This window comes from Hipposideros armiger, unplaced genomic scaffold (assembly GCF_001890085.2).
Source record: "Hipposideros armiger isolate ML-2016 unplaced genomic scaffold, ASM189008v1 scaffold_59, whole genome shotgun sequence".
Classification (NCBI taxonomy): Eukaryota; Metazoa; Chordata; class Mammalia; order Chiroptera; family Hipposideridae; genus Hipposideros; species Hipposideros armiger.
This window is the reverse complement of record NW_017731409.1, coordinates 730978-801424: the sequence shown is the minus strand read 5'-3', so window position 1 is coordinate 801424 and position 70447 is coordinate 730978. Positions and strand designations below refer to the sequence as shown.

The window sequence follows — 70447 nt, the reverse complement described above, 5'->3', positions numbered from 1 at the left end:
GGCGGTGTTAAATTTTAAGTGAATTTGGATAGTTACATCTTTGTAATAACCTTTTTAAAAATAAGATTACCAAAACCTGTGTTTTTGTTGTTTTTTTTTTTGGTTTTCTTTTTAAATATTCAGCTTAGCAGACAAGCAGTTCCTCTGACAAAATACTTGTTGTCCCTTTGGGAGTGCTAGGTTTGTGTCACATAAGCACTTGTAGCAGTGAAGAAAGTCAAGATGTATCACAGATGGGAAGTGTTTGCCTGTTCATGTAAAGCTTATTGAAATCATGTCTCTTGTCCCTTCATCTTTTCCATGCTTTTCTCCTAACTTCTCCCGCCAACCACTCCTCCTTACAATTTGCAACTTACTTCTGGTGGCAATGTTAATATTTATGAATTGAGTTCTTATCAGGACAACACTTCTTGAACTTTGATGATGAAGATAGTATTGTCTCTCTTTATTCCCTTCAGTGAAGTTACCTTTGTGTCAGATGCAGCTTTGTTAAGCCCTTAAAATATCACTTCCTCATGTGTGAGATGACACAATCGCTAATATTATGGTAACTTAAACAAATGAGATAGTAAGTGTTTAGCAAACTAGGATGATTTTTCCGTATTTGCCAAAATCCCTGTAAACCTTTTGTTATCTAATAAGTATATAATATTGTATTGTTAATTTATTTTTGATTTTCTGTACCATTTCAAAAATACATTACATAAAGAGGGAACCAAGACTTCTTCAGAGCAGTGGATTTAGAAGTTTGTAAAATGTTTTACATGACGCATTTGCCAGCATGCCTATGATTTATTTCCTTCCTAGATTTGTCATTGGGTCAGCAGATGTGGACGTAGAACTTGCGGGCCCTCTGCTGGCTATAGAACAAAATAGCATAAATAGGATTTGGTTTTGTATAGTGGCTGGCAACCATTGCGTACAATATTAAAATAGACGGAAGGTACAGTGTGGAAAGTCTCAGTGACTTTCCTGATAACAACTCTGACTTAGGAGAGTCATGGGGTTTATCTGGTCCTTCAAAATGACATGGTTGTGTAGATTCTCCCTGGAAATTGACTTCGTTAAGTGAATAGCACATTTTAGTGTCTGGTTTGGTTTGGATAGTAGCACTTTCTATCATATTGTTGTGTGCAATGATGAGAGATTTGTTCTGCTGGCCAAAGCCTCTTTTCAGCAGTGCCTTGACATCATGCTTCACAGTTTGGCTAGAATTTCTTGCTGTTATGGCCTTGAGCTCTGGCAAGTGTTGAACCTTGTAACTTCCAAATTTGCCTTCCCCTCTGGACCTCACGGTAACAGGCAAACCTTTCAGGGCCTATCAGCTCTCAGAAGCTGTGGGCTTTCCCAGATTTTAAAGCTGCTGCCTCAGGAACTACTCACTTCTCTCCTGGTCAGCACGCAGACATAGCCATACCAACCGTATAGGGCTCACATGCATCTTCAGGCAGCAGGGGGCTGAGTAGCACGGCAGAGGCCTCCTTCACTGCGGGGGAAAACTCACTCATGGTGGGCAGTGTTCCGAGAGAGACCACATCGATGGTCACTTATTGACGCATTTCGCTTCCGTTTCCTCTTGTTTAAAACTTGCCTCCTTAGATGTGGATGCCTTAATGCTCTCACACATTTGAAAACATTGGCAATACTGAAGTCGCTGCCATAATTACAGGTGGAATAATTGGCGACCAAAGAGATGCGATTGATGATGTAAAGTATGGTCCTTCCTTCCTCATCACCAAAGTTAATTGCAATTTGACTCCCTTTCTTTGGTAGGGATAGACTTTCTTCAGATTGAAAAATATTACTGATCCATTCCCCTCACTTGTTCTCCAAGGAATCGCTTATCCGTCCCTATTTCCCCAAAGCAGTGATGTTCTAGGACCAGCAATTTTCCTGTGCGTGCTATTGCCAAGTTCCTTTTTTTAGGCAAAGGCTCTGCACTGGAGTGTAGACAGCTGGAAATGGTACCGCCTACAGAGGCTATGTGTTCTCTCTTCCCACCCCCCTACCCCATCTCTTTTTATTTCCCTATTCAAAACAGCCGAGATAGCCCTATTCCTGTATTTTGAATCATTAGAAAAAAAGAGAGAGGTGGCCATTTTGAGTGGTCAGTTCTTTGTAGAAAGGAGAAGATGTAATTGTTTTTTACCGGCCTGCTTCTAAGTGTCACTGCCTAGTTTTTATCTTTTTCAAGAATCAGAACTAGGAGGACACACCAGCATCGGAGTGTATTAAGCCCCTCAGACACATGGTAGCTAGGTACTGAACACAGGAACAGCACAAGCCCCCAGAGAACGTTCCTACCTACGGGGCATCTGGGCCCCTGGGGAGATCAAGAATAATGACCAGATTCTTCCAAAACTGCTACAGTTCCAGGAGAGAACCCTCTGTAGGTGTTCTTCAGGGGAACCTTTCTCGGATTAGAAAATTTCTGCTCAATACAAAATGGTCCACATGACTCAAAGAACGCTGTTGGAGATGCTGTGAAATTAAAACCAATGATGTGGCCCCTTTGTACCTGAGACACCTAGATTCACCTGAGAAGACCTGAGGGAAATCTGTGACTTGTAGCAAAGGACTGGACAACCATTAGGAATTCTCTAGATGTGCTCAGCTTAACATAAAGAGATTGGCTTTGATCTTTTTTCTAATAGCATCTTCTAGGAGGTTGGACGTCTCATGGGATAACACTGCAGTTCTCCTGGTTCAGTAGCCTGAACAGTGATTTTAAACGTCCCTTTTTCTGGATCCTTTGTAAACATGAAATCATTCCATGGATGGCTGCCTTATAATTTTATCTCTTTCCACTTTAATTGTGAATGGTTAAAAAAATTTTTTTGCTGTTTTCTGATTTGTTTTATGATATTAAATTTTTATTAGTGCGTACCTTATGTGAGTGGCTCATTACTTATCCTCTCAGCAGTTTGCTTTTCCTGTTTGATAATGGGATTTGACCCACATCTGAACATCAGAGAAGGTCATGAAAAGCTTTGAAGGGCAAAGGAAAGATATACCTACTATGTGCACATCCTTTAGAGAACAAGGGAAGGAAAGGAGGCGGGCAGATTAAGGACTCCATATGCCACCTGCCCCAAATTATACCAGTTCATTGATGGTTTTGTTTGCTTTGCCATTGTTTGTTAGCAAATATTATTTATGAAGGTAGCAATCTACTCCCAGAAAAGAGAAGCAGGCAACGGATCCCAGTCACAGGGGGTTCATTTGGAAGGGCAGAGTTGCTTGCTAGATGAGTACATAGAGGCTGTGGACAACTGACCCTGGTAATAGAGATTCATATAAAAGTGCAATTTGTAAATTTGATAGATATTTTCTCCCCCTGTGGACTAGTACTGGAGCTCATTTTTTAACTTATATTCAGATAATCATTACATACAACAATGTATCACTTAAATATGTAGTTTGTATGTTTAGTTATTAGATTTCATTATTTATTACTAGTCCACTTTGTGCTGGTTTTCTTTATGTATCACATGTTCACATGTGCTACAGCAACTCACAAAGATTGTGTCCAGAAAACCTCTCCTCATCATGAAGAAAACAGGCAAAAAGGATGTGTATTTACTATTCCTGCCATCTCTTCCAGGAGCCTGCGGGACAAGTGCCTACAACCCTCCTTGCCTTGAGCAGTGGCCATGGAGGTCTTAGGAAGCCCGCATTGTTAAGTGACATGCCAGCGTTTTCATCTTGCTGTCCTGAGATCAAAATATAGAGGGTGCCAAAAAAATGTATATACATTTTAAGAAAGAAAAAACTATTAAAATTATGCTGATGGTAACCACTTTGAACACCTCTTGTAATTACAGAAGTCAAATGTGACTTGTATTCATCTTTTGTTATCAAGAGTATTACAATTTTAATACAGTTTTTTCCTTTCTTAAAATGTGTATACATTTTTTTTGGGCATCCCGTATATACAATATGAAGGTTTAGCTCAAATAGCCGCAATCCTTATTCTGTTTAGTTTTGTTTCTAATTTTAAGCTACAGCTGCATCCCAGTGTGGTTTCTATAATGTAAGAAGCCACCTTGTATCTTGTCCCTGTGTAGAATGCCCGCCCCCAGCACTCTCCCCTCCTTCAGGTCTTGATCCAAAGTCTCCTTTCATTAGGCCGTCAGTGTCTGCCCTTTAAAATTGTAATCTGCCCCACCCCTGCCCCAATGCTCCTCACCCTGTTCTAGTTCTTTTCTGTAACACTGATCACCTTTTAACCTGCTTCGTAATATGTGTCTTTACTTTGTCCCTCTTCTCCGCTAAGATATAAACATCAGGAAGCTAGGCTCTCAATAAATATATGTTCTTAAATGAGTCTGTCTGTCCTGAGAGGACACTTTTTTCCTAATCTACACTCCTCCCCAACCCCCAGCTGCTGTCCTGATTCCTGGCAGAACCAGCTGCTGGCCTGTGTAGCTCGACCTTTGCCTCACACTGAGGTGAGGCTGCTTGGGAGTTAATGACGGCTGGGAGTCAGAGAAGACATGGCACTGAATACACAGGTGGGAAATTAACTGGGTTCAGGTTACTAACCCAGTGCTAAGTAACTTTAGTAAGGTACTGGGTGACTGATTTAGGGAGCGAGAAATCTAGGGCTCTCATTTCTGGCTCAGTTACTGATTTCTGCTGCAGTGGCAGTCACTGCCCAGTTTTTAAAATATTGGATAGGAATATGAGTGAAAGCATGTGTCTCACTCTGGTTGCCTCATTTACAGAGATCCTCACGAATTCAAGAGTCACCAGAAGAGGGAGCCCAGTGGAGAGGGGCTGGAAAGCCAGGAGCCTGGAGGAGGCGGGGAAGGAATGGACTGTTGACCTATGTCGGGAAGGCTCCTGGGGGCAGAATTTGATAACCACCATCAGGTCTATTCTCGAGAGGATAGAACGGGAAGGAGGCTGAGCCCCGCCGCTCCTCCACTTATTACTCAGTGAAGTGAGCTGGTCCTGTGGGCCAGGCACGCGAAAGTGCTGAGTGTGCAAAAGGGAGTTCTTTAAGGAGCTGTGGTCCAGTGAGGGATGCAAACAGGAAAACACAATTGCTGATAGTGAGGTAAGTCCCGGGAGACAAGGAAGCACAGGCTACCCGGAGAACATGGGGGAAAGGAACCCAGAGTGGGGGCTTCAGGGAGAATGTCCAGAGGGAGACGAGACCTGAGCGGAATCCCAAGGCTGAGCAGAATGAGTTAGTGGGAAGGTGCGGAAGGTTCCCTGATCAGGAAGACCTACGTGGGCCAAGGCCTGCTGGCACACAAACACACGGCCTGGCCTGCACGGAAGTGCCGCTGGCTGAGGAGAGCGCAGGCAAGAGGTGGTGTGCAAGATCTGTCCCTAGATGGCTTCTGAGCTTCCAGGTTTAAAAGTCTACAGATAATTAGGCTGCAAGGGTCTTCGTAATTCCTGCCTCGACCCTAACTGGGATCCCTTCCCAGGTGCAGTTTTGGCTGGCCTGAGTTCCTGTCACCACACCAATGACTCATGGGTGTGGGAGTCCGAATTTTCCAGATCCTTGCACTCCAGTGGCTCTTGGAGACTTCCCTTCCCTCACGTCTGCTGTCTCCCACATTTCCTGGCTGGGGCCAAGGACGACTTCTGAAGGGCCCCTCGTTCTGCTTCTGACCAGCTGTGTTAAACAGCTGTATACAGAGGACCTGACCTGCGAGCGGTGTCCAGTCTTCCTTCTATCCTTTGGTTCCCTCTCCCCAGCACTCCTGTACTCGGCTCTCCTTTTTTTAGGGGACTTGCCCTGGAAGAGGAAGTGTCCCCTCCCACATACTGTCACTGTCTTACCAAAGCCTCCCTCCTCCACCTCTTGCTTCCTTCCAACCCTCCAGCCCGTGTGACTTGGGTCTTCCCTGGGCTGAGGGCAGAGGGTGCGGGTGGGAGGGGCGCAGGAATGTGAGTAAAACCTGTTATGTTCTCTTCTGTCCCTGCTTTCGCCCTGCCTGGTACTATGACAAACCAGAAAAGAACATGCTCTTCAACCTGGAAAAAATATTCCAAGGGTCTTGTGGTGCTGAGAGTTGGAAGGGCCCTTTTTTGATATATGAAGCCACAAGGGTTTCTAAGTAACCTGCCCAAGGTCTTTTCACTGAGTTAAGATAGAGCTGACACTGACGCCAAGCCCGTCACCTGGTCCGATAGTTCTGTTCTAGATGAGAAACTAGGACCCTGGCTCTCCCTCAGACCTTGTGGGAGAGTGTGTGACATTTTAACAATAAATGGCTTTGGGCTTATCAACTAGACTGAACCCATGCCCCCTCCAATGAAATATTATACTTGCTCTTAGAAGCCAAATTAATGCATACATTTTAATCCACACATCACCTACGAGGGGAGCACTGAATACCGTAAGTGTTTCTGAGCAGTGGGCACCCTTGGATGCCAAGAGCCCATGTGAGTGCTGTGAAATGTCTGGCAAGGCAGCACGGTCCTTGGGCCACCCCCAGAAACACTTGTACATTGGCAAGCTCAGGTGTGAGCAGTTGTTGAGCAGAGAGAGGGCAGAAGCCTGGCAAGAGGCTGGCCCTGATGATGAAAACAGAACGATCTAGTGCAAGGGACTCGTCTCAGGACGTCTGGAATGGGCCCACACATGTCTCCTTTGCTCCCCCACCCTCTGAGTCCTTTGGCCTGCTGGCTCCGAACTTGCATGCGGTGTCTAATACCCCACCTCCCTGCCTCTAGGGTTCAATATAATTCAAAAAGAGATGTGTTTTAGTCCTCAGAAGGGAAGGAGTGGCATCGGAAAAGGCTTGACCAAAGAAAAGTCATTTGAGCTGAATCTTGAAGTAGGATTTTGGGAAGATGAAAAGAAAAGCATTCTAGACTAAGGGAACAGCAAGTGGAAGATGATGTGAAAGAGTGTGGCGGCTTCTCCGAATATTAGGAGCAGAGTATGGGGGAAAGTGATCTGGGGTGAGCCTGCGCAATAGGTCAGGACCAGATCGTGGAGGATGTTAACAGTCAAACTCAGGGAGATCCAGCCAAGGGTGTTAAACAGGAGGCTTACATGATCAGTTTTGGGCCTTGAAAAGGTCACATGAATGATGGTGGCGAGTGGGGATTCGTTGGGGGTCCTGCTGAAGATGGGAGAGTCATTTGAAAAGGCTATTATCGCACAGTCCAAGTTCAAGTGGAAAAGAAGGACTTACGGGAAGCAAGTTGGGAGGCCCAGAGAAGTCCAGTGATTGTCTTCAGGTCACACTTCTAATGGTAGAGCTGGACTTAAACCCATCTTAACACAAAAAGCAGGTGACGAGTCTGCCATCTAAAGGTTCTCAGCCACCCCACAGATTCTGTTTTACAGATGAGGAAAAGCTGAGGGCCTGCGAGGGCAGTCTCCATAGGTTGGCAGCACCTGGACAGGCCGAACGAAAGAAAATTCCGTAAGCGTTTGTCGAGCACCTACTACATGCCATGGGCTCTGTCCTCGAGGAGCTCAGTCCAGAAGGGACACAAACAACATAGAGAAAAACTCCCAACGAGGCAACAGACATGCATTAGAATGGAAGGACGGGCAAAGGTCCACAGGAACCACGAGGATGGCGTAGTTTCAGCTGAAGTCCCCTGTGGAATCCGGGAGAGGAGCCTGACTGCTGGAATTAAGGTTGGAGGAGGGAAGAGTTTCCATGGAAGAGATTTGACACTGCGGCAGGGCCTGGCTGGGAGCCCAGATCTTCATGCCTCCTGCTTCCTGGCCCGATAGGAACACTTGTGTTGGGCCCAGCCATCAGACTGTCACGGGTACAGGGACAGCTCAGGGAATCTAGAGTAGGAGCATTCCTAGGCCCTTTACTTGGCACCAGTATGGTCTGCCTACCTGAGAGGGGGTCAGGGACAGAGAGCGCTGGGAACTGAGGAGCTGGTACTGTGGGAAGAGCCACTTTTGTCCATGTTGCTGGGAGCTTTCTTTTTTTAACTTTATTGGGGAACTGTGTGTGTTTTTCCAGGACCCAAGTCAAGTTGTTGTCTTCAATCTAGTTGTGGAGGGTGCAGCTCACTGGCCCATGTGGGAATCAAACCTGCAACCTTGGTGTTATGAGCACTGAGCTCTGACCACCTGAGCTAACCGGCCGCCCACTAAGAGATTTCGAAGCCCAATCAGGATGTGACTCCTGGGAGACTCTTGTCACTGTTTCCTGTCTCAGAATGTCTTCCTGCCCTCTCTGGCTGGAGAGGGTTAAATAAGACTCTGTGTCTGACTCACTCTGAAGTATAAGATCAGAGAGCTGGATCCTAGTCAGTACTCACACATTTAACTGCCATGGGCTTGTTATAAAATGACCATGCTAATAATACCTGTTTCATAGAAGAATGGTGATCATCACATGAGTCTGCAGGCTATGGATAAAAGTAACATTATGAAAATGTATATTTTGTACAGTAAAGGAAATAATAAAATGGAAAAACCTATGGAATGGGAAAAAATATTTGCAAACCATTTATCTGATAAGGTATTAATATCCAAAATGTATAAGAAACTCATACAATGCAATAGCAAAAAAACAACCTGATTAGGAAACAGGAAAAGGTCCTGAATTCCTGAATTTGGAAATAAACTTATTTCTAAAGATGTACAAACGGCCAACAGATACACGAAAAGATGCTCAACATCACTAATCATCAGAAAATGCAAATCAAAACCACAATGATATCACTTCACACTCGTTAGGATGACTACTGTCAAAAAGACAAGACAGAAGGGTTGGCAAGACTGGAGAAGAGGGAACCTTTGTGCACTGTTGGTGGGAATGTAACTTGGTACAACCATTATGGAAAACAGTATGGAGGTTCCTCAAAAATTAAAAATGGAATTAGTATATGACCCAGTGATCCCCCTCCTGAAACATATCTAAAGGAAATGAAATTAGTATCACAGCATTATTCACAATAGCCAAGATATGGAAACAACCTAAGTATCTGTTGATGGATGAACAGATAAAGAAAATGTGGTGTGTTACACACACACACACACACACACACTGGAATATTATTTAACCATAAATAAGAATAAAATCTTACCATTTGCAACAACATGGATGAACCTGGAGGACATTAATCTAAGTGAAATAAGCCAAAGACAAAAACAAATACTATATGATGTCACTTACATGTGGAATCTTAAAAAGTCATTCATAAAACCAGAGAGTAGTATGGTGGTTGCCAGCGGGTAGAGGTGGGGGAGAAATGGGGGGAAGTTGGTCAAAGGGCACAAACATTCAGTTATAAGATGAGTAAGTTCTGGGGATATAGTGTACAGTTAATATTGTATACTGGAAATTTGCTAAGAGACTAGATCTTAAGTGTTCTCCCCACACTTACCCAAAAAATGGTAACTGTGAGGTGATGGATATGTTAACTAACTTGGTTGTGGTTAAGAATTTCCCAATGTATACGTATATTAAATCACATTGTACACCTTTAAAAATCATGTTGTACAACCTAAATATATACAATTTTTATTTTCAATCACACCTTAATAAAGCTGGAGGGGGGATAAGAACTATAAGAAAAAGAAAATGTGTGTTCATTATTAGGAATCTATTCCTAAACACATCTGAGAAGCTGGAATTTTATAGTGCAAGTAGAATTGCATCTTCAATTTTACAAGAACTTTGAACCTTAGGTGAGTTGGCAATTAAAAGAAATTACTAGAAAAAAGGGCAAGACTGAGTAGATAGTCTTGCATGTCACATGGCACTGTGCTGCAGTGTGACAAGTATGGGCTTAATATTCAAACCAAATCAAGTAGCTATATCTTGATCCTGCCACTTTCATTTAACACATATTTGAGGGCCTATCATGTTTTAGGAAATAACTAGCTGAGTGACCTTAGAAAAATAATATTTTTGAACTTCATTTTTCTCATCTGGAAAACTCCAAGTAAAATGCACTTCATTGGGGCTGTTTCAAAAATTAAATGGATTAAATGTAAATAATATATTTAAACATCAGCTCTGTGTCTGAGTATGTAGGACTCTCAAGACCCTGAGTTTCTGTCCCTGACTGATGAGATTGGTCAGCCCTGGCCCACACTTGCTCTGGGACACTGGATTGGCACCCAGTTTGTTTTGTCTTCCACAGAACTGTCTGCCAGGCATTTGGCACCCACACCAGCTAGAGCAGAGAGCACATTGCAAGCAGAAACAGCTTCTCCCAAGGCTGACTTGTCATGATCTGGGCTGGTTAGTTGAGTGAAGCAGAAGCCACTTAAGTATCTAGTGGTCCATCAAACTCATGCTATTTGTCTCAGGGGAGTCTTTCCACTTGCCATTTGTTGAGGTCTGTTTAGATGTCCTGTACACAGAAGGGATGGACAAAGATTGGTTTCTCTTTGCCACTGAAGAAACTTGTACTCTGTTTCTTCCATTGAAGACACCAAATCTTTCCCAGGAACCATCTGGGCTCACCCAGTCCTTCTCCTTGGGAAGGACCTCCTTAAGAATGATTTTTCCAGGTATCCTGCCTTTTTCCCACCTATGACTCACAAGCTCATTTAGTCCTTCATTACAATCAGCCAAAGCTAGTAATGACCTTATTGAGCAGAAAAGGAATTAATTTATTAAACAGATATTGGCAGGGCTTGCGAGCCAGGCCTGACCTTTGGGAATGCTACCCAAAACCATGCTGCGGAAGCAACCTGGGGAGGAAGCTGTTGCTGCCACCAAGCACTTGATGCTGTCATTTGTGTGCAGCCAGGAGCCTGCCTACTCATGACTGCCACCACAGCCAGTGCAAATGCTGCTTGCTGCATGGGGAACGCAACCTTGCAGCCACAGCAGACTTCAAAGCAAGTCAGATGCCTTTGGTACCACCTTCCCTTGAGAAAACTGATGCCTGGGTATGCTTTTTCCTCATGTTTGTCACCTGCAACTCAAAGTCCTATCCTGGTGGCCCTGAGAAGTGGAGTCCATACCACAGGCTTCTAACACAAAGTTTTCTACCTCCCATCTAGGAACAGCAGGACTCCCAGAGTGGGAAATTTCCACAACATTACAACGTGTCAACAATAGCCACATATGTGTGAAATGTTCACTTTGCACATGGGCTCTCATCATCTTCCTGGTCCTGTCTCTTCCCACCGAGGAACCCAGACCCTGAGCCTGTTGTTAAGGCTAGGCCTGAGATGTCCTGCAGGGGCACGTGCCCCATGAGGGACGCGAGGGAGTTCAGATGGGCCCCTTTGGACAGTAAGCAACAAGGGCATATTGCCTGGGCTTGGGAACCCAGAGTTGGTTAGGGGAAGGGGGCCAGGGTGTGGAGCCCTTTGGGGAGCCCCTTCTTAACTAGAGTCATAAAATGTTAGACCTGGGAAGGCCTGAGGAAACATCCAGTCAGGATACAAACTTGGATGCCTACAAAGAGGAGCCAGGCAGGCAGTAAATGAGGGAAGCAGGCTGAGGAAAGGATGGTGGCTCTGCATAGAATGACATTTTAGGCATTAAAATTTTTAATTTTAAAAAAGGTGTGCAGGGCCAGCCAAGTGGCACGTTGGTTAAGAGCTGGCTTGGGACGCCAGCTCTGAGCAGCAGGGCCCAGGTTCCGATTCCACATATAGGCCAGTGACGCTGCGCCCTCTACAGCTAAGATGATGAGCAACAGCTCGACTTGGAGCTGGGCTGTGGTGAGTCACTGGCGACAGCGTAGGCTGCAGTGGGCTGCTGTAAAGCTACCATGAGCGGCTAGCAGCCCGCGTGAGCTGCCAAGAGCCGTGAGCGGCCCTTCAGTGACTGGCGACCAATCTGCCTCACCTGGGACGAGCGCAATGATAATACCAACATGGGCCAGTGAAGCGACGTCCTCCACAACTAGACTGAAGAACAAAAGGACAGCAACTTGTCTGTTCCCCTCCCCCAATTCCCCAATAAAATCTTAAAAAAAAAAAGTGTGCAAATGTTAAGAATTAAAGTGGTTGCCTGGACGGGAGGGGAGGGGATGGAATTGACTAGACAGGAGCATGAGGGAACTTTCTGGGGTGCTGGAAATGCTCTGCATCTTGCTTTGGATGGTGGTTCCTTGGTGTATACATTCATCAGATAAACTTCATCAACGAAATACTTAAGATCTGTGCATTTTATCATATATTAATTACACCTCATTTTTTTTTACTTGGGCAAGTTAATAAAGTCTATCTCTAAACTGATTTGGCTCTCTGGATACCCATCTGCAAATTCTGTTTCAATTGGACTTCTTTACCTAACATATGAGGAATCAGAGACTGAGGGGGAAGTGGTTTTCCCAAGGGCGTGGGTGAGTCCTGCCGGTCCCGAGATAGCCAGTGGCTCCTCAGCCCGGGAAGGACCACTGCAGCATGCTCTAGCCCGCAGCCTCTTCCTGCGCAAACTCCCTTCCGTGGTTTTGGAGGGGTGCCGGCAGGCAGCGATGCGAAAACAGCTTTCCCCGCAGGCCGCTCCCAGGAGCCCGACAGACGTCTGCCAGGGCCTGAAAGTGAGACTGTCACCTGGAGCCACGGAGAGGAGCGGAAGTGAATGGAGCGCCGGGCGCCAGGAAGCATGGGCCAGGCGCGCAGATAAATCACAGACACCAACTGCACTGACTGTTTGGGTTTGGCACTGAGTGCCAAATGCCGACGCAGACTGCCAGGTTCGGGGAAAAGAAACCTGATTCAGGCGATGCGGCGGCGGTGCAAAACGAAACCCACCCGAGGGGGCGGGGAGGGCAGGGAGCGGCTGCGGCCCCAGATAGAGCCTCCTCTCCGGCGGGCGCTTCCGGCACTTACCTTAGTCTCACCTGGCCAACGCCCTGCTCGAGGAGAATACAAGCATTTCGCTTTACGGGTGAGAAAACCAAGGCTCGCCGCAGCTTCACGGAGCTACGTTTAGGACTGAGGGGTTTCCAAGCCTGGCTGTCTGACCCCCAAACCCTTGCTTCTTGCTCTCTCCCACCCAGAGGCAAGTAGGGCTCTGCAGGGGTAACGCCAAACCCATCATAAGCAGACGTGTTCCCAGTTCCGATCTAGGCGCTGCACACGAGAAGGAACCCGGGGCAGAGATGGGGGCGAGAAGTGGGGGTGGGGAAGCGCTATGGCCGCATCCCGGGCCGAGCGACCCGCCGGGACCTTCCGGACGCACGGAGCCCGGCCTTCCAGCCGGCGCCCGCACTGATTGGCGCTCTCGGCTGGCCTCCAGCTAGCTCACCTGCCCCGCCCAGCCAATCCGGGCCACCAGAATTGGGGCCGTCGCGGGGAGTGTGGGGGGGTGGGGGGTGGAATACTGCTGGCTGGATGCTGAGCCGCTCTGCCCGCCGAGTTCCCGCCCGGCCCTCCCCAATCCCGAACCCTAGCCGCAGGCTGCGCGCCCCGCGCCCCTTCGGCGCCGCGCTCTGGGCCCGCGCGCTTTAATGCAGCAGCTCCGCACTCCGCAGCTCCACGTCTCCGCTGCCTGGGACGCTCCCCGACGGCGCCCACCCTCGCCCGGAGCCCAGCGTCCTTGCCGGCCCCGGGAGTGGGTGGGTCAGGCCGGAGGCAGCCCTCCTGTGGCAGGATGTTCCTGTCCAAGTCCAACTCGGTGTCGCCCTCGCCGTCCCTGGAGCAGGCTGACTCGGACGCGTTGGATATCAGCACCAAAGTGCAGCTCTACGGTGTGCTGTGGAAGCGGCCCTTCGGGCGGCCGTCGGCCAAGTGGTCCCGGCGGTGAGTGCGCCTCCCGCGCCGGGTGAGGACGGTCTGGGGAGGGAGCCCAGGGCCTAAGGAGACCCTTCCATCCCCCCTTCATTACAGTCCTGCCTCTGCCTTCCTTTGTGATCTTGGCCTTGCCCCATTTCAGTCTATACTGACTCTCCTCGTCTGCTCGAGGGCTGGTGGAGTTGGGATGGGACCACTGGCCTGAGGGTGGTGGTGAATTCTCTGTGGAATAAATCTAAGACCGGATGGGAAGATTGAGTGTTGGCTGAAGAGATCGTGGCCATGGTAGGAACCCAGCTGGGTCGGGTTGGGCCAGACTCCGTCCTGAAGGGAGAGAAGCTACATCTCCAGCCAACGTTATCCCCCTGGGACCCTCACTTCCAATTCTGTCATCTTCACAACACCCCTCCCCCAGGCCTGGCAAGGCGGGCTGAGGGGTGGGGCATGGGCGTCCTACCCCCACCCTTCTGCCTGTCCCCAGCCAGCGCACAATGAGAGAGTTTCTGAAAGGTTCAGGCCAGGGGAGTGAGGAAGGGCGAGGAAGGGTCTGCACCCAGCCTGGGGGAGTCCATGTTGGCAAACCTTTCAACAGGTTTAAAAAATATATTTTAAATCTGTGCAGAGGGAAAAGATTCTCCAGTGCTTCCGGCAGGAAGCTGGAACAGAAAGGAGGGTCTATGCTGGGGTGGAGAAGAAAGCAGAGGCTGAGGAGTGTGGGGGATGGATTGCTCCTGTCTGATGAATTGATCCATTTTTGGAAGGGGTAGTGGAGAGGATCAGAGCAGCCCCGAGCCCAGCCTTTCAGCACCAGCTTCCTGGTCCCCAACTCAGAGGCGACTTCCCAGGTATCAGCCACTTTCCACTTAAACATGGGCTGGAAGGTACTGCAGGAAGGGGGAAGCCACAGCCCTGAAACCTGCAGGAAGCTCCCAATGCTGGTTTCAAGAGCAATGGACAGTTTCCACCTTGAAGCCAATCTCAGTTCGGAAATTTGCTACTGGAATGGCCTGTAGAATTTAGACCTGATCTGGACCCTCCCTGGAGGTGTGACCCTGCCAAGACACTGGGAGCTGTCCAGATGCCCCTCCCCATCCCACACTATGAGCTTATCCCTGAGAAGGGGGCCTCAAATGTTCCCAGGACCACAGATCACCAGCCCATGTGGCACGGGTTGGTTCTGATGTACTATTTTGGTGAATAATTTAACATTTCTATAGGACTACAGTACAAATGGAGCTGTGGATGGCGTTTCACATTTTACATGGCTGGTTTCACATATGTACTTTTGTTAGCCCCGCCAGGTTTCTCTCTGGGATTCAATGAGATATAGACTGCTTGAGTTCCTCCAAAGTTAAGCTTATCTCTGATCCCTTCAGTGGAGGCCTGGTGCAGCATGGAGAGCATCTTGTGAGGGGCTTTTAGTGTTGCGCTGTGTGAGTTACAGTTCCCGGGGGCCAGGAGCAGCCTTGTCTCTACTAGGGCACGCGAGTAGGGGTGGGAAAGCTGCTTGTAGGTTCAAGTACCTTTAACAGAATGCCCCCTACCCTCCTTCCTTCTGCCTCAGCCGCTCCAGGCAGGCAACACTCCTCCACTGGGCCTGGCTGCTGTCCTTGGTATTACCTCTGGGTCTTGTCATCCAAGACCTCTGCCAGGCATTTTCAACGGATTGCATCCCTAGTAAATGCTAGGAGCCTGTGACCGCTCCCTCCCTCTCCCAAGGTATGTTTGAGCCTCCTTCACCCACAGTTGTGGGGACCAGGCCTCTGCACCCAGAATTGGGCTGGCAGGTGTCAGAGACAAAGGCTCCCAGCCAAAAGCACAGTAGTGGGGGCAGGAAGGGATTGGAGAGCTGTAGCACCCTCCGCCCCAAGAATCTCCCTCAGTAGCCTCACAGCCATTCAGAAAGCCATCCAATCTAAGAATTATGGAGCTGTCATTGTGCAAAGACTATCCCTTCTCTGGGGCTAAGGAAAGAACCAACATCCCACCTACCCACTCTGGCCTCTGTCTATGTCCACACTTGTAGAAATACACCACACACACACACACACACACACAATTTAGCCTTGGGTCAGCAACGGAGCCAGCCAGAGCGGGTATAGGGGTGGGAAAGGCATGAAGCTAAGCTTAGCCCCCCCCTCACTTCCCAGCAGAGCCCCCTGGGCCCCAGTTCCCCATTTGTGAAATGGAGTCTGGACCTCAGCTAATTAGCAGCCCAGGGAGTGCTTGGGGAGGGGGCAGCTCAGCCCTGCTACCGCAGAGCCATGCCATTAGGGCAATCGATGCCCTAGTTGGGCAGCAGAGGGGAGGGGGCCTGGAAAGCCTCCTGCATTGCATAAATAACAAATGGGTAGGATGGAACGGGCTGTGGCCAGCTGGGTTCCATAAAACCTCTTCCGTTCAGGGTCTGTCTTGGCATGTGCCTTCATGTACCGCCCAAGCAGCCCTGCCCTTCCTGGGCTGGGAAGATGCCCTTGAGCTAATGGGTCAGCTTTTTTTCCCATGGGCAACAAAAGAGAAAGAAATCAAAAACATTTCTTCACAGAGATAAGAGAATCTGGGAGAGATTCTCCCAGAATCCCTAAACCTTGCTCTCTAGACAAGGGAGGGTAAGGTGGATGACTGTCCCCGCTTTAGTCTGTGAGCAGTGGAGGTGTGGGTGCGGTTGGCAAAGACCTGGGCAGCTCCGAGACGAGGAAAGGAATGGAACATTCAGCCTCAGCCAGTGTCAATCCCATGGTTGGGCAGGTCAGTAGGCAGGTGAACTCTTCCCCAGGGTTTAAAGTGGTGTCCCCAGCATTCTACTCCCTCTCCCAAACCCCTCTGAACACCTCCCAAGGCCAGAGCGCCTGATGAGAAGGGCCAGCCAAGGAGTGTAGGGTTACCTACACCCCTCGTTCCTGCTTCCCACAGGTATAAGGTAGCCAGCGAGCCCTGCGCCCAGCCACAGTTCACTCCTGTGGCATTTCGGTGGGTCCCTGCTTCAGGGAGCTGATTCCGCTAAGTGCCAGGGGAACCATGGAGCCGGTGGCTCCGACCCACACACCCATTCTCAGTGTCCAGGGGGCTTGGGGATAAGGGAAGTAGGGTAGGGTGATGGTCCTATTCTAGAAATTTATGCCTGGGGAAGGAGGGGGCAGCCAGGCTGCATGTTTCTCCTTCCTACGAAATGTAACCCACGGGCAGTTCCCATGTCCCCTGGGCTCTCACTGCCCTATTGAGAGTGAGGTAAGTTTGGCCCAAGGTCTAACCCCACATCCTGAGGAAGTCTAAAACCTGCACCAGGGCGTCTGCTGATCCCCAAGAGACGCTAAACTTGTTTCCTCATTTATTGATCAATTCCCTGTCCACTGTAGGCGGTCCTTCTTGTGCCATCAGATTGTGGAACTCAGCTTATCCCTCGGCCTCCCCCCACCCTTCCCCACACAGATGCACAGACTCGCACACAAGGTGTTTGTGAGCCTAGTAGTCTATGCTGAAGAGAAGGCTTGGCAAAAAGGAGGCATTTAAATCACACAAGTGCAAACGTCTGATCCAGTGTTAGCTCCAGGTTTCTCATGCCTTCCAGGCACCCACCTTGCCACCACCGGAGTTGGGGTTGTCCGCTGTCTCTTGACACTGTAGAACCCAGACTGGCGTCTTCCCTGGATCCAGTCTCCTCTGCGCTCTCCTGTACCCCTCCTCCCCGCTGCCCCCCAGGATTTCTCCCTGCCCCAAATTTCTCTCACTCTATGATGCAAGGCCATTTCCAGCCCCTGCTCCTCAATGTGGCTTCTGCATCTCCAAACATTAAGGCAGCGGGCATGGGCCTTCGTTGAACTGGTCCCGCCCAACTTAGACAATACCTGAGGGTCTAAGTAGCCTTTTCCCTCACTTCTGGCTGGGTCGATTGTGAGGCCTGTGTTGACCTTCAAGCTCTGGTTGAGGCTTTGTTGCATTCAGAGCATTGAGGAGGGGAACAAGCCTTAGGAAATCCCTGCAGGGACCCCAGCTTGTGTTGAATGGCACCTGTGTCTACCCTGTCACCTAAGCTAGAGTCCTGGCCCTTGTGTCATCCCAGACTCTGCTTTTCCCATCCTTGTCTCATTATTCAATAAACCCTGCTGATTTTTATCAGCAATAAACAGTAATCCTCATCGCCAAAAACTTTAATTTGCCCCTTTGCCTGCTGTGGAGCCCTCAAAACCACCCTCCCTATGTCTAACACTACAATTTGACCTCACAAATGCCCTGTTTGAAACCCACTGGTAGCTCCCCTCAACTGCAAGAAGCCCAGCCTTCTCACAAGGACTCCGCGCCCTGCCCTGCTCCGGTCCCTGCTTCTCTCTTTGACTTTAACTCACCCCTGCTCCCCTTCCTCCCTTACCACCGCCCACTGCTTTTGTGCTTATCTGCCAGTAATACCAGACATATTTTGATAACCTTGAACACACTGTTCTTTGCATATGCTATTCCTTCTGTCTGGAATGCATCTCCTCTTCCCCTTCCTCCCAGATTCCTAAGATACTCCTATTCATTCTTCAAAACCCTGCTCATGTTGTCACCTCCTCTCAGAGAACCCCCTTGGCCAGACACCTAAACCATTTATTCCACCCTGATCTGCACTCTTCCTGTATCTCATGCAAATGTACAGTGTCACAGGGTCCCCTTGTGCTTTACAATGTTGCAGTACACATTTATAGTTATCCCAGGTCCCTACTTACCAGCTGTGTGATCTGGGGCGCATTACTTAACTTCTCTGTGCTGATTACCTCACCTAGCTTATGTGTGAGGAGTGAATGAGTTAACACACATAGTGATGTTAGGAGAACAGAGCCCAGCATAAAGGAAGAGCTCGATAAACATTAGTTACTTTTTAAATTATTGATTTCTCGATCCTTTCCCACATTTGACATTTGGCTTGAGGGCAGGGAATCATCCAGCCCCAGGCCCAGCGTAGTAACTGGCTGTACTGGGTGATTCGCTAATGCTGTCTGACCTGAGCTGACCAGGAGCTTGCAATCACGATGACTCCAAGTAACAAGGAGGACAGCACAGCAACCAAGAACATGGGCTTTGTCAGCAGACAGAGCTAAGCTCCAAGATTGCCACTTACCAGTTGCTTAATCTCTCTGTGCCTCAGTTTCTTCACCACTGAAATAGAAAAACAAATATCTTCATCTCTTAGAGTTATTGTAAGAGATAAGATAATGTCATTAAAAACACTTAGCAAAGGGTGTGTCTTGACACCTAGTAAGTGCTCCTTAATCTAGAGGTGAAAACACTATTTTTTAAAACTAGGGAGAGGAGGCAGCCATGGTTGACACAGACCCCTTATCTTGCACACACTCTCCAGCCTTCACACAGCCCAGCGGGGTGGACTAGGAAGGTCCTAAGGGCTAGGGCTAGAGACAAAGCTTTGCCCAGGACTGGCCCAGGACTGCAGTGGGGCCTGGAGAGAAGGGAGGGGCAGATGCTGGAAAGTGCTGTGCATTTGGGGGACAGGGAGCTGTCCAGCTGGGCTGGAGCCAAGAGCTCCCGCTGGTCAGAGCCTTGTGAGAGCAAATGAGAAAGAAAATCAGGTGAGGCTAGAGCAGACACTGAACCTAATAATAACACATACTAATAGCACTAATAAAAGTAAATATTTATTGAGTATTTACCATGTGCCGCACAATGTTCTAAGTCTTTATATGAACAAATCCATTTCATTATCCATACAATCCTGAGGTATAGGTACTATTATTATCCTCAAGTTACACTGAGGGACCTGAGGCCTAAAGAGATCAGGTGACTTGCCCTGGCCGCACTGTGTGGATAAGTGGCAGAGTAACTACCCCAGCCTCTGGCCCACCTATGTCCTGCCCAGGTGTTGGCACGAGGGAGGAAGCAGCTCCTTAGGCAGAGTGGTGTGGGGAGTAGAAGCAGGGACTGTTGTCCATGGGTTCCAATCACAGTTCCCACCTCTGTCCTTGCATACATTACTTCACCTGTAAGCCTCAGTTATCTCACCTGTAAAATGGGAACAAAGAACCTTACCTCCCAAGAGAGTTACATGGATCAAATACTCTGATACTTATAGCGCACTTAGCGTGGGAGCCAGCACACAAGAACACCTAAATGGACGGTGCCTATCTCCAACCCTTGTACAGCCAGCCCAACTCTGCAGGGCCCAGAAGGAGGTTGCAGTTATTTGTTGAATCAATGAATGAATCTTCACAGCAGCCCCGAGAGACAGATATTTGCACCCCCATTTTATAGAGGAGCTTGGAATGGGGAGCTCAGCCAGGCTGGGAGCTGAGGCTGTGGCTGGAGGGATGGGGATCACTTGACTCATAGAGTCTGTGTTCTCCCCCTGCCCCTGTGTCCGGTGGCCATCTGCCTGCCATCCCCCACCCCCAAGCCCGGGCACAGTGCTTTGCCCTGAGTGGGGAGGGGGCTTCAGAAGTGTCAGGAAGGCAAGAAGGTATTTGTCTTAGCGTAGGCTCCCATAACAAATACCGTAGACGGCAAACATCTGTTAACCTGTTCAATTAAACAACAAAAATTCATTTTCTCACTTCTGGAGGCTACAAGTCTAAGATCAGGGTTCTGGTAAGGACCCTCTTCCTAGCGTTCAGATGTCTGCCTTCTCACTATAGCCTCATGTTGGGGGAGGGGAGGGGGGAGAAAGAGAGAGCTCGCTTCTTTTTATGAGGCCATAGTTCTATCAGATAAGAAGGTGGGCAGGGGTCAGGTGCTGGAGGCCCAGAATGTCCCCAGCTCATGTGCTCTTTCTCCATTGGGGGCAGAAAGGGGATAGAACCGGCATTAGCAGGATGTTACCTCTGGGGTTCACAGCTCCCTTTCTGTGTCTGGCTGGGCCGAGTGGGGTTGATGCAAATAGAAAACATGGGTGGGTATGAGATGCACACCAAAGGACAAAGTGCTGCAGTTTCCTGGCGGAGGCGAGATGGCAGCTGTCAGCAGTCCCAGGGACCCTCCCCACAGTAGCTGTGGCTTCGGGAAAGGTCACACAGCTGGTGGAAGCTTCAGAGATTCACTGACTTCATCATGCCCACCAGCAACTTTTCAAGCCCCTCACGAGGCGTGCTGGGAAATGGTTAACAATGGGCTCTCTTGAGGTGGCGTCGGGTGGGACAGTGTGTAAATACTCCTACTATGACTGAGATCAAGCTGCCAACACAATGTCACTGAACTCAGAGCTGAGGAGAGAGTCACACTGGTGGCTACTGTGAGCCCATCTGAGCCGGGTCCAGCATACCACTGCTTCCAGCTGCCCTTGTCCCGTCACTACAACAGCGGCTTAGCAGGGGCCCTGGGAGGAAGGAGCCAACCACTCTGGATGTGCTGGAGCTTTAGGGCTTTGAGGCCCAATGGCATCGTCTTTTCTCTGTCAGCTCGTCATTAGTCCTGTGAGGGCCACCACATGGGCCCAAGTGCTCCATGCGTGGGCATCAAGGTCTCCAACAGTCAGAAAGCACCAGGATCCTCAGTTATACCTGAGTCCCACAAGGAGGCCGTGGAGTAGTCTGAGACCATAAGGGGTACAAGTGTCGCATGCGGACCCCAGGCCCGGACTCACCAGCCTGGTATCCACATTCCATTCAACTGCCAGTCTTCATGATCACTCATCACAAGACCCATCTTGGAATCCTGTGTCATCTTCCCCTCCTTCCGCCCCTCCTGGGGTAGACCCTAAGGGACTGGAGAGAATGGCTCCAGGGGCTGAAGGTACCTGAAGGGAAGGACCACAGATGCCCTCCTGTGCCGAGGGTGGCAGCTCAGGGCAGATGGAGGGGCCAGGCCTGACGGCCACTTGTAAGCCTACTTCAGCTGCCCCGTGGAGCCAGGGGTGGCTGCCTGTGGTGGGGGGCAGCTGGCCAGCTGAGGCCTTTGCCCAGAGGTGGAGCATGAGTTGGTGAGGATGAGTCTGAGCTGGTGTCCCCATGGGCTTCCCATGTGAGTGCAGGGCCCCCATTGATGCTCTTGTCCTGAGAAACCTCACCCTTCTCTTCTGGTTGCCCCTCCTTCCCTACCACCCGCTATAGGTTTTTCATCATCAAAGAGAGCTTTCTTCTTTACTACTCTGAGAGCGAAAAAAAGAACTTTGAAACCAATAAATACTTCAATATACATCCTAAGGTGAGGGGACCTCTCCCAAGGGCCACAGCCGGGGGGAGGACTCAGTGGGGACAACAGGGGAGGGTATCCTGTAAGGGTATGGGACTGTCTCTTTTCTTGCTCTGGTCTAGAGAGAGTCTGGAGAGCAAATCCTGGGGCATAAGACTCCCTGCCCCTCCTGGGCAGGCCCCCATCCTCCTGTGACCCAGAGCCCGCCCAGCCCTTCCTGTCCCCTCTGGGAGAGTTCTGGTCTGGCTCCCAGCCTGGGGCCCTCAGTAGGACCTGGCTTTGGCTGAGGGCTCCCAAAGGCCTAGCGTGACCTGGTCTGGGTGGGGTGGGGGCTGCCTGTTTCCATTCTTCTTCAGGGCGTCATCCCTCTGGGGGGCTGCCTGGTGGAGGCCAAGGAAGAGCCCAGCATGCCCTATGCCATGAAAATCTCCCACCAGGACTTCCATGTGAGTAAAGCTCTCCCCTCAGCCTGGGTTCAGCAAGGGCAGAGCAGCTTCTCTGGGACCCCCCAGGTCCCCGGGGCAACCCCTCCAGTGGCCTAGCCACAGGGATATGGGGTGGGAGAGCAGAGCTGCGCCTGTGGAGGCCTGGGGGTGGCCTCCGTGTCCTCAGAGCGGCCTTCTCTCAGGTACACCGTGGCCCCTCTTCCTGGCAGGGGAACATCTTGCTGGCAGCGGAGTCCGAGTTTGAGCAGGCGCAGTGGCTCGAGATGCTGCAGGAGTCCGGGAAGGTGTAAGTACTCCCAGCAGGAGGGGGCAGCCCGATGTCCAGAATGGGAAGGGGTGTGGGCTGCACCGACCCTGATCTCCCTCTCTGCTGGCGTCCTGGTGAGCACTGAGGACCCCAGAAGAGGAAAGGGTAGGGAGGAAAATGTCTGAACCTTTTTGAGGACAGAGCTGTGGGAGCTGGTTAGGGTGGACGAGAGGAGATAGGCCATGTTTAGAGCATTCGCGAGGGGTCCTAAGTGAGCGCTGAGCAAAGTGAGCTTTGCTTGTCTAGAGTCACAGGCGGCAGATGTGGACACCATTTGTCTGCAACTCTCGGGAGTGAATCCAGCATCACTAGTAGGATTTGGCTGCCTCCCGACCCCATCTTACCTCCCAGGCCCATCATTAAACTCAGCACAGATCAGAGCTAGTGCTTTGTAAGTCAGGGTCCAGATCGCAGAAGCCAACAGCCCAACAAATGACACTGAATGCGTGCCCTGTGCCAGGCCTCATGCCGGGTGGTGGCCATTCAGTGGTGTAGAAAGCAGCCAGGAAGCAATCTCTTCTTTGCTCCAGAAGTGCTGTTGTCCCACTTTGCAGCCTGGGCCGGCCTCTAGGGACTGTAACTGATCAATACTGGTGGCATGCCCAGAGCCAGGGGTGCCAGAGTGAATGCGAGCTGGAATTCTGGAGAGAAGACATGGGCAAGTACAAAACGTGTACTTTCTCCTCTACCCTTCTGTTTTCATGATTTTGTGTTTCTTCCTCTTCTCTCCTCCGTCCATCTGCCTTCTCTCCCCAGGACTTGGAAGAATGCCCAGCTGGGAGAAGCCATGATCAAAAGCCTGGAGGCCCAGGGGCTGCAGTTGGCCAAGGAGAAGCAGGAGTATTTAGGTTGGCTGGAGGGATGGGCTGGAAGCTGAGAGCCCCTGATGGTAGCACTTCAGGTCCACGGGCTTGTTGGAGGACTGAGGTGGGGTGGGGTGCGGGGGGTGTCTTGGATGGGGCTTAGCAGGCAATGAGGAGCCAGATACCAGCTTGGAGTCTGGAGGGCCTTATGGTGTCATAAATGCCCTTTTGGTCAGCATGACAGGAGGCAGGAGAGCCTGGCGGTTAGGAGCTTTGACACTTACCTATCAGCTGTATGTTTCTTTAGGCAGCGTAGCCTCTCTAAGCCTCAGTTTCCTCATCCTTAGAATGGAGACAAAAATATTTCCTAGCTTTTGGAGGTGGTATGGGATTGGGTTAAGTGAAAATGCCATAAGCACTCGTGTCAGGCACACCATAAGGACTCCGTAAATGGAGTTGATGTTGTTATCCTGCCCTGGGCCCCCAGATCCTGGGCTTGCCTTCAGTTACCACCCCCCAGCTCCCTTTAAATCTGACCACGAGGTTGCAGGACACTGGCTCTGATTGGCTGGTTAACGTGCTGTTTGGGAAAGAAGAATGTGAGTCTGAAGTTTGTTCCTTTGCCTGGGACCCTGTCCTGCCACCTCCTTAGGCACTTGGGGCCCCAACACTGGTTCCCCTCTGCCTGCTCCAGACACCCCTATTCCCACAGGACCTGCCCTCCCCCACTAGCCAGCCAGCCAGATAGTAGTGTGGAGATTAACAACTCCCATGGTGGGTGGGTGGGGGGGTGACGGTGCAGAGACACCCTTGAGCTTCCAAGGATGAGGCCGTTTTTGCCTTGTGAATGCACAAAGCAGGGACAATGACAGGAAAGGAGGGTAGCAGCTCAGACCAGCAGGGCAGCTTCCATCCCCAGGAGCTGCCCCAACCCTCTGGCCGGCCTGGGCACAGCAGTGCTGACTTCTTCCTTGGGAGATGTTAGGGGTGACAGAGGTGACCGTGGCACTAGCCCCCTTGGGACCAGATCTGGAGTGAGCTTTTTGTGAGAGTACGTGTGTGTGTATGTTCACTTTGGCAGACAAACTGATGGAAGAAACCGAAGAACTCTGCCTGCAGAGAGAGCAGAGAGAGGTAGGCTCATACTGAGGCCGTTCAGAATTCCTGCCCCTCCCCACCATTTCCCTCCCTGGGCCCCTGAACAGCCAAGCTGTGCTGGTTTATATTTCTGGCATTCTGGGAATGGTGTGGGGGAGCTGGGCACCCAGAGAACTGGCTGGAAAATCTGATGGGCAGAGCAGGGGAGCCAATGAGAGGATAGTGCTTGGGACTTGCTGTCACTTCTTGGCAAGAACTATATTTCTCCTTGCCAATCCCACGGAGGAAAGTAAAAAGGGTAGGCAACCGCCTTCTAGAGAAAGAGCCATCCAAAAATTTTATAAGCTGAGTTGGTAGGTAATGAGTTGCTTGCCACTGGTGACACTTACATGAGGCTTGATGGCCTCTATTACTCATGGAGGGGTTTCTGGCACCAAAAGGGTGATCCGGTTGGAAGATCTCAGCAGTTTCTTCATTCTCTAAATGTCTGTAATACAAATACCAAGGGAGCCAGCACTGGCCTGAGGCAGCCTGTGGGGTAAAGGAAACGCTTGCCTCATTTGAGAGTAGAGAGCTGCTGAAGTCCACTTCCTTTGGAATCTCCATGTAGCATTGGGCCTTGCTTATTCATTACCTCCCCTGAAGGGCAGGATAGGGTAGTGGTTAGTGATGTGGATTCGAGCCGCGCTGCCACTATTTGTATTGGACCTTCACCACTTCTAGCTGTGTGACCTTGGGCAAGTTACCTAACCTCTCTGAACATCAATAGTCTCGCATGAACAGTGGGGATAGTAATTTAACCCATTTTATTAAGGATGTTTTGAGGATGAAATGAAATGTTACATATAAAGTGCTTGGCACATAGTACATGTTAATGAACCTGTGTTTGTTAGTATTACAATCGTGTTGTTATTAATTATGGGCCCATCCTGCACATGAACTGCCTGAGGCCTGAAGCTGCAGAGTGGCTTGCCCAGAGGAGCCCACAGAGAGAGGCCCCTGCTCTTTTCCAGCTGCTTTTCCTTGTCTTCTCCCAGGCAAGTCACTGGGCTAGGGCCATCAGCCTTGGCTCAGTGCCAGCAGCCTTGGTTCAGTGCCTGCCTCTCGATCTGATTCTTGCTAATTCCTTTCTGTTCCGAGAAGCCCTTCCCTGGGCTCTGCAGCAGGCCCTACAGCCATGTCCCCATAGTACCCCAGACATTCCCAGGGTCTGCACAGCACCTGGTCCAAGTTGAGCACTTCAAATGTTTGTGGAATGACTTAATGAATGAACATTTTCAATTTTTGTAATTTTACGTTACATCTTGACTTTAATCCAGTATGACAAATCCACCCTCATTTTTCTTCTTCCAAAATTTTATCAGATATTCCTGCCCATTTATTCTTCTAGCTAGATTTCAGAATCATTTTGTCAATTAACAACAACAATAAAAACCCAAATAAAAAACCAAAACCTGTTGAGGATTTGTTAGGATTGCATGAACTTGAGGTGTGGCATGGTGACAGCACCGAGTCCCCTCGCACTCAGCAGCGTTCTGGCTTCCATGTCTCCAGGCCCTCATTATAGGTTCTGCAGTAGAGTTTTGGCACTTTTTTTTCACACAGCTCTGTACATTTTGAGAAGTGAGACTTCGGGTGGATTGTCAGCATCGTAAAGACAGGTAATCCAGGAAGCCAGGGAATGGGATGGAGTGACAGACACAGCCACTGGCAGGGAGAGAGACAGACTTATCCATCAGAGAGGCTGAATCTGGGGCAGCAGTCAGCCAGGGGAAAATTTAGACACTCTATCTAGGTCTTTAGCCGGGAAATGAGGACAGCGGAGACCCACTGCACACAGGCCTCGCTTAAAGCCATAGCATATTGGAGGAGAGAGGCCTGTCAGCTGTGAACTCCCTGTTTTTTTGGTACAAAATGTGAGTGAGATTCACTTGGGCACAGCAGGTTCCCGTGGTGGCGGCTGCTCTGGGTAGACAGGAAGGAGAGGACTGGCCCCGGCTCAGGTTTCTGTGTCAGCTGCTTGTTCCAATCCAGATCAGGAATAGAACAGACTCATTCTGTCGAGGTTTTTCTTAACTTGCTCATCCATGTAATGGGCCTGCCTGTCCCCTGCACCTTTCCCATCTCCACTCCAAGTCATGGAGATTGTCTGAGTGTGCCTTGGGCCACTTAGAAAGGCATTTGGGAAAATGGCCCCGTGATGAGATAAAGATTCTCTGGTCTCTAAAAGGCAGCCTGGTGCAAAGGAAGACACAGAGTCTGGAACCAGGAGACCCAGATTCAAGTCCTTATCACTGACTGGGTGGCTTAGACAAGTTAACCTCTTTGAACTTGTTTCTCTATTCGTGATGCTCTAAGAGTAACAGCTGTGCCCCCCTAGCTCCTGGGTGGCTGTGAATCTCAATGAAATATTAATAGAAGGCAGGGGAGTGCTTTGTGGACTTGACAAGACTCATGCAGATGTGCATTGTGAAATGATACAACCCTGACATCCTCCATGTGGCAGAAAGGGCCTGGAACTCTGGGGCCCGAGCAGAGAGTTCAGGGGCAGCTCATCTCCTTGGGCACAGGTCCCTCAAGTATCCCTGGCTCCCTGTGGCCTCATCTTTTTCATACCCTGGAGGAGGGCTGCCTGCCTACCTTTCCTTTTTTGGCTGAACTGTAAGAGCTCAGCCTTGCATGTGGATGGGTACATGGGAAATCAGAAATGCCCAGGGCCGGTCAGGCAGGGTGCTTGCCACCTAGGATGCTCCCAGTCAAAACACAGACTCTTGAAGTAGGAAAGAACCTCTCACTTCCAGGTGAGGCTCTTTGCTGACCTTCCTGATGGATGTTGATTCTGATCCTGTGATGGGCAACTCACTACCTCTGGGGATAATGTTTGCATTATTGCTGCATTATTTGAAAGCTCTTCCTTTGATTGAGCTGGAATTTGCCTTCTAGTGACTTCTTTCCAACCTTATACTGCAACTTCAGTCTGGTTCAAGAGTCAGAAGAACTATGGTGAAGAAAGGCTTTCACTGAAGCAGGCCTTGACTGACCTCAGTCTGTGGCAGGGTTGCTACAAACATTCCTTCCATCCTGGCCTGCAGCAACGGCAGGTTATGGCTGCTCCAAGTTTATAGGTGGTAGGTTCCATTCTAATCAGCATTCTCAGGCTACACCTGGACATCATCTTTATTTAAGAATCATGCAGGTGAAATGAAAGGTGGAAAAGAAGTGAGCAGCCAGGAAGGAGGTTGTCTTTCTTTTTCCTCTTTTATACATAACATTTTACTAATGGTGGAAATTGTGCTCCTTGTACAAAACGTGAACAACACGCTTTATCCTTAATCCTACAATTGACAGATAGCTTACTGGTAACTTTTTGGTGTTTTTCTTCAGTCTTTTAAAAATTTATATTATTCTCATATGTATTTTAAACATAACAGGATCATACCAGATACTGTTTTATGGCTTGCATTTTTGTTATACCTTTTGTTGTGTCTTCATTAACATTGTACCTTCAGCAATTTTGCGTGTCATTCGACATTCTTGGAAAACACCAGTTTTAGTGACCATGTGCTGTTTCATCATATGTTTGTTTGTCATGATGTTTCATTTAACCAGTCTTCTATTTTTGGACATCCAGAATGTTTTCACTATTACAAGTCACACCACAGTGAACATCCTTGTACGTAAATCCTGGTCTACTTTTTTTTTTTTAAGCTGAGTCATCCTTCCACCTGTTGGCAGCTCAGCAGCAGCTCAGCTCAGGCCGGGAATCGAACTGGTGACCCTGTTGCTCAGCGCTCGCACCCTTGAGCAAGCTCTTAACCAACTGAGCCACTCGGTCGGCCCCTGGTCTACTTTCTAATTATTTCTTTAGGATAGGTTCCTAGAGGTGGAATCACTGAGTCAAAAGGCAAGAACTTTTAAGACTAATAATGCATACTGACAAATTGCTTTCCATAAAATTTGGACCAATTTACACTCCCACCAGCAATGTATGGACATTGCCATGGCATTTTAATCATTTACTTTCTCCATTTTCAATTGTAAAAAGATGTCCCAGTGTAATAGTAAGTACAGGGAAATATTTGTAAGTTGGAGTGTTGGAGAAAGGGACTGTCCAGGAAGAAGACAATGTTATGGGATGGCGTTCTCCAGCTGGTACATAGGCGATCTGTTCTGAAGCCGCAGAAGCCAGGTGCCCTTCTGATTTCTTAGGTCTGAGCTCAGGGATGTTTGTAGCCTATAATTGCCCCCGTTCCCTGAACAGCCCTGCCACAACAGGCAGAAGCCATCAGAGAGAGGAAACAAGTCAGGTTTTTCGAATCTGAGGCCACAGACAGGTTTATCATCAATAGCAATACCCCCAGCTACTAAGGATGTATTAAAATAGAGGTTTTCAAACTTTTTGAAACTCTAAACTTTTCTTTCATTAAAAAGGGGAGGTCTATAAGAATAAAAGTTTAATTATATTTATATCTGTATATGTTTATGCCTACTGCAATAACACACAACCTGAAAATATTAGTGGCTTTGAATGGCAAACATCTTTCTCAGTCAGTTACATGGGTCAGCTGGGGCTCTGCCCCACATCGCTCAGGAATCCAGGCGAGTGGAGCCTCTATCATGTGCAGCAATACTGGCTGCCATAGCAGGGGAAAGGGAACATAGCATGCCATGCCATTTCTTAAAGGATCGGCCAGGAAGTGACGCACTTCTGCTCCTATTTTGTTGGCCTTAGCCAGTCCCATGGGCCCGCCCAGCTTCTGCAGGTATACTGTGGCCATGCAGTGTGTCCGGAGGGGCATCAGAATGCCCCTTGTGATGACCATGAGTGAGCCACATCAAAAGGGCCAAAACGATCAGAAGGAAAGAAAGAGCAAATTTGGGGTTAGGGAGGAAGGGCATGGGGTTCAGAATCAGACTCTTCCTTTTCCTTCAGGTTTTTTTCCTTCTCTGTAGCTCCTCAAATCCAATGGCAACTTCTCCCTTCAGGCAGCCCCTCTCCATGGCGGGGTTTTCATGATCCTTGAGAACAAAGCCCCTGGGTGAAAATGAGAATGTAATTTGGAGCTAGAAGATGAGAAGGTGGATCTAGAAATAATATCCTCCCACAGTGCAAAATGTGGAGGAACAAAGAAGTCATCACAAAACTGCTTCTAACCAAGCTTCACTTGAAGTGTACCCCCAACACCACCTGCTACTGAGCCCCAGGGAAACAGGACCCCTGGAGGGCACATACTTGCTGGGAAAACCCTACACTTGCTGGCATTCCTGAAGGCAGTGGTCTGGCTCCCTGGTCCAGCCTGTCCGGAGCTTCCTGGCTCTCCTGTTCCCTTGGGACTGAGTATAGGGGACGCTGCAGCCACCTCAGTGCTCATTGCTTCCCAGATGCCTGGAGAAAGAGTCCTTATTCTTTGACTTTTGAGCTGGGAATGGCTTTTCTTTGCCAATTCTAACCTATCACTCCAGGGATCTTTAATAGAAATACACACTCACCACTTTATCCTCCAGGGCCTAAGGGCCAGCCAACACGCCTTAGGGTATGAGTGACATCTATTAATAGAATTATTATATCCAGTTGCAGGAAATAATGTGGGGATCACTTCTAAATCCTGTGTTCAGCTTGCTAAATGTGATTTAAGGGAGCCCAGCTCATCACAGACTTCGGTTGCATTGCGACTGTGTGACACTGAGGGGGCCAGAGCTCTACAGAACTTAATTTCAGGTCTGGTCCAGTGTGTGCCCCAGACTATGCTGAGTCCCAGAGGGTATCCCCTGGTTAGAGTGGAGGTTCCCTTTGCTGCCCGTGACTCTTTTCTTTCTGATTCTCTTCAGGAGCTCGAGCGCCTTAACCAGGTGCTGGAGGCTGAGAAGCAGCAGTTTGAGGAGGTGGTGCAGGAGCTGAGAATGGAGCAGGAGCAGATCAAGAGGTGATGGTGGTGCCCAAGAGGGGAGAGGGAGGAAGGTGCACCTGGGTTAGGGCACTTAGAAGCCATGTTCCTGGTCAGGCCCGAAGAGGCCTCCGCCCAGGAGATCCTCACTACTTGATGACTTGGTTTGATCTGTCTTCCCAATGCTCCAGGCCTTGGGGTATACCCAGAACTGCTGTAGAACCCACACAAATGGGCCACTTCTGCCCACTGGGACATGAGGCACAGGCAGGTTCAGACAGGCATCCCCCCACGCAACAAGCCCTCTTGCCTCCACGTCAAACCTTCATCACCCAGGGCAAACAGTACCAACCAGGTCTGCAGGTGCCGTTAGCCAAGACCCCCAACATTTCCTGTCTTTCCTGCACAGTCCCTTCACATTCTGGCTAACGGTGTCCCTTGGGATCTTCAGTCCTGTGTATGGTTTAGAAACCAGTTGAACATTATAAACATTTAACAGAATTATTGGGTTACCGGAAAAGTCATGACGTATTTTGTCCATGTTTTTCAAAGGTCATTTATTTATAAAGAACAAAGATCAATCAATGATATATTGCCCATTTTGTTCGATAACCTTTTGCCATCTTTCAGTGAGCTTCATAATTCCTTGTTCATAGAAGGACCTGTCCTTATTTGCGAAAGACTGAGCAAGGTGCTGATTTGCAGCCTCATCTGAATTGAACATTATACCATGCAAGGAGTTTTGAAGAGAGTGAGACAAGTGGAAGTCTGACGGTGCAAGGTCAGGCGAGTATGGTGGGTGTGGCAACACATCCCATCCAAGCTCCAATAATTTTTGACAGGGTGATCAAACTTGTGTGTGGTCTCGTGTTGTTGCGATGGAACACAACTCCTTTACAATTAACAAGCTCTGGACGTTTCTGGATGATGGATTCATTCGAACTGTCCAATTGCTGACAGTACACATTCGAATTGATTGTTTGGTTCCGTGGTAGGAGCTTGAAAAACACAATACCTTTAAAATCCCATCACATTGAGAGCATAGCCTTCCTCTGATAAATGTCTGCTTTTGATGTCATTTGAGGCAAATCATTACATCGGGACCAAGACTGTTGTGCACCACATTGTTGTAAACAATCCACTTCTCATCACCAGTTATCAGTCGCTTCAGAAAAGGATCGTTTTCCCCATGTTTAATGAGCATATTGCAGATGTTTATACGCACCAAAATGAACTTCTTTGAGTTCATGAGGAATCCAAATGTAGAGCTTGCGTATGTATCGCAGCTTCTTCAGGTGGTGGTGAATGCTTGAATGATGGATGTTCAATGTTTCTGCAATCTCTCGTGTCGTGTAACGTGGCAGTAACTCTATCACTGCCTTTATTTTGTTGTCATCAACCTCAGTGGGCCTCCCTGACTGAGGAACGTCACTGAGATCAGAATCACCAGCACGGAATTTTGTGAACCATCGTTGGCACTGACATTCTTGTAGTGAATTGTTACCGTAAACTTCATGCAACTTTTCACAAGCTTGATGCGCGTTCTTCCCTTTATGGAAGTAAAACAGTAAAATATGGCACAAATGCACAGTTTGGTTTTTCATCTTCAACTTTTAAAATCTCCAAAGATCAATCAAATCACTCCATTTTTTTTTAGACTGAAGCTAGAACTGTCAGCTGTCAAATGACATAGCAATAACATAGATGTGAATGACTCTAGTACTTCTAAAAACGAACTAGTGCCATCTGTCGCAAACATGTGACATGACTTTTCCAACAACCCAATAGCCTCTCCTGATGGTAGAGTCCAGAAATCTGTATTTTTAATAAAGCTCTCCAGGTCATTCTGATGCAGCTTATCCAGGAATTTGGAGACTCCTGCTCTGGGTACTGTTGTTGGCGGTGTGATTATTGTCGCCATCATCATCGTTATGAGCATCTTCATCACTATTGATGATCAGTGATAGCCCAGGAAGATTTTTCTTGCGACAACCTTATAAAGAATTCATTAGACATGTATTTTGGGGAGGGAGAATCTCAGAGGATCTTATCAAGTAAATAACCAAGCACCTGCATGCCTCCAGAATTGTGCCAGACATTGGAATAGAAAATAAGCTCTCTCCCTTGAGGATCTGGGTGGGAAAACCAGACTCACACCTTGGGAACATCAACATAATAATACATAACGAGGTGCGAGGAGGCAGGGGCAGACCCCCTGTGTTATTAGGAATTAAGATATGCGCTTGATCCTTGTGGGCTTGAACACAGGTTAGATTGAGCTGGGCCTTGAAGGATAGGTAGGATTTGGAAATTTTAGACAGGAAGAGGGGAAACCAGGCATAAAGGCCTGAAGCGGCCCAAGCTTGTTAAGAAAGCAGCAGGAGTTTGTCACCTACAGAAGGGCCTCAGCCATGTCCCATGTCAGAGTGAGTGTGGATTCTAGCAGGGGCTCTCTAGGGAAGGCAGGGTGAGGCCAGGACCTCTGTGTTCCCCCAATGTTTCTCTGCCTGTGGGGCAGCTCTGGGCTTATCTGGACTGATAGATGCATGTGTACCTAGAGCAAGTGACTTCAATCCCACTTGGCTGGGATCTCCATTCAGCCCTGGCCCCTACAGCTGCTGTCAGCATGTCGCCATGCAGAGGGGCTGGCCTTCCAAGGACCACTCTGAGCCTTATTGGGAGGTGAAGCAGAAGCTGTTTCTCTGTACAAAGGGAACTGGGCGGGTAGGACACTGCCATACCCGTACCTTCTGTCTCTGCAGGGAGCTAGAACTGACTGCAAGATGTCTCAAAGGTGTGGAACAAGAGAAAAAGGAGCTGAGACACCTCACGGAGTCCTTGCAGCAGACATTGGAGGTGAGGGGCCACTGGTGGGCTGGTCGACCGGGAGGCAGGCGGATCAGTTGGGTCACATGATACTGTGTTTCCCAGAGAGTTATCTGCAAGGGGAATGGATACTAAGAAGCACTGGTCTAAGGGCCTCCTCTCTGGATCACTGGGAACTCCAGCTGATGCATGAGGCCCAAAGCAAGACGCAGAAGGGCAAATTCAAGTTTGCCCTTGCTATAACCGTGACCTCGGGAAATCCACCTTCTTTAGTGCTTATATTTTTATACCACATGGAGGATTGATTAGGCGTCGCCACCCACCATTTCCTTCTTGTGGCTTATTCACTTATCGGCTCCAGGTTGAAAATTGAGCACAAATGGAAATCAGCTGGCAGGTCACCTCCATTTGATACCACAGTAACTGTGCGGGGGAGGAGGCGGCGGCATGTGCAAGGACAAAGTACCAACTCTTCAGCATGGCATGCAAATGCATACTCCGGCCCCAGCCCCTCCTCCCCTGCTGCCCACTCTCCCTCTGCTGCTCCTCTGCATCCCGCACAGACACCCCCAACTCTACTCCGAACCACTGAGAAAACGTGTCCCAAGGAAGCCAAGCCCTTTCATCCTCCACACCTTTGCCCATACTGTTCGCTCTACACAGAAGGCCCTTTTACCTCTTCTCTGTCTGGAGAACTCTTTCATCCTTTGCTAAGATTCAGCCCAGACATCACCTTAGTCAAACTTCCTTCCTGATTCTTTGAGGCAGGAATTTGCTCTGAGCTCCCACAGCACTTTGTACATCTGTTACGGCACTTAGTACCCTAGGTTGTGTTTTCCAAACTGTGACCTTCATTAGACTGTGTCTTAAAGTCTCTCCATGGCCAGCACCTAGAGTGAGCCTGGCATGTCGTGGGGATCGTTATGTTTACTGAATTCACAAACTGCCTGGCAGACTGCAAGGGTTTCTATTCTCCCTGAACTGGGGCTTTGCTCGTGGTGCCTTTATTTGTTTATCTTTCTCCATTTCACATCATGGGAGGTGGTTCCCATGGATGGTTTCAACTCCAGAATTTCAGGATAGTGCAAGATTCCAGTATGATAAGTGGGGAGAATGTAAATCTGCTCTGGGGCTGGTTGGGTATTTTTCACATGAGCCCAACACAGTCCCACACTTGCTTCTAGAGGAATAAGGACCTCAGAAGGTCATGGTGCCCTTGGGTCTTGAGCCCTGATTGTAGTAGGTTTCACCTCTACTGGAAGCCATATTGGGCTCCTCCTTGATTCCCTTGATGGAGTGGTAACTTTGCCTTGTTGTGAGGAAGGAAATCTTGCTGGCCCTATTCTTCAAGGGAAGAATGAAGACATTTCAGTTGTCCCTCATAGAGGACTGAGACAGGAGGGCATCATTCCCTGGAATTGGAAGGCAGGCGAGGGCAGTCAGGGTGAAGAACCTAAATTAGGCTCTTTCTCTTCCTTCTCTCCCTTCTTTTCCTCCCTCCATGCCAGGAACTCTCCATAGAGAAGAAGAAAACCCTGGAAATGCTGGAGGAGAATGAGAACCAACTGCAGACACGGGCCAATCAGAGCGAACAGCCCTCTCCTAGCGGGGGTCTCCATAGCAACCTAAGGCAGATCGAGGAGAAGATGCAGCAGCTCTTGGAGGAGAAGCTCCTGGCGGAGAAGCGGTGAGGGGCCTGGGATCCCTGAGTCAAAGCTTGGCTTTGAGGATTGGTAACTTTCCTTAAACTGGACACCTGGACTCTTGGGTTCTAGTTGGCATTGACCAGATAGGTCACTCCCTTCCTTTTGCCTAGGACTCAGTTTCCTCACCAGGCAGATGGAAAGAGAACTTTCACTAGCCCCGCTGACTGGATCATTAGCTCTTGCAATGGTGTGAACTGTACAGACAGTCATTAGGTCCATATAGCAATGCTTTGTGGCCGGCTGGGCAGGTCTTCTTAGCCCCCTTTTACCGAGGAAACTGAGCCTTAGAGAAGTTATAGGGGTCACAGAACCAGCCAGATTTGGACCCAGGACTCGGGTCTTCTGACTCTAAGGCTAGGGCTCCCCTCACTGACCATACCACCCCTCTTATCACCTGGGTGGCAGAACCCAGAAAGTTCTGGGGCTCCTGAAGCCTAAGTCTCAGGGTTTCTCCAGCCAGGTCTCTACAGGGGGCTGCACTCCTACTGGAAACGCTGTTTGGTGAGCAAACTCTGACTGAGTGCTTCTTGCACCCTGGGCAGGATGAAGGAGAACGAGGAGCGCTCACGGGCCCTGGAAGAAGAGCGTGAGTTCTACTCAAGCCAGTCCCAGGCACTGCAGAACTCGCTGCAGGAGCTGACGGCCCAGAAGCAGCAGGCGGAGCAGGAGCTCAAGGTGCGCCCCCTCACCTGGAGACGGACGTCCTTCACTTCCTTGCACTTTATTGGGCAGCTACCTAAATGATCTCTGCTGATCTGACCAGCCAGCTGCAGGCAATGGAGCCACCCTGAGGGGACGCAGTGGGCCTGCCACTTCTGTGGGGCATCACTGCTGGGTGCGGGACCAAGTTCAGGCCATCTGGTTGAAAGCATAAGACACGAGGCAGGAGGTGGTAACTGGTATCCATATCCAGAGGCAAGAAAGCCTTCTTGAGCCACAGGTGATCAGGAAAGACTTCCAGGGTAAATGGCAGCTGCTCCCCAGGATCCACTTCTCTCTCCTTCCCTCTCCCCTCAGGCCGAGGTGAAGGTCCGCATGGACCTGGAGAGGCGTCTGCGGGAGGCAGAGGGGGCCTTGCGGAGCCTGGAACAAGGGCTCAATTCCAAGGTGCGGAACAAGGAGAAGGAGGAGAGGATGCGCGCTGACGTGAGCCATTTGAAAAGTAAGCCCTGCCCTCCAGTGCCGGGCCTCTTAGCCCTGGAGCTCAGCCCCAGCTGGAGTCCAGGCTCCACAGAGCCTGGAACAGGGCCTAGAGCCCCACACAAGGCCTGGTGTGCCTTAGATGTTCATAGATATCCGTGGAGTTTCTTCTCCAGACTCCTGCCTGCAGACGTCTCCTCGGCGCGGCTTCCTTTTGGCTATTGGATCTTGGGTTTTGGGGTGGGAGAGAAAGCCTGCAATTCTGATCCCTCCAGCAGGTGGCTCTGGTCTCCCAAGGGATGGGGTCAATGTGTTTCTCACCCAAGTCCACCAGGATTCTTGGGAGGGGCGGAGCGAGGCGGGGCAGGGGCAGAGGGAAGAACACAGTGGATCTGCGGCCGCAGGGTTCTTCGAGGAGTGCATCCGGAATGCGGAGCTGGAGGCCAAGATGCCAGTCATCATGAAGAACTCCGTGTACATCCACAAGGCGGCCACTCGCCGCATCAAAAGCTGCCGCTTCCACCGGCGCCGGTCCAGCACCTCCTGGAATGACAGTGAGTGTGGCCGTCCGAGTACCCAGTGGGCTGGGGATGGTCACAGGCTGTAGGTGACAAGGCAGGAAGAGGGCAGAGTGGGGAGTGGGAGGGGCTGGCCCAGGTGTGAGGTCAGACAGTGTGGCCTTGAACCAGCCCCACCAGCCTTGGGCTTCTCCCAGGATTATGGGAGCCCATGCGTGGGAAGGAGCTGGGAGAAGCTTCACAGCAGGTAGGATGGTGAATGAGGAAGGTGGGGGTTGGAGACAGGGCCAAGCCTTGATGGAGGGAGGACTGACTGTTCATGGGCCCGCGGGCCACCATCTCCCCAGTGAAGCCGTCCCAGTCCTTCATGACCTCCCAGCTGGAAGCCAACAACATGGAGGAGCTGAAGGAGGTGGCCAAGCGGCTGAGCCGAGACCAGCGCTTCCGGGAATCCATCTACCACATCATGGTGACTCAGCCTGGACCATCCTCGGCGCTTCCCCGGGGTGGAAAGTGATAGGCTTTCCTCCCTGTCACCCAAGTCTTTTGTGGGTCAGGCTGGGAAGGGACAGCAGGGGAGGCTGGCTCTACCTGGCTTCTCTCAGCTCTCCTCTGGGCCAGAGCTCCACCTGGGACCAGTCTCACCCTCAAAGGACAGGGACACTACCTCCCTCACTCCCACCCCAAACCCTCCCTTGGGTGTCTACACCGAACCCATGCAGGCCCATGCTGGGTGCTGCCTGGTTTGTCACGGTGAGGCCAGGAAGGGGCCTGGTTGCATGTAGACACTTTTATTTTGGTTGGGGAGTGGGGTGGGCAGGGACCACAGCCCTCTCTTGTGCCCGCTCTACCTCTCTGTGACTGCCATCCTGCCTGTCCTCCTGTGTGAAGGCTTCCCCTTCCCACCTTGACACTTGCATCCTCCAGGGGCTTCCTAACCCTCTCTTTGCTTCAGAGACCCATAGACATCACTCAGTCACGGCCCTCACTTCGACCATATTATGGGGTAGGGAAGAAAGGGACCTAGCACAGCAGCTCTGGGTTCACAGCACCCCATACAGCCACAGTGCCCCCTTTCCTGAGGTTGGGCCCTGTTCACGTCCCTCCTCAGGTGAGCTCACCCACCTGCAGCCTCAGCACCCTATGAGGGTGATATAACCCCCCCCACCACCACACACACACACACACACACACACACCCATATACCCCCCGCATGGGCCCTGGATGGGAGCTGGGGCAGCAGTGATGCTGAGAGGACGCATAACAAGTCAGGGAGTGGAGCAAGGTGGTCCTGGCTCCTGCATTATCTTCTGGTTGGGCAGGGAGGCAGCTCCCTCTGGCTACTGTGGCCTTGCTGGTCTGTGGGATCAGAGACATCTTCCTCCCAGTCGCCTTGTTGCCTCCTCTCCCTGCAGAGGCTTTACCCAAAGAAGCAATGTGACCATGGACCTGGAAGATGGGGGCCTGGGCCTGTAAAATGGCCAGTAGTCATTTGTTGGCCCCATGTCATCAGGAGTGGAGCTGAAACATCTATCTGCAGCTTTTGTGGAAGAACACCACCCACCATGGGGCTGAGGGCTGTAGGGTGTGTCCCTCACTACCGACAGACAGTCTGTCCAGCTCTTCTCCGTCTAGGTCCACCTTCCAAAGCTGCCTAAGTCTGTTGGTCTCTCCAGAAAAGGGGGTCTACCTGGGATCAGGGTGCCCAGGGACACTGGTGGTATTAAAGGTGCTGATTCTCTCTGCTGCTTAGAAAACAGAGTGAGGAGCCCAGTCTGAGAGATGGACAGGTGGCTGCAGGGTGAGTCCCGGCAGAGGCGCAGGTCCCGATGGACTTGCATGGGACTATTCTATGGGAAGAGCAGTGCTGACTCAAAACTCATGCATGTCCACTGCTAGACTAGCCACCAGGCTGGACTTCACTGCTCTGTGTTCAGACCTGCCTGGTAAAACTAATCTCCATGGTCCCTCTTCAGTGGTGGGTAGATTTTGATGGTTTCAGTGAGTCTCATCAGGGTCTAGGCGGGAACAGGGGTGGAGGTGCTTCAAAATCAATGCATCTGAAAGGGATGAGCCTAAATGTAAAATCTTTAAACCTGTAGAGACCTGCATAAACCTGGAAATCATTTATCTAACATGTATGTAGGATGGACTTTGAAATCAGGGGCAATATTTATAAAACCAAGGTTACTGTTTTATTTTTTGTCTCTTTGTTTTTAAAGAATTAGATTAATAATGGTTTGCTCTTGGAGAAATATCTTTTGGAAATTTTCAAATGCATTTTTTTTTTCTGGGCAAGCTATTAAACAGAAAGGAAAGTGTTTTCCACGCACATTCACCAATCCCTAGCTCCTTTTCTCCTGTTTTACCTTGTACTTAACCTTGCCTCAGGCAAGTCTGGGTTATTTTCAACCAATTGGTCAATTCATACATATTTATTTATTAAAAACTCATTATGTACCTAGCACTGTAAATAAAAAGCAAAATCCCCATGTGAAAATATGTATAGGTGGGAATTGCTTACTGGAAATATATTGATCTGATTTTTTTTTTTAAGAAAAAAAAATCAAAACCCTTATTCCTTGGCCAATTAAATGTGTTTCCTGCAGTATGCTTGTGGTGTGATCATTGCTAGAGAGATGTTGTCCCCTGCAGGCCAAATGTGGAATTACAGGATTCCCTGCTTGCGCTCTAACAAGCAAGCACACAGGTTTCTCCACATATGAGGAAGTACTCGCCACTGCTGAACCTCCTGGGAGTGGTTTCTTATAATTAACTGAAAAATCTGTGTTCCTGCCCTGAGGTCCTGGCCATCCCATATAACAAGGACTACCAGCTGGATTTTCTTCTGATGTGGGGCATGGACCAAAGGGAGAGAGCTGACTGCACTGGTGAGAACAGCCTCAGGAAGACAAAGTTTTAAACCTAGTTTTAATGGCCTTCTAGTTTCATTACCCCCACCAGAAACTGACAGTTTTACCTGCTCTGATGAGGAGAGGTTTATGTTTTGGTTGCATAGTCATATACGGAAGAGCAAGAAATGGTAATGACCGGATTCTCCTAGTTGGTTTGTTTCCTCTTGGGATGGATGATCTGTCATTAAGCTGGGACTGTCCTGGTTTGTGCTGTTTCCCAGCAGAATTATTAATGGCTTCCCCTTTCGCTATCATAAGCAACAGTTTGTATGATAGTTCTGGGTTCATACTGGTTGTAATGCTTTTCCCCAATGATATGCTAATGGTGAAGCAGGAGATCTGTAACATCCTTGGACACTCCCCCCACCCCCCACTCCCCGCCCCCGGCTCCCAACCCCTGGGGAAGGATCCCCTGTCTGTACTTGCCTCTGAAGGATGTAATTCTTGGTCCCCGCCCATCCTATTCTGCCAGCTCCACACAACATGGGCATTCCATGGGTGCTCAGGTGCAATCCAGGTGAAATTTGGAGCCCATCATAAATCATGAAACAGAAACTTGCTCAAGTCTCAGGATGTCAGATTTTGTCTAATCAGAAGCTAGTTATTAAACCCACCAGACAAGGGGGCTGCTCTGGAGCCCTCAGATAAAGGCCAGCAGCCCCTGGGGAACCTTGAGTTTCTGCAATGAGCCAGGATGAAGCTACTCAGACCCCTAGGCTGCTGCAAGGTCTCCATAAGGGCTCCCAAAGTCAGAAACCCTGCAGCTTTGGTGGGGGGAGGCAGAAGGGTTGCTGACTTATCTCGCCCCACTGCTGGTGATCAAGGGTGAAGGGATGTCCTTTGCAAGGCTTTGGGAGAAGATGCGTGGTTGTTCTTAACTCTTGGAAACAGAAATCCACTCCCAGCCGTCCAAAGCAACTGGTTAAACTTCCAAGTGGGTACAAATGGGTGCGGTGTACACAAACGTTCCAGATTCAGTTCCTGACTCTGCACACCCTCTCTCCTCTTCCATTCCCCAGACTTGGACTTCCACTCATGGCTACCAACTTCTGTGACCCAGAAATGAGCTCCTCTCTCCATCTTGTTGGGTTAGAGGTGTTCAGGGGGAAGTTTAGGAAACACTCCAAGCCCAGGAATCCTGGAGGTTGGGGTCAATAAACTAAATCCCCTGTGGTAAATTCTACCTGCAGCTGTCTCCAAATGCTTCAGTATGATTTGGCATTTTGTCCGTCTGGGTGAGACTGGGTGAGGCAAGGAAGTTGGGGGGAGTCAAGGCTGTACAAAGGCTTGGCCTCAGGGGCTCCGGGAGATATCCAGGTACATGCAGAGCCAGCTGCCAGGGCCTTTGGGGACACATGCACTTTTTGCTCTCTGTCTTGCTTTCCCTGGAGGGTCTGACATCTGCCTTGGGGGGCGAGAGTCCTGCTGTGGACAGACTCAGCCTGCCCTTTTATCCTGTGGCTGATGGGCTTTGAAGGTCACTGACCACAAGGAGAACCTTTCCTCTTGTAGAGCAGTGACCTTATAGAAGTCCAGGGAAAAACTTGCCCCCACTGTGCCTGTTGCTGCAGGTGGAAAGGAGTCTGGGGGGATGGGAAGGGTGGGGGGCTTGGATGGTGAAAGGTCAGGCCTTGGCTTTGCCACTTTCTGGTTCTGTGGCTTTTGAAAAGTCACTATTTAAAATATTTTATATATTTATATATTTTTGATTGGGTAGGAGATAAATCTCTTCAATCTCTTGAGGCTGCTCAGAGCCCTTGCAGTTCTAAAGTTCTGTGACCTGGGAACTTGCAGCCATGGAATCAAGAGAAAACATGGCTGCTGCTGCCAGTGCTCGTCAAGAAGATACAGTTCTCTGGGAGAATGTTCAGGCGCAGGCTGAACTTGGTGCCGTGCCATTGTCAGATGGGATGAAAAGAGAAAATTTTAGTTTTGAGATGAGAGCAGGAACGATAACCAGTTTATTACCACAAGGTAATTGTGACTAATTAAGTTCACTTGGAAGGCTTTCCTAGGGAAGGAAAGATGCCCATTCTCATGTTCACCCTGGTGTCTGAAGCCATCTGTCAGGGTCACTTCTTTCCATCATCGTTCAACAAATAGTTATTATGATTCTCTTGCATGAAGTCAAGCACCTACTATGTGCTTATCCCTAACACTTATTGATTTTTTTAATTGTGGTAGAATATACATAATGCAAAAGTTACCATTCTAACCATTTTTAAATATACAGGTTAATAATGTCAGGCATATTCACATTGTTGTGCAGCCAATCTCCAGAACTCTTCATCTTGCTAAACTGAAACTCTACACCCATTAAACAATTCCCTATTTCCCTCTGCCCCCTGCCCCTGGCAACCAGCATTCTACTTTCTGTTTCTATGAATTTGACTACTTTAGATACCTCATAAAAGTGGAATTGTATAGTATTTGTCTTTTTTGTGACTGGCTTATTTCACTTAGCACAATGTCCTTAAGGTTCATCCATGTAGCATGTTTGGAATTTCCTGCCTTTTTAAAGCTAAATAATATCCTATCATTTACTTTTAAAAAGAAAAACTGGTTGAAATCTTATTTTTCTAAAAAAACCATTGGCCAATGGTGAGGGTCTTACCTGTCTTAAAGGTTAAGAGAGTCATAGCTGAGGGGGAGTTGTGTCCTATGTCTCCCTTTTTCCAGGTTGTTCCTCAGAATGGCCTTGTGTTAAGGAATGCTTTGGTGTCACTTCTTCCTTCTTCCCAGCAGATGGCAGCATGCTCTGAGCTGGGCCAGCAAATTCCAGTGGGAAAGTGAGCTGAAGCTCCCAGAAAAAGGGGAGGGCTTTGTGACACTTCCCCATTTCTGCATTATTGTTGTTGAATCTTCCAGTTGTTCTCCCCTTTAAGATATGAAACAATAGTCTCTGCTTCAGCCATCATTTATTAAGAATCTATTATATACCAGGTGCTTTTACGTTGATTTCTCTCTTTATTGATGTCCTCGCAACATCCCTCTCCTTGATTTATAGATATAATAAATGAAACTCACAGAGGTTAAGGGATTTGCCCAAGGTCACACAGCTTCTAAATGAAGGTCCAAGTATTTGAGTTCGAGGCCAGTGTTTTTTCTAGCATATGTAAATATGCAAATACTTAACATTAATATGTAAATTGTTTTATGAACCATGTAAATTATTTTAATTAGTTTCCTTCCTCCCTTCCTCCCTTCCTTCCTTCCTTCCTTCCTTCCTTCCTTCCTTCCTTCCTTCTTTTCTTCTACAAATATATTGAGCTCCTGTATGTTATAGGCCCTAAGAATCTCCACTCAGATTTTTCTATTATGGATTCTTAAGGGATTGACTCAGCTGCTTGGTAAAGGACAGTTTCCTGAGAACTCTTCCTTTCTGAAAGTCTGCCTAATCCAACATAGCAGGGCCTGAGGATTGGATCCACAAATTTGTTTAAGAGCCCAGCACATATGACACTTAGTTCTTTTATGGATTCTTTTGAGAAATGCTGCATCATCAGCACTCTTGATGCTTCAGAGGATAGTAGCATGTGAAAAAAAAAACGGTCATTGTCACTCTCAGTCAAAAAGAGTGGAGTCAGATTTGAAATGAGAAGTTCAAGAACTACCTTGGCCCAGTTATTTCACTTCTATTTCCCATTTTATTATGCAGAACAGTGATTTATGATGAAAATCTGTGACTAACCGAGTCTAAAAGAGCTTCTTCAATAAGTTTAAAATAAAAATTTTGAGTGAAAGCATAGTGTCATGGTTTACTTGGCAGCATTTTAAATTTCTCTGTAACTGAGAAGAATGCGCTTGGAAAGAAGGAGGGCCCATCAGGACACTTGTGGTTGTGATGACAGAACACATTGGCTTATGAAGCTGGAAAGGATTCTGAATTGAAGTAACAGCCATAGGAACCAGGACCCTAGGGCCTAGAGCTAGGGACTCTGCCACCGAGATGTGGGTATATAAAATAATGGTGTGCTTTATGTTCAGCGATGTCCTAAGTTGGATGATATATACTATGTGCCAAGCTTTGTTCTGGTGCTGGGACAGTGAACAAGAGTAAAAACCCTAGTTGTTTGTGCAGGTTGACTGTAGAAAAAGTCCTTTACATGCCATTCAGGGACCTATATGACAGCCACGTTTTCATTATCAACTGAGGCTTCCAACATTGCCCTGGGGTTGTAGTCTTCAGCTATCCAGAAGGATTTTCACTGTGCCTGGAAGTGGCCCAGAGCACCTCTGTTCTAATTTAATTGGCTGAAACTCAGTCACATGGCCACATTCCCCTGCAGGGGAGTCTGGGAAATGTAGCCTGGCTGAGTGCCCAGGAAAAAACGGTAGCCATCAATGCTGAAGACCTGCCAGCTGTTTGTGCCACATACTGTAAGCAACATTGTGGAAGTAGGGGAGGGTCCCAGCAGCCCAGAGCCTCCCTTCCAAAAGAAAACAAAACCATTAGCCTGACCTTCCTGCCACTGTCTCTCTGGGGATGCTGTCCTGAATATCAAGACATATCAAATAGAAAGATGTTCGTGACTCAGAATATTAGCCCCATGGATAACCAGGTTTTAATAGATAATGGAACCTGTAGTGCTTATCCCAAACCTTGAGTCTCTATTTGAGATATTTTGGGGCAGAAGAGAGTTTTTAGGATTGCTTGTAAGATCCTGTCACTGAGCACTGCAGATCCCACCGCTCCACCTGCTCAGGAAGGTGCAGGGGACTGGTTTGCTTGCTCAGTAGAGTATGTGCTAGACTGGGAATGCAGGGCTCCACCCTCTAGGACACAGTCCAGCCTCCAGGATACAGACCAGAGCAATGGTGCAGAGGTAATTGCAGAGAAACATCCCATGGAGGAGTTCAGGTGTCACCAATTACAAGCTATGTGACTTGGGCAAACCACTTAACGTTTCTGGCCATTGGATTCCTCGTTGTAAATGTATATTCCTCAAAGGTAAATGTAGCTGTAATACCTGCCCTTACTACCTCACAGGTTGTGGAGAGGATCCAGAGAGCTGAAGTTAGGGGAGAACTTTGTAGATGGTAAAGCTTTATACAAACACTATATTGTGTTGACAATGAGAGCACAGCCTCTGCACTTAGGAGTGACTGCATGAACCCTCTTTGAGTGGATCATGGTGGTCTTGCTCACGCTCACTACATCTGATTTGATATTTCTAAGCCACTTGTTTAAAAACCTTTCCCTCTCCTTTTGAGGCACGCGCGTGTGCGCGCGCACACACACACACACACACACACACTCACACTCACACTCACATATTGGAGCTTGTTCTGTTTGGTATTCAGAGTAAAGCCTGAAAGTCAGGGCTGAGTCCTATTTATGGGAGATCCTCAGGAGAAGGAGAAAGCTGGAGTGGGAGGGTGGAGTGATATGGCTGCCCTCTCACCCTGTGTAGCAACTGAATGCATTTTTTGTTAGCAGCAGCCTGGCAGTGGCTGGGGGCACCAGGAGGAGCGCATGTGCCAGGTTCGGTGGCACACAGCTCTGTCTCCCCTCCTTGGGCAATTTGTGGGCTGGGTCCTTTCTGACTCTCTACCTCTCTTCACATGAACCACTTCTGTCATTCCCTGAATCCTGTGACATATTCCTGAGTTCCAGGCCTTTTAGGCCTTCCTACCTCTTCCTTTTCCTCTAACAGTTCGTCGAGTAAAGAGAGGTTGGGAACAAGATGCATTCTCTCCATTTTAGAGCTATGCAACGTATAGTACAGAGAAGGGAAGGGATTTCTTTAGCCAAAGAGGTGGATGGGCGGTAACTGAGAAGAATGCACTTGGAAGGAAGGAGGGCCCATCAGGACACTTCTGATTGTGATGAGCGAACACATTGGCTTATGAGACTGGGAAGGACTCTGAACATATTAGCCACAGGAAGCGGGACCCGAGGGCCTAGAACTGGGGACTCTACCACTGGGATATTGGCTCTCTCTCTGCTTCTCTTTGCTTCTCTTTGTGTGTTGACCTTGCTCTCTCCCACTGCAAACATCCGGAGAGGACATGGCCACTGGCAGCCCCCGCTTGGCACCCCAGAGGAAAGAGAGAGCTTCTTTCTTGAAGTTCCCTGTATTCATCTCAAGAAATGAATCTGTCCTGCAGCTCAGGTCATATGCCCACCACTTGGTTGAATCACTGTTGTGGGTGGGGACAATGTCGATCTATAATTGCCCAGGCAATCGCCCAGTACGACGGGGTGAGAAGAACATGTGCAAAGGATAGATGCAGAGGAATGTGTCTGTGTGTGTGTGCGCGCGCGCGCGCGCGTGCGTGCGTGTGTGTGTGTGTGTGTGTGTGTGGGTGTGTGTGCGCGCGCGCGCACGCGCACAAGTGCGTGTGCAGTCTGCCGGGACTATTTGCATCACGGGGTGAACAAGGTTGAGGAGCAGCAGCAGCAGCAAGACCACATCCTCCCTGGGCCCCAGCAGCTTCCTGAAGACTGGGCAGCAACAGTTGTCATGGCAACAGCCTGATGGGAGGGACTTAAGGAAACGAGTGAGGCTGGAATGTTTTGAATGATATTTGCCTGTAGATGAGTCCTCTCTTGATAAGATCCAAAGAAAGACATAGCCCAGCTATTTGGATCCGTCTTGCTCTGAGTGGAGGGGTGTGGGGTTGAGTTTGGGTTTCCCTCCCTGAGGGTGCAGGGAAGGGCTGGCACTAGCTCTGCCATCACAGGGGAGTTGACTAGAGACAAAGCCTTGGGGATGTCACAGGATAATTAATGATGAGAAAATTCCCAGAAATACTCCACCAGTCCTCCCAATGCCACAGGAAAGGTACACTATTAATTTGAGATTCCGGGCTCTCATCTGCCTTGTGAGGGAAAATGCAGTGAAGGGTCCTGGAGGAATCTGGGTTCTTTGTGTAGACTGTAGAGGTGGAGCTCAGGAGAGGCCACCAGTTCCTTGCTTCCCTTATCTCTCTCTTCAAGGTACGCTGCGGTCCAGCCAGGGAGTACCAGACACCCTTTCTCAGAAATCCCTCAGCTCCCTGCGGAAGGTCCTTCTCTTTCCTTCTATAACTGAATAGATCTTCCTATATTCGGTGAGGTGCCACCCCTCACCCCAGATCCACCCTCAGAATTTGAAAACAGAATTTTTTTAAAAATCACTCTTTCACTATTGAATTTTGTGCTAATTATTTCTTTTGAAAGTGCTTCTAACCATCCACAAAAAGCCTGTCAATATTAGCACAGAGCCTGGCACTCCTAATGTGTGTGGAATTGATTCACTGTAGCACAAGCGAGAAGGTCCATTGAAGAGGTGACCTTCAAAGAGTGATTCACGACAAAGTGAGAGTGGAAGGGAACATTCTTCTGGGAGGGGGTAGGGTGTCAGCATGTGGAATGGGTGGAGTAGAGTTTGAAAATACAATCCAATATTCTAATATAATTTAAAATCATCATCATCATCCAGCGTTTTTGTCATTCAAACTACAGATAGTAGTAAAGCTTGCTTGAATCTTTGTGGGTGAGCTATGAGTTTAAAAATGTTAAGAATCAGGGTCTAAGAGATTGTTTGCTGGTAAGTGCCTTGGTTTGGGGGGATGGAATCTCCTGTGAAGGATAGAGTTAGTCCTTGGGACAGTGACTACAGCTCAGCCAATCACAGAAGGAACTGCCGCTCCCTGGGGCTGGAAGCCTGGGGCAGGGTGGGGTGGTTCTTGCAGATTTGGCTCATGGTTAAGTCTTATTAAAGAGGCCGATGTCCAATGTGTGAACACCACCAGGTAAACTGGGATCTAACTTGCTGTGTATTCTCTTGGCAGAATGCTTCACGGAGGACAGAAAAAGGAGAAGCTCAGGACTGTCAAGAGAGTGACTGTTCCTATCCAAATGAGGACTCAGGATTCCCAAGACACCTAGAGAGAAAGAGGCTGGACGAGAAAGGTATGGGAGGCATTAACCATGCAATCGTGATGGAGCAATAGGTGATGCCCTGTGAGGTTGACCAGTACCCTATGGTTTCATACTTTTTACGAGGAAAACTACTGGTCTCTCACTGTGTCCCTTGAGTGGATTTATGCCATATTATAAGGATGTGTGCTCTGTGCAAATGAAGGGGTGCTTTTCCATTGTAAAGAATGCATTGGAATCTGGACTGGGGGGCTGGCTGATATGAACCTCTTTCTAGGGTGGATGAGTTTCTGAAAGGGTTTTTGGAACTGCAGAATCAAGGACCAGGCTGGTAGTCATGGTAACTCCACCAAGGTATGGAGGATGCCAGATGCCTGATTGGTGAAGGCCATAAGAGTCTTCTAAAACAAGCATGTTAACCACATACAACCGTCTATCTGCCGTGGTGAGCCTGTTAGAGATTGTCTGCCATCACGTGTTGTTCCTCGGGGTGCTGCAAGAGTGTGTTTTGTTCCCAACAGGCATTCAGGCAGGGACTGTATTTCATACACTGTGTGTGCCACTCCAGGGAGCCTGCTGAAGCCAAGATATGCTCACCATCCATCTCCAGTCCAGTGAGGGCTTACTGAATCAGGCACTGGTGGCCCCAAAGATAATAACTAGTATTGTGAAGCTCCTTGCTGTTGATAGAATACTTTCACCTCCATTGTCTCAGCTTACCCCCAGGGCTGGTGGTTGTACAGTTTCTGTTTTAAAAATGAAGAAACAGAGGTCAGGGGGTGCTGACTTCTAGAGAAGCTTGAAGTCCTACTCTGCCTAGCTTGCCCACCCTTCTCTCCCATCCCTAAGGAACAGGATGATGCCAGGAGTGATGAGTGCCTAGAGATGGAGGTAATGCTCTAGGCCTACATGCTGGAGAGGTGGGCTCTTCTCCATGCCTGAGACATCTCTCCTGGAGTGAGTGTGAGGTGTGTGGATTGGACCTGCTCTGCCTGGATCTTGGACAGGTATTCCTTTTTTTTTAAAGATTTTTTTTATTGGGGAGTTGGGGGATGGGAACAGACAAGTTGCTGTCCTTTTGTTCTTCAGTCTAGTTGTGGAGGACGTTGCTTCACTGGTCCATGTTGGTATTATCATTGCGCTCTTCCTGGGTGAGGCAGATGGGTCACCGGCCTCTGGACGGCCGCTCACGGCGGCTCTTGGCAGCTCACACTGGCTGCCAGCCGCTCATGCTGGCTGCCAGCCACACATGGTAGCTTATGGCAGCCCACTGTAGCAGGGGCTGTAGCCTACGCCATCGCCGGCGGCTCACGGCAGCCCAGCTCCAGGTCAAGCTGTTGTTCACCATCTTAGCTGTAGAGGGTGCAGTGTCACTGGCCCCCATGTGGGATCCGAACCCGGGCCCTGCTGCTCAGAGCTGGCGTCCCAAGCCAGCTCTTAACCAACACACCACTCGGCCAGCCCAGGACAGGTATTCTTGCTCACTCTTTCTTGGCATGTTTTTCCTGGGACTCACCTTTCCTTACTATGGGAGTGTTAAATAGTTTTTAGATTCAGGAGAAAAGAAAAATAGGCTCCTTAAGTGAGCCCTCAGCCTACATCAAGGGGTCCCTTACATGGGGCAGCCTGGTCCACAGGGCAAACAAGCTTTTGAGTAATAAAGAGTTTGCATTTGTCTGCCCTGTGACAGGATAGGGTTGGAGGATACAGGGTCTCTAGACAGATACCATTATTCTGTCCTTACACTGCTCACGCCAGGCACGAGTGACCTGCCCCAAGGTCCCATTGCCACAAAAGGTAGAACTGACGCTGGAACTCAGCCTTTGGACCCAAGTCCCCAGCTCTTTCCTTCCACCTCTTCTAGTCTTGAGACAATGCCAGGCCAAGATGGGGAGATGGGCCTGCAGCCTTGGACCTTCTGGGAGGAGCTTTGCACACTGATTCTGGGTTTTTACTTGAGTTAATGGTTTTATGGTGGATGAGCTCCACACTCAATTGTTACTCTCCTGCAGCTGCCTTAAGAGGCAGGGTGGCCTGTCACCCAAGGCAGCTCCTATTATCTAACCACAGCTCTTTCCCCAGAACCTATTACCCAGCCTAAGATGAAGTCCTTAGGTACTTCTAAGACTGCTTGAAGGAGAAAATTGTTCTATATTTAACTTTCCTTCCCCCCTCTCTCTCTCATCCCCTATCCTTGTTCCTTTTATCCTTCCCTCCCTCTTTTCTCCCATCCATTCACTCAAATCTGAGCAGATGCAGCCCTGTGGCATGCTATCTACGTTTCCTGTAGGATAAGAAGCATCAGAAACCAAACACTTCCCCTGAGCCACGAGCCATGCTGAATTATTCATAAACCAAATCCACTGTGAATTTCAGAGTGATTTTTCTTCAAGGTTGTGGTTGTGAGGCTATGGGTGAAAGGATTAATGAACACACCTAACATTCATGAAGGTTGGAAATGCCATCAGAAATCAGACAGTCTAAGGTCTCTATTTCATGAAGCCCTAGACCAAACGCAATGAAGAAAAATTATCTGTACAGATATTCACATAGCCTTGTTCTTGGGTGGATGGAACTCTGGTTTCTCTGAACTCTTCAATCTGTGGATTGATGGATTAAACACACCAGCAGACAGGTGGGCTTCACCCACCTCTACACCTGTGTGGAATCCATCTCCCCCTCAGCTGGATCATTCAGAAGGGGACCAGGGTACCCAGAGTTTTCTGACAGAGACACTGGCTGTAGATAGATGGTGAGCTCCCCATCCCTGAAAGTGTTCAAGTTGGCAATGATGAACAACCATCAGGCATGCTGTGGGAGGGGCTTCTTTGTGTACAGTTGGACTAGGTGTCTATGATGATCATTCAGAGCCATCCTATTGATCAGTTGGGGGGTCATGATCATCCTTACATCGGAGCATCTTGAGAGTCTAGAATTCAACTAGTAGAGATTATTTGGTCTGAAAGCAAAATCTGAACTTTGATTCTCCTAGGTTCAGAAATCATTGTCTTTATCAGATGTTGCTTCTTAAATGCACCTGCCAACTATTGCCAATCCCATTCCTGCCTCCTAGTCTTCATTTACTCGCTGCAGTGCCCCACTGTTGGCACCATTCTGCCAGTGACTCCTAGAGTTTCCCATAGCCTTCTCCCATTTTCTCCTCCTATCTTCAAGGTGGCTTTACAGAGAGGAAGTGTAGCCTCATGGAGAGACCAATGGGACTGAAGCTGGGTGGACTTAGATTAATGTCTTGGCTTCACCATTACAGCTGTGTGACCTTGGAAAAAATCACCTAATCTCTCTGAACATCACTTTCCTCTTCTGTAAGATAAAAATGATAACATTCCTTATTTATAGGATTATGAAATTTAAATGAAATAATATAGATAAGGTACTTAGTATAGTGCATAGCACATCCCTCCCCAAATCCATTGTATTCTCTTTTGCCTCTTGCCCTTGACTGTGGTATAGACTAGTCCATAGATCTTTCTCTGCCTGCTGTGATAGACTTCTAATTGTCCACCAGAGTCCATTCTCCCCTCTTATTTTTAGCTTGACACTTAATGGCTACGCTCACCTCCCTGGCAGCCAGGAGTGGCCATCTGACTAAGTTCTAGCAGGTGAGATGAAAGCAAAAGTAATGTATGCAACTTCTACAAGAGGAAATTGTTGACCTTCCATGTCGTCTCTTTTCCTGGAATGTGTAAGTGATGCTGTGGGTTAGCTTTGATTATACAAATGAGGAAAACATCCTAGAAGCAGGCAAGGTTAGACAGAAGGCAGCTGGGCCATGGGCAACCTCATGCCCTGGGACCATCTACCCAGCCTGGACCACCCACCTGCCTGTGGACTATTAGGCACAAGAAAAATAAGCCTCTTGTCAGCCTTCTGCTTATCTATCAGCCATTACCTTATATGCCACTTTCCCTAGGAAGATGTCTCTCTGACCCTCCCAGCACGAGCACTGCCTGTGAGGTTTCACCTGTGTCCTCACCTGTCATAGGGTCCTGTAGAGACTTGTTGAGCAAACTGCCTTGGTTCTTGCCTAAAGGGATCTTAAGCACGTCCACCTGCTTGATCCCAAGCAAAACCTGAAGAACAGTTCCTGTTCTTTTCCCCCTTCTTCCAGACACACCCGTGGCTTTCTTCCACATATAGTTCACCAGGTCCCAAAAGAAGTACTCCCCAAGGGGGCTTGTTGACTATGGCCAAAGCACAGCCTAGTGCCAGACCCCAGTCCATGGGAGTATATTTCTGTAAGACCCTGTTGTCAGGAGAGCTTCACTCTAAAGTGAGATCTGCTAGTGTTTTGATTTGGTCTGTGAGGTGTAGCAGGAATTATCCTCACTAGATATTTTTTGCCTTGAAAACCTGGGCAAACATAGAGTTTCTTGGTTAAGGTGTGGGGGAAGGTAGAGAATCCATACATCAAATTTTGTTGGAAAAGGTGTGCAAATTCCTTTATAATTTGTTTTCCATTTATATACAGCCATGGAGGTCTGTTTAGAAATCTGGGACGGGGTAGCCTGGTCGCTGTATAGAGAGAACTGTGCACCATCCAATGGACCAAAGCTTTAGCAGCCGGCTCTCAAAGCTGGGGCTCTGGCCCCAGGCCAGCCTTTCCTTGAAGATGCTTCCCAAGAGCATTGGCCTTGGCAGCAATTAGATGCTGCTGCTTTTTATTAGTGCTTCCTTTTCTTTGCCAAACCCTTCCTTGGGATTCTTTGTATAGACGATGGCTCTCATTGAAACCTGAAGGTTGAGAAGAGCACAGTTTGCAGCCTCCTGGCCCATCAGCCTCAGCTTTGGGGATTGAATGCACAGCATCATCTACACTTCCAAACTGACCTTCAAACACACACCGTTTTAATGCCACTGCCCAGGAGGTTCAGAAACTCCATCAGCTCTCCTGAGGGCTTGCTGGACCCAGGGACCCTCAGCTCACCATGTAAGCAGACCTGTAAGGGTTGAGTTTGCCTCAGAGCAGGGGGCTGTATCCTTTAGTCTAAGAAGAATGAGGCTAAAGCCTTTGAGAAGGAGGCCATCACCTCAGAGCGGACCATTCACTCCCCTCATTTGTCTCAGGCACTTCCTCTACTGTGACAAGGAGATTGTGGTGGTTTAACTGTCCCTGGTGCTCAAACCAGAATCCCACCCATTTGTGGAGGGATGTAAAGGGCTGAGCTTCCTCGGGCACAGACTCTGATGGGCCAGGCTCAGATTTCCTCCCTAGTGGAGCATGGTGAGAGATGGGGTAAGAGAGGAGGCCACCCTCAAATATACCATCAAACAGGCTGTCCTCTGGGGCCACTAATCCCCCTGCTTACTCCTCATGGGGTCACATTAGTTAATGTTGATGAAAGGTCACTGTTCCAAAGTTTACGTTCACCTTACACGTGTTTAGATGACAAAGCATGTGAAAGTAATGAATCTTTATGCTCTTAAACTTTAAAATACTCAATATATGTTGGTTTTAAGTGGTCGCCATTTCATACTTCATTTTAGTATAGATATCCAGAAGCATGCACCAAGGTCTTAAGTTAAACAGCACTGCAGGAAATCTAAAATGAGACAAGTTTTATGCTTTGACTTAATTTTGCCTGAGAATTGGCATGAGAACTGCCTTTATTCAGTTTTGGGGGGGGGGGTCACCCCAGGAGTTTAGTTGAGAGTCAGTGTTGAGGACTATTAGAGTCTATGATTTGAGTTGAACATGGAGACCTCCAGCCAGGCTCTCTGTATTCCTTTCAGCACTTTCTTTCTGAGAGTGAAACTAAGAGAAATAGTTCAGCTCATGGTTTCCTCTGTTTCAACAGAATTCAACTTTTAGAACCACCTGCTTTAAAAAAGAATAACAATGAGATTAATAATAAAAGCTATTTATTGAGCACATATTAGGTGCCAGGCACTATATGGGATTCCCTCTGTGCATTTTATTTCACTTCATTCTCACAACCACCTGTGAGGTAGGTACCATTACTGTCCCACTTTATAGGTGAGGAAACTGAAGCTCAGAGAAATTATATAATTCGTCCAAGGTGACCCAAAGGCCAGGTGTGTCTGACTGTACAGTTTTAGCCACTTCACAATTTTTGTAAGAGAGCTGATTCTCAATGAAATGGGCAGAAACCAGGTTCTCCCACTTTAGGAAAGGCTGTATCCTACCACCCATGTTTGATGATCCTGGAAAAATGCTCCTCAACCCTTGCACTTATGTGTAGGGAAGATCTGAAGGGGAATTAGATAAAGAAAAACAAAATAGGGTGTCTGAATTTCTTTCTGTTGTCTAATAGGAGCCTGGCTTTGCAACTATAAAAGTCTTAATTACTCTCAAAGTTAAAAACTCCATAAATTTTATCTTCCTGGTATTTGGCTATAAACTTTTCTACCACGTACAAAGATTTGGCAGAGCTGGCTTCACGGGGGTGCAACTTGTGTGGGCACATGAGCCCTGCACTTAGAAGGATCTCATGCTTTGTTTAGTGCTCTGCTGTAGCTGTCTTGAAATTGTTAATTTTTGAATGAGAGGCCATGAATTTTCATTTTACACTAGTACTGCAAATTATGTAGCTGGTCCTTTAATTTAGAAGGTAAAAATAATGCTCTATGCCATAAAGTACCTGCAGCCATGAAATACCCCAGAGCCAAAGCTAATATGCCTGTGGCACCCCCTTGTCAACTCACTTCTTTGTGTGGAGAGTAAGTGACCATGGGAAGCAAACCAAAGGAGACATCCTATCCCCAACCCTGCAGCAAGAGCTGGTCTTGACATCAGAGCAGGAGCTCAGCACTGACCCCATCAGAAGAGTAGAGAGAACAGAGATGGAGGGAGCCCTGGCCCTATTTGAAAATCCCAGGAGAATGGGGATAGGTGGCTCCAGGTTCCCTGAGTTTGGGTTTGCTTGATGCCCTTACTGGTGACAAATGGTCTGATTTCAATGTCTCTGATGTGAGAGTATGGCCTTCTGATCCCAGGTTGGAGTTTAGAGCCTTCAGTCTCCCATTTTGAAACTAAACCATTGAACTATCAAACCATTGAAGAGGGCTCTGCTTAAACAGGTGGGGTGAAGGCTGGGGAGGGGTGCAGTATGAGCAAGGCAGGGGAAGCACCTGGCTCCCCACTAAAGGCTGCCTGCAGGTCTGGAAGTCCTGCTTCTGGTTTAGCCAAAGGGCAGAGTTAGGAAGGAGAATCGGTGCCACCTAGTTTGGTTCCTGTCTTCACCCCTGTTTCCAACTCACAGGTATGTCCCTACCTTGCTCCTTTGGCTTTCTCACTTGTTTATAAGTTTTCTTGATGACCTCCCCACTCCCACTCCCCCGACACACACACACACACACACACACACACACACACACACACACTCCCAACAAAAAGCTGTCGCCTAGGAAATTTGTCTGTGGATGCTGGGTCTCAAGCAGCCATCTCAGCTATGCCCAACATTCTGCCCCAAGGTTAATGTTGTCATTAAATATTAGGGAGGGAAAGTAGAGCTCCTGGTTTGTAGGCCTTGGCCACAGTGAGATCAGCTGGATTTGGGAGGGATATGGGCCGTGGGGGGGAGGCGACATCTGTGCGATACACCATCTGGACAACACTTGAAATTTATAAAGAAATTGTCCATCACAAAGCACCAGCAGCCCATTAAAAAAACCAGTCCTTTGCTGGACTTTCATTTCTCTCCTCTTGTTTAGATGCAAAAAATCTTTCAAGAAGAAAGGTGCCCTAGACTATTTGGTTTTTGTGCCAAAGTCAAGGATTATGAATGATCACTGTTGGGCACCTGTAGACAGGTACTCACTGCTTCCATACTGCTTCCCCAGAATTTGGAGTGTGTTAACCCCAGGACTGCCTTACAGCTAAGGCAGAATTTTGGCATCCCCAGCTGCCCTGTGCTGTCTCTATGCTGTCTGCCCCCAGGGCCATTCTCTGGCTGGCTATGAGCTGGCAGCTTGCTCATGGCCCTGCGTTGTCATGGAGAAGGTTTTAGAAACATATTGTTGGATTGTGGGCATATTTCTACCTCCTGGAACCTAGTGGGCTTCTAGAAAAGCCACAATAGAGGAAGAGAAAGGGCTCTTGGAGGGCGGAGCTGGTGCCAGGGTAGTGGGCTGCAACAGAGAGACGGGAGCCTGCACTGCTGTTTGCTGATCGGTATTCTGGACAGGCAGACAGCAGTATGCTGATCAGCTTGCTTCCTGGGACTCCTGGGAGCGTGCCTCAGACAGAAGGCCACAGCCTCTGCAGAAAAGTTTGCAGATTCTAGGGAAATGAACAGCCGTGCAGCCCAGTCTGTGGGGGGAGACCAAGGGAGCTCCCATTTAGATGCACTGATGTATATTTATGCTTCATGCAGGCAGAAAAGCTACCCTTTGCCTGTGCATACGATCAGGCTGCCCTTGACCTGTTTGTGCCAGCTCCTTAAGGGACATCTCCTTCCATATGAGACCTGAATGCCCCAGCCATCTGGGCATCTCCCGCCTACCCCCACCCCCAGTTCCTGCAAGAGCTTCGGACAGCCCATTTAGGGCACCAGTCACCCCATTGTCTGCTGCTTTGTAGGTCAAAAAACAGTTGAATATCAACAATTTCATATCATTCAGCCTAATTGGAAACTTCAGGGCAATCTGGCATCTTACTTCAGGATTCGATGGTAAGAACATTAAAGAAAATCAGTAGCAGATTTTCTTTTGCCTGATAAACATAATCTAAATCATTCTAAATCACTCTGTGTGCATTTCAAATCTTGATCTTCTAAATGATGTGCCTGCTACCAATAGCCCTCAAAGTTACAAAACAGACTGCCTTTTCTTGAGCTTTGTATACTTTTTCTGCTACTTGAGGTAGAAACTAAATCCATTCTGGTGCCCAGAGAGAGAAGAGATATCCCAAAAGGACCTTGTAATGGATTCCAAGGATGTGTTAACTGCCTTAACCACAAGCACAAGAAGCTGTATGTTTTTGCTACTTGTACATTTTTTTTGCTACAAGTTTTGGTGACTTTTGAAAAGCCGCTTAGAGTTGGCTTGCCTACTCTTTGATACCTATAGGCTGTGAACACCTTTTGAGTCGGGACCTAAATAGTAACTATCAGTTTCTAAGGCGCCTGCCCTCTCCTTGCTCCTCCCTGGACCTTGCTTCAGCTGCCTTAGATGGCAGCAATGAGGGGACTGTCTTTCCTCTGTGAGGCACTGACTTACTTAGTCATGCTCATACGTGAGTACAAGATACATATCCTGCCTGAAATTTCCTGTCTATGGCTTCATCCTAGTATTCCCCAGCCTCTCTTTCCTTTTATTCTCTTCCTTTATTTTTATGCGCTCACTGCATTTTCTCCTTTTTTTTGAACATAATGATGCTTTTACTTATTTTTATAACCCTTCATAAATCAACCCTTTCCCTTCCCAGGGAAGTTCAATTCCCTCCCCCGCTGTCATCTGCTTTCACTTCTTTCAGTGGCTGCAGAAGTGGGAGCCAAGGCTGAATTCTCAACCTACCGATGGCAATGGAGGCAGACTATGAAACATAAGGCCAGAGCTTTTGACTGGACCAAACATACTAGTTATAAGCATTTGCTGTACAGCCAGCCTAATGTGACTCCAAGCCCAGCTCTGCCCAACAGTAGCTGTGTGACTTGGGGCATGTCATTTAAACTTGGTGCCTCAATGTTCTTGTCTGTAAAATGGGAATAATAATGTACCTATCTCATAGAGGTCTTGTGAGGATTCAGTGCTTGATAGTCACCTGCGCAGTGTAAGTGCTTTGTACGCATTAGTTATCATTGCCCTTGGAATCTCAGCATTAGCAAGTTGTTCCCTTTGGCTATGTGTTTTGCTCACCCTGCGAGTTCTCTTCAAATAAGCAGATGTTCCTGGAAGGCACAGTCTGCCTACTCTACTCTTTTGCTGAGGGCTCAGGAGGCCTCTAAGGTCCACTGGGGCCTCCCTGTAGGGTATCCAAGGACACCAGAAAGGTGACAAAGCAGGAGAGCTTCTGGCAGCTTGCCCCACGTTTTGTCTTCACTTCCCAATGCACAGTGAGAGCTAGCATGGGCCAGTTGGCCTGTTCAGCACCTCTGTACACTGATGTATGTCCAGAGGGGAGAATGGACTTCTATAAACCCAGTCCTACGGCTAACCTCCATGCAGCTGTAGGCAGGGCTGGGGAGGGCGGGCAGGAAAGGAGGCTGGGGCTGCATTCTTCCAGGTTGGGCTTGTCCCAGACCCTCTTTCTCATTCCCATGTGGCCACAGCAGAGATGCTGCACGTCCCAGAATCCCTGCCCCGTGCCATATCCTGCGGTACCAGAGCCCCCAGAACAGTGGTTCTCCCATAACCTCTCCTACTTGTTTCTGCTAACGGTGCTATCAAAGAATTTGGGTCTCACTGGGACAGAAACACATCCTTTTCCCCAAAACAGATAGGCAAATTTTAAAACATTCTGTCATTATAGACATCATCTAGGAAGACTTAAAATACAATTTCAAAAATTATCATCAGATGTCAATTTTATTGCCAAACATTTGGTAAACAAGGTGTTTCCTCCCCCCTTCCCCCCAGCCGCAGACTACTGCACATTCCTGGAGACCCATCGTTCCAGAGCCCCTTCTTTTGGAATGACTGGGGGATTGTCGCAAAGTAAGGGATATAGACATGCGCAAAGGGCTGCCATCCAGGCCTGGCGTCCACCAGGACCACCTGGCTGAAGTTCAAGCTACACCATTCTTTCCTTTTCCGCCCTCCCCAGTTCAGAATAGACGTATCCACAAATTGAGTTCTATCTGCCAGTGCTGCTTACCAAGCATTACTCATTTAAAAACTCCTACCAACTAGAATTTATTGTCCCCATTTGACAAATGACAAGAGGGGCATGTGGAACAGTAATAGTTTAAATAAGTCAAGACACTTGCTTCTTTGCCAAACACTTTGCCTTGAAGGTATGGTAACCACATGGACTGGATTTTCAGACCTTTGTAGGTAATCAAGTCATTCAGTCACACTGAGGTGTTCTGAATGTCAACTTTTTGGCATTCAAATTCCATGTCCCAGTCAGTCTCTCATATTGAGAAGGAATGAGAAGTGTAGTGGCCGCATGAAAAGCCTTTGTCACCCACGTGGCTCAATGATGGATTTGGGAACTACAAGGTCAGACAATTAAGTTCGTTAACTCATCCCAGAAAAAGTGCTACATACCTCACTGCTGAATATCACTACGGTCACCTTCGACGTACTCCCCTTGGGAAGCTATGCACTGACACCAGTCTTCCTTTCAATATTTCCTTTATCTTCGAGTAAAGAAAGAAGTCATTGGGGGCCAGATCAGGTAAGTAGGGAGGGTGTTCCAGTACAGTTGTTTACTGGCTACAAAGTCCCTCACAGACAGTGCCGTGTGAGCTGGTGCATTGTCGTGATGCAAGCGCCATGAATTGTTGGCAAAAAGCTCAAATCATCTTTTTCACGCAGCCTTTTCAGCACTTCCAAATAGTAAACTTGGTTAACCACATGTCCAGTTAATACAAATTCATAATGAATAATCCTTCTGATATCAAAAAAGGTTAGCAACATTGTTGCAACAAATTCACGAACTTAATTCTCAGACCTCCTATGGACACCATGCTCACAGGCTAGAGCCTGAAGCAGTCTTGAAGCTGGGGGTAGGTGGAATCAGTGGATCCCCACCCAGGGGCAGCTCCATTTTCCCAGAAGAATAAGATGGCTACAGTTTCCATGCCTCTGCAAGAACGCTGATGCTAGAATTGGTAGGAGTGTGTGTGTGTGCATGCACACTCAAACATGGGAGTTGATATGGATAATCTTTCTGACAGTCCTGTGAATTGTGCAAATGTCTGACACAAAAATATGCCATCAATACTGAACTAAGGGGCGGCCGAGTGGCGCGATGGTTAAGAACTGGCTTGGGACGCCAGAGGGCCCCAGTTCGGATCCCACATATGAGGGCCAGTGACACTGCCCTTCACAGCTAAGATACTGAACAACAGCTCAACCTGGAGCTGGGCTGCTGTGAGTCGCCGGCGACGGCATAGGCTGCAGCCCCTGTGGCAGTGGGTTGCCATGGGCTACCGTGTGTAGCCAGCAGCCAGCATGAGCGGCCAACAGCCGCAGTGAGCGGCCGTTTAGAAGCCGGCGACTGATCTGCCTCACTCGGGAAGAGCACAATGATGGTGCCAACTTGGGCCAGTGAAGCAACGTCCTCCACAACTAGACTGAAGAACAAAATGACAGCAACTTGTCTGTTCCCCTTCCCCCAATTCCCCAGTGCTGTTCCCATCCCCCCCAATTCCCCAATTAAAAAAAAAACTGAACTAAGGGAGAGGAAGAAAGGCATGAACAGTTCAAAATGGAAGCTAATTTAAAAATCGCTTTGAACTAGGTTTTTGTGCTTATGTGAGACATGACAGTATTTGATGAATCAGGAAGCAGCAACATTGCCAACAATGATTACCAGTGTTCCTCAGAAAAGAAATCACCCTCCCATTCTATATCTTAATGTCTGCTATTAACTCCACCCTCTGTCCCAGTGCCAACCTCTGTGAAGCCAGAGCAGCACCAGGGACAGTATGAAGGCCTGGGACATGTGGGAGATGCATTGGGCTGGGAGGAGGCGCATATGGAGAGTGCATCAGAGCTTCGTGGGACAGAGCACATATGTGAGCAGACAAGATGCTCTTCTATAAAGAGTCATGTAACCAAAGCATGTGATCATGCGTAATACTGCAGGTGCTCCATCAGACTCCCCAAACCAAATGTGTAACATACAAGGCCTAAACATTTCTACAACTGAGAGCTATCTGCTGGGTTCCTGGAAGCCCCTATCCATGCACACTGTGTCAAGAAATGCCAAGTTTCCTCATGTTCTGCTGTCAAATATTCCTTTGGGTCATGCAGGGTAGAGATGCAGTCATATGGTGGAGAAAAGGCAAGTCTACACAACCTGTGGGTTACCTCAATCACCAGGAAGTCTAAAGCAGTGGGATGTTCTGGTTCACTAAACTTTCTTATTGATTTTGTATTGATCAGAAATCTCTCTTTGTTGGGACTTTAAAACTGGAAATGCTTCTGAAATGTTGAGGTTTTTGTCTCAACAACAACAGTCAAATGATGGAACTGGTCCCATTTTGATGATCTGGGACTTTGTGCAACCTGAGACATGGTTCTCTAGGTCCATGATCATTATTTATGCTGCCTCTGCTATAGGCAACACAGATCAATGCCCTTGAAGGTAATTAATTTCTCTCTTTTTACTGTAATTTAAAGCTGATTAAGTACATGACCTTATGAATTTGACCTGATTAATCAAGGCTCCTCTGAGGGAAAGAGAACAACAGTGACTAGATGATGTTTGGTTAGTGGATGGCATGTCCCCAGGAAACTGAAAAGGCTTGAAATTAGTGCTTGAAAGGCCATCTGTCTTCCTGTGGATGGAAACCAGGGTGGGAAGGTAGTTAAGCCCAATGGGGAAATACAGGTGTCTGCTCATGACACTGCAGCATAAATGGTCCCTAGGGTCAATGATCAGGGAGACTGTCTCTCCAGCACCAAGAGCAGTGCCTTGCAAAAAGCAGGTGCTCATTACAAATTTATTGAATGAATGGAGGACTGCCCAATCTATTTTATACAGATTTCCCCTGGTCACCCACTCATTTATCCATCAGCCATTCATCAACTATCCCTCACTCCATCCAGTGTTTATGTGCTTACCCTATGTGCGGTGCTAAACCATGGGCTTCAGGGGAATTAATGGTAAACAAGATATAGGGCCTTATGTAGAGTCAGTCACTCTCAGTTTCAATGGCCTTTTTAAAGGAGGGAGAATAATAACTGGTGGGCATTTACAGAATGGCCTGAACACAAGCTGCATTCTCATATGCCTTTCAACCCACAGACTCTTCATCTTTGGCAAGTCCTGCTTACGGCTCCCATTGAAGACTCACAGTCCATGTTCTTCCGAAAGTAAATTTCCATCTTCCCGTCCAGCTGTGGTTTAAGCATTGGTCATTGCCTGAGCAGGACACTGGGCTAGCTTCACCAATGATTCCATGTGAAATGGCCTTGTCCTGCTTGTCTTCTTGGTAATGAACCAAACTAAAGTTTCTTCCAACCCTTTCCATTCCTCCTCATCACACTTCATGTTCTCTCTTTTCTGAGCAAGGAATGTGCCAGGAGGGTAAATGTGAAGGTCTGGGGCCACTTCAAGGCTGCAATTTTGTTGGATGGTAAGAACTTCCAGCATGGTGCTCTGAGGACAATTCTGGGCACTTATTAGAATGTTCACATCAGAAGTAAGCCATTCTTCATCATCCCCACCACCCCTGCCCTCCAATTTTCTCTTGCTGCACTTCAGAATAAGAAACACTTCTTCTCTCTGGCATCATTTCAAAGAAAATAATATAAATAAAGGGCCCAACAAAGGATCTTGGAAATTGCTCCTCCTTAAAGGGCAACATGACCACTTATCCTCGAATAAAGAGATGGGTCTATTTTCTAGGGGATGGTCTGAAATTTGGAAGAACCATTCTTTACTATTACTAGGTTTGGCTTCTGTGTTTGCTTTCATTCTACTTAGCTTTACCGTTTTTGTTTTTTAATCTAAACGTTATTTCCTTTTCACAGTGCTTTTCTCTAAGTGCATTATTTGGTGACATCAGGCCTGGGCATTTGCATCACATGTGACACTGTGATCTGCAATATGCTTTTCAAGACCATTTCTTTCTGCACTCGGCAATGACAGTACATTATACTCTCTAGGTATAGTACAGTCACGTGATCCTCTCTGTTTATAGCAACTGTACCTGCAGTTCCAAAGCCATAGCACTGAGAGCACCACTTTGATTCTGACTCATTCCTCACAGTGTTCGTGTGAGAGGGAGGGCAGAGATCACCATCCCTTTGGCCATGAAACCAAGGCACAAAGAGGTAATCTACCTGAAGTCACTCAGTAAGTCAGAAAACAAACTGAATAAAGGACAGATAAGATCCCCTATGTACCTTTCAGTGCCTTATAAAAAAAACACACAAAAAACCAGATTGTCTCTCTCATATGAATGTACCTACTTTGGAAGTAAGTAGTTTTAGGTTGAACTTTCTATTAAGGTTTCTAGCAAATCAGGAACCACAAGGTAAGAACCAGTATCATATTAGCATTTTAGTTAAATGCCCCTGACTCACAATGCCAATTATTACAGCTCATGGACAACCTGGTTACCGACGAGAAAATTTGAGGAAAAAATTCACCCACTCAAGAAATAAACTTTGGCACAGTTTCTTTCCTAGTTTCACAACATCTGAAATATAACACCTAAGCACTGCTTCCTTCTACACAATACTCCTGTACCTGTTGGCATGTGATAAGGGGGTACTGACAAAGTGTATGCATGTGTGTGCACACACGCATGTGTGTAACACCAGACATTTTAGGAACAATTCTGTCCAGCAGAATATACATGAACTATGTATAATATACAGTAGTTCTCTACCCTGATTTTTTTGGTAACTTTTATTTCCTGATCCTGATTTAACATAAGAAGTAATGTTTTACTTCCTACCTTCCCTGATGAAGGCAGAGTCAGTGGGTGGACACAGCTGAGGGCTGACTTTGGCTTCATGGAAGAGAAGTACTCTAGGGGTTCAAGTTTCCTGATGACAACTGAACAGGACTTTTTGGACCAGGGAATGGCCTGGTCTTGCAAATATTTTCCCCCAGAGTCTAAATGACCATCTGTCTGTGAGCACTGAACAGGAATCCATATTCCCAGAGACAAACTAGGCCAATAGCAGCCCTCCTGCCTCCCAACTCCAGGTCAAGAAAGGCACAAAGAAGACCAGCACATAATACTGAGGTGGCGCTTTGGATCCGGGAGACCTTGAGGTACCAGGAGAAGAGTACCAACGGTCCCATCTGGCCAATGGGAAAGGTGAGGCACAGAGAGACTGATTAAATACTTTCAGTCATAGGTGAGAGGGAATTTAAGGGAGAGATTATCTTTTTCCTCACATGGGGGAGAGGAGGAAGAGAAGATACACTGCCAACAATAGTGAGCACAACTCTCAATAGCAAAGAGGCAATTCCAGCTCTCAGCCACCACGGTCAATTGTCCTCAGGGCCACTGTGATGATTCCTTCACAGAGGGAATCCACACTCCCTAGGGCCCACCCTTGGGACTGCATCCAGGGCTGGAGATTTAGGCAGGCTTGGCCTGGGCAGGCACATAAGGTAGCTCTGCTTCTTAAGGCATGGCTGCTGTCCGTGAGGAGTGGGATCCACGTGGGAAGTGGGCATCAGACACCGCTTCCCCTTGAAACTACCCTGCAAGAATGCTTAATCTGCTGCCTAAGGAACTTGCCTCCTTCAAAGGCTGGGGGCTTCCACTAAAGCTAAACCACATTACCAAACCAACTAATTTCTTGTGTCACTTGGGGGAATAGGAGAGAAAAAAAGACACAAACTAATCATTATTTGCAGATGATTGTCTAACTAGAAAACCTAGGGGAAATGAAAAAACTATCAGGGCTAAGACCAGAATTTGCTCAAGTGGCAGATCAAAGTCAAGCATACAAAAATCAACTCATTTTTGGGTCACTTGGGTGTGGCCTAACACCTTGGAAAACCTGTGCTTTTCTGTGAGACCTAGAGCTTTGTGCAACTTGCCATATTTTAAAAGATGGAGGTGAGCTAGGGAAATGCCTCCTCAGCTGCAGTATACGCAGTTCTCTCAAACACCAATATATGAAAGGTGCCTAGGGTGATTGCTACAGAAGGGGGCACAATCACCCCTGCATTCTCTGCTGGAAGGGGGCTCTCCCCCTAGGCCCGACCCACCCCTTTCGCCCGGCTCTTTTCTTTTCCAACCCAAAAGACACACAGGGCAGCTTGGCAAGGGCAGGTGCGGGAGCCACCAAGGGTGGATGTGGTCCCAGATTGTGCTGTTATTTCTATATGAAGTCAGTTTTTTAAAACAAAGGCAGCGGACTGATAGGTCTCGCATGTCGGTCCTCCCATTGCCTCACTGGTCACGGTGGAGAGGTCACCGTGCTGTGCCCCAACCGGGGACTCCCACGGTCTGGTCAAAGTGGCCACGGGAGGCCCCAAGAGGCTGAGCATGGCAGTCTAGCCAGCCCAGGGCGCCGGTCATTTGCGGTCCAGGCTGGCGTGCAGCTGGGCCTCCCGTACCATGCGGTCGAAGGAGCGTGTGTTGGTTTCTTGGCGCACCTTCTCGCGCACGTGGAAGGAGGCCCGGGCTGTGGAGCGAGCGCTCTCCAGTGCTGTACGTCGCTCCCGCGACAGCTGCTCGCTACGCTCCAACTTGCGCCCGATAGATTGGAGTAGCTCCCGCCGGCGACAGTCTTCATCCCTCTCCACTTTCTCCTTGTTGGCACGCTGGGCCCGCTCCTTTTCCAACCGGCTCTGACCTACGCGCCGCGCCTTCTGTTGCACAGCCTCCTCGGCTGCCTGCGCCGCATGCTGCAGCCGCCGCTCCCCTGCCCGGGCCAGTGCCTCCAGGTGCAACTGATGCTCGCGCTCTTTGCGCTCGGCCGTCTCCTTGGCCCGCCGGCCCTGCAGCTCCTCCCTCCGAGCCCGCTCCCGCAGCTCTCGGGTGCGCTGCTCCACCAACTGTTCGTAGTTCTCTTGCGCTCGGCCCAAGCTGGTCTCCAGGGAACTCCGCAGGACCTCGCGCTCCTTGTGCTCCTGCCGGGCCCGGCCTTGCAATAGCGCCTGGTGACGCGCCTGCTCGGCCCGGCTCAGCTCCCGCTTTTCCCGCTGCAGCTGGCCCTCTTGCCGCTGCTTGGTGTGGGCTGCCCGTTGCGCGCGCTCCCTGCGGACCTGTTCGGCCCGCTCGCGCCCTTCCTGCAGGCCCTCCTCCCGCTGCTTCAGGTTCTGCTCCTGCTGCAGCTTGCGCAGCCGGTCTTCCCGAGCGGAGCGCTCCGCTCGCTCCCGCCGGAGGAGGCCCTGGCGGTCGGCCAGCTCCCGCCGCCGCTCCTCGCTGAGCTCGCACTGTCGCTGCCGCCTCCGCGCCGCCTCCCGCTCCTCGCGGCCCCGGCGGCCGCGCCGCTCCTCCACCTGCGCAGCCCAGGCCCGGCGGCCCTGTTCCAGGGCTCGCCGCTTCTCGCGTTCCTCGCGCTCTCTTCGCTGCTCGGCGCACACGCGCTGCTGCTCCCACTGGCCGTGGGCCGCTGCGCGCTGCTCCAGCAACAGGCGCTCTTCCTGGTGCCGCGCCAGCATCAGCGCCGCGATCTTCCGGTCGCGCTCCGGGACTCCTCGCAGGCCCCGCTCGGCGCGCACTTGGCGCACGATGCGCTCCACGTGCTGGGCCGTCTGCGGTGAGTGGCTCAAGTCGCCGAGGCTGAAGCTGCGGGCGGAGAGGGGCACCAGGGCCAGGGCGGACGGGCGGCCCAGAGGGTTGGGGGCGGAGGACAAAGACCCCGCGGGGCAGCTGTTCCTGGCTGAGACCCGCTGCGGCCAACGCAGCTCCCGCAGGCTCTCCCCACTGTAGGACGACGACGACGCGCCCGACTCGGAGCTGAGGGCGCCCTCCCGCCGGCGGGACAAGGAGTCTAGTGAGTGGCTTTTCCTGCCCGCCCGAGAACCCGCGGGCAGAGGTTGGGTCCGAGCCGGGGACGGACTGGAGGAGGCCTTGCGGGCCGCACGCGGCGCGGGCGAGGCCGGGAGGCTGGCGCTGCTGCCGCTGCTGCTGCTGCCCGCGCTGGGGGCCGAGGCCGCGGCAGGCGCGGGGCCCAGCGGCGTGAAGAGGCGCCGCTTCTCCTCGCGCACGATGCGCTCGCGCTCCGCCCGGCACTGCTGGAGCTTGGCGCGCCGCTCCGCCTCGTACGCCTCATAGAGGCCGGTGGCCACTCGCATGGAGCGTCCCGGGGCCTCACGCACCAGGTCGGCCAGGGCCCGTGGCAACAGCTCTACTGGTTTGACCGCGCAGCGGGCGCAGGCCTCGAGCGAGCGGGGGCTGGTCAGCACGTAGCGGCTGCCCTCGGCCTCCGGACAGTCGAAGTTGAAGAGGTCGAGGTGCAGCAACGGGGACTGCTCCCGCCGCTCGCCTTCTGCGGCGCACGGGACTTCAGCCTTGCGGGGCACCGACGCGGAGGCCGAGGCCGAAGAGTCTGCGGGCTGCTGGGCGCCCTGGGCGTCAGGAGGCACGGACGCAGCGGCTCCGTTTCCTCCTCCTGAGCCGCCGGGCTCGGCGCCTGCCTTCTCCTCTTCAGGTATGGGGTCCACCATGACTGAGCCCTGTCCTTTTGTGGAGTCTCTGCGGATGACAAGGGCGGGACATCGTGGGATACATTTGAGAGCAGTTCTCCGCACCCCATTCATATCCACCCCCTCCCAATGTAATCTGCTTTGGGATTAGGCTCAGAGGCCCAGGTGGAACGTAAATCATAATACCGATGCCTGAAAACCCAGGCCAGTGCCGGTACTGGTGCACAGAGGGCAGTCTCAATCTCCCTGAGCCACGGAGTGCGGGGCAGAGGCCGTGGTCAGGCTCCCCAGGGCGTCTGGCCCGCTGGATGCATCTCCTTACTGCTGCAAGTTACGATGAAAAGATCGAGGTGCAGGGCTTTCGCCGGCCAGAGAGGCGCTGGAGGATTCCCGGGAGGATTAGCGTATTTGTTTGTAGCTTAGGCGGGCAACAGGGGATGCGGCTTTGCAGGAACAAAAAGGGGAGAGGCCTGTTCATCCCCAAAGGGCATTGCTACGAGGACCCCATTTGCCTAGGGAAGAAGTTATGGCTGATTTCTCCCTGCCAACGGAGACCCAAGCATGGGGTGATGGAAGCACTGAGAGAAGTGCCTCAACCCCCAAAAGGCTTCTCCGGGAGGGGTGCTGGATCTTGCTCCTGCCTCTTGTGTATGGCTTTCTTAGGCGCTGTGCCCATCTTTTCTCCGCCCCACCCCCACCCCCCCGCGGTTGCCTGGGATGGAGAACGTGCCTGGGTCCTCCCAGATGCACCGGATCCCCTCCAAGTCTGATGTGCTAAAGGCACCATGCACCCCAGTTTAGTCTCGGACGCCTGCCCCCAAATGCCCCCCGAGTCCCCCAACCGTATCACAGCGAGGTGGACTCCTGGGATAGCCTGGCCTCGCCAGTGCTGGCCGCTCCGGGTCCCCGGGCATGTTCACTTACCGCACGTCCCGGGCTTGGCCTCGCGCCGAGGGCTTTTGTTCGCAGCTCGCGGCTTTACCCTGTGCTTCTTCAGTCCCCGCGCCGGCGGGGTCGGGTTACTGCCGACTGCATCCGCGATGGGAGCCCCAGCTGCCACCCCAGCCACCGCCAGCGTCTCTCCATGGGGCCCGCACACACCCCAGGCGCTACCTACACGCGGGAGGGGGAGTGCGACAAGGTTTCCCTAAAATAACGCAGCTCTGCTCCCTTCTCTCTCACTGATTCTTAAAAAAGGAAGCCGGGTCCATCACTGCTGCATCCATCGCTGCCTCTCCAACCGTGAAGGTACCGCACATCTTTCGACACCCTCGGCGCCTCCTGGTGGACGCCTAGGGTGTTGGTTTGTTTGCTTAGAGGATGAAAAAGAGAAATTTAAAAATTATATATACGTATATACATATATAATTATACTAATTACATATATATATATATAGAGAGAGAGAGAGACAGAGAGAGAGAGACAGACAGACAGACAGAGAGAGAGAGAGAGAGAGAATATTTCAGCACCTTAACTGGGTAGAATGAAGGAATAGCTTGGTTTGTTTGCTTCTCAGGGGGACCCTGAGAAGCAAACAAACTTGATAGTGGATAATTAGTTGAAATATGGCTTCTGATCCAAACTATGATGTTATTTTAAGGAAAACTGAGAACATTCAAATAGGTTTGAGACAGGCAGAAGATGTGTGACTAGTGCTTAATGCAACATTTTAGGACTTCCTGGTTCAATATAATACAAATAAAACCAGTTAGTGCCACTTAATGAGTATTATTTTGAGACACCTCCTCCCCACCTCTTTTCCATTTTGAATGATAGTGGCCATAGGAGAGAGATGGGAGGAGTACTTGAGGGAGGGGGTTGGAGGGTGGGATATAACATTAGCTAGGTGAACCATGTTGTTAATTACCTTGACATTGTCAGGCAGTGAGGAACAAGTGAGAGGCTTAAAGCAGGGAAATTACATGATTTGGTTTATATTTTAAGAATATAGCTGTCAACAATGGGGTGAGGGCTTTAGGAGGGCCAAAAGGAGTCAAGAAGCCCAGTTAGGTGGACACTGCAGTTACCTAAGGCAGGAAGGGTTGGGACCTGAGGGGGAACAACAGCAGGAGTAGGTCTGGTGGGACATGGGAGTACAGATTCCTGAAATAGAGAATGAAAGAAGTAAAACTCAAAGATAGCTTGGCTCTAGGGTGTGAGGAGCAGTGAGGGGTCAAGGATGACTTCCAGGAGCAAAGAGGTGGCTGGGTGTACTACAAACTGAGAGCTTGGATTCAAGAGGGAGGATTAGGTGGTGAGGGCCAGGGAAGGATGGCTTTCCTTTTTGGACCACTTGAGTGTGAGGTGTTGCTGCTCAGCAGGTGGCTGGGTAAGTTGTGCCAGAGGTCTGGACTGGAACTAGAGTTTAGGGCATCATCACCATATTTGAGGTTCCTAAAATCAACCATGTGAGTGAGATCACCCAGGGAGGGCAGGTGGAACAATAGGGATGTGGGCAGGGCATTGATGGGGCTAAGGGACAAGGAATCCATGAAGAGGACCAATAAGGACAGGCAGGAAATTGTGGTCTTGTGGAAGCCAACACTAGAACACTTCAGAAGCAGGGTGTGCCCCAAGTGTTAAGGCTGCAGAAGTCCAGAAAGATTTTGCTTGGAATCACATATCCATTGAAACTGGTGGTGAAAGGGTCTTTGGTGACATCAGCAAAAACAGCTGCAGTATTGTACTGGGGGCTTATGCTAAACCACAGGATGTTGAGGTGCAACGGGAGGTGAGAAAGTGATAGTTGCTGACTCTTGCCATTTAGATAAGAGTGTTAAAGACTGTGAAGGGTTTTAGATTTTATCCTACTGCCATGCTAACAAGTTAGTCTTCCAGACAGGGTCATAGATACTGGCAGAAGACATGAGACTCTTGGGTCAGAAACAAAGGAGTTTGTTGCTTGTGGTACAGCAGGCAGCATGAGATTAATGTTTTTGTGGACTCCCCAAGTCCCATGGAGCAATGGAGAGGTGAGCTTAGGTAGAGACTGCACATACAATGGGGTGTGTCACAGCTGAATGACCCTAAGCTTAGTAAGCCCTAAGGGGCTACTAGCAAACCTGTTCAGCCTTTTCCCCAGAAGGAGGCATTATTTTTATTATACTGGACAGGAAACACATCTTCCCTCTGACTTGTGGGAGACTCTATTTCTCTCTTTCAAGGATGTTTGCTGTACATATATCCTTGAAAAATAATCTAGAATAAAAGCCTTTGCAAGATATGCAGGAACGCCATGAACAATTGCTCTCAATAAAGGAATAATTGGTCAGATGGCTAGTAAGAAGTGAGGCTGGGGTTTGCACCTGGGTCTGTCTGACACTGAAGTGCATCCTGTGCATTATATTGCCATTCCAAACTGAGCATCTGGAGAGAAGTGGATTCAGATAGAGATGAATGGGGTGGCAACTTAACTTCTCCAAACCTCAGTTTTTCTCTCTTTGTATAGAATCCCATTAAATTGACTACCTTAAAGATTAATGATGTCTGCTATGTGTCATCTTTGTTATTAAATAGGGACAATAATAGCTACCTTCCACGGTTGTTGCCAAAACTGGAAAGACCGTACATATGCCAAGTTCCTAGACCAATGCATTGTCAATCAGCAATGATAAATTAGTTCCCATTCATTTTGATAAACCTCACCTTTTAGGTGTGGTCAGAATCAATAAGGAAACATCTGTAGTGTCTGCAAGTTTTTAAGGAGAAGCCCAGCAAATGTTCCACCATTGATTAAGGAGTGGTTCTTTATCTGGGAAGGTCATGGAAGGAGAGCGCATGGGAAGGGGGCCCTGAAATATGACACTGGCCTAGCCAGCCAATTCAGCAGAATTAACTTGGCAATCAATGGGACACCATTAAACCATCAGATATCTTTTACCTCTCATCTTTAAGTGCCTTGAACATTTCAGGATGGGTTTCACAAGGGTTAAGTGCTGATTTCCTTC

The 70447-nt window shown here is 49.1% G+C and overlaps 3 protein-coding genes across 4 annotated transcripts in view; 2 read left to right on the top strand and 1 right to left on the bottom strand.

The window, feature by feature from the left end:
- Nucleotides 1-2886, top strand: part of SLC39A9 (solute carrier family 39 member 9) — a 52043-nt gene extending 49157 nt beyond the window's left edge. The window contains exon 7 of the mRNA XM_019641341.1: nt 1-2886. This exon is cut by the window's left edge and continues 1033 nt beyond it. The gene's annotated coding sequence lies outside the window, so the exon portion shown is untranslated.
- Nucleotides 2887-13225: 10339 nt separating this feature from the next.
- On the top strand, nt 13226-39106 carry PLEKHD1 (pleckstrin homology and coiled-coil domain containing D1). Of its 2 annotated transcripts, none has more exons than XM_019641339.1 (13): nt 13226-13663; nt 21685-21778; nt 22123-22212; nt 22422-22498; nt 23276-23367; nt 24404-24456; nt 30250-30344; nt 33068-33161; nt 34640-34818; nt 35380-35512; nt 35855-35999; nt 36382-36531; nt 36843-39106. In XM_019641339.1, exons 1-13 carry the CDS (start codon nt 13515-13517, stop codon nt 37010-37012), a joined length of 1521 nt encoding a protein of 506 aa, XP_019496884.1. In that variant the 5' UTR covers nt 13226-13514; the 3' UTR covers nt 37013-39106. The 2 variants fall into 2 exon arrangements, with proteins under 2 accessions (XP_019496884.1, XP_019496883.1); XM_019641338.1 differs by having other exon boundaries at nt 22395-22498.
- A 20473-nt stretch (nt 39107-59579) lies between these two features.
- Nucleotides 59580-67741, bottom strand: CCDC177 (coiled-coil domain containing 177). Its single transcript, XM_019641267.1, has 2 exons — nt 67424-67741; nt 59580-66548 (listed from the first exon to the last, which is right to left on the bottom strand). The coding sequence occupies exon 2, from the start codon at nt 66518-66520 to the stop codon at nt 64421-64423; it is 2100 nt and encodes a 699-aa protein (XP_019496812.1). The 5' UTR covers nt 66521-66548; nt 67424-67741; the 3' UTR covers nt 59580-64420.
- Nucleotides 67742-70447: the final 2706 nt, after the last annotated feature.

Coding starts and splice junctions, on each gene's coding strand:
- PLEKHD1 (XM_019641338.1), top strand. CDS start 13,515: ATGTTCCTGTCCAAGTCCAACTCGGTGTCGCCCTCGCCGTCCCTGGAG. Junction 22,499..23,275: donor CTGCAGGAGTCCGGGAAGGT/GTAAGTACTCCC, acceptor TTCTCTCCCCAG/GACTTGGAAGAATGCCCAGC. Junction 23,368..24,403: donor GGAGAAGCAGGAGTATTTAG/GTTGGCTGGAGG, acceptor TCACTTTGGCAG/ACAAACTGATGGAAGAAACC.
- CCDC177 (XM_019641267.1), bottom strand. CDS start 66,520: ATGGTGGACCCCATACCTGAAGAGGAGAAGGCAGGCGCCGAGCCCGGC.